General features: G+C 40.5%; 1 long non-coding RNA gene across 1 annotated transcript; it reads left to right on the forward strand.

The window, feature by feature from the left end:
- The first annotated feature begins 24,532 nt into the window (after positions 1–24,532).
- Positions 24,533–27,168, forward strand: LOC126299371 (uncharacterized). Its single transcript, XR_007552788.1, has 3 exons — positions 24,533–24,788; positions 24,875–25,013; positions 27,043–27,168. It is a non-coding gene; the product is annotated as an uncharacterized LOC126299371 (long non-coding RNA).
- The last annotated feature ends 44,921 nt before the right edge of the window (positions 27,169–72,089 follow it).

Genomic DNA, 72,089 nt, shown 5'->3' on the forward strand with positions numbered 1-72,089 from the left:
ATCTCATTGTAATATTTAGTCCGCATATCATTCAATAGATATACGCAGAATCCTATTTCCTCTTGTTTATTATGATAAATTTCTCTTTTTTTGCTCTGAGTAGATTACGATTTTTACTAAATTATTGTGAGTGTGCACTCCTTATTTTACCAACTAGCACGGTCCACCATCATTTTCTTTCGTTACCATTGTCCACATAATTAATTAAGTAGTATGTAAGGAGGGAGTCGAGTGCATGTCTCGTTCTCATGCAGAATTCGTCAGAATTAAAGAGATACAAACTCTTGTCCACCCCGTCACCTTGCAAGCATCTTCAGAGACAGATGTAGGTTTGTTTTGTCTACATAAAACATTTGTTTAGGGTCATTGGATGACTTCAAATTAATGAAAACAGCAGCACGCCACTTGGCTGTCTCTGCCATGTGTCCCTTTGGTGCGACAGTTGTGGAGACATACGGACCACAGAGCGACACTTCCACGCCTCTCCATCTCTGTGAGAATTGCTCCATTTGTTGAGTTTGAGGTGTTGTGAAACAGCGCCACGTCCACGCCAAACGTCCGCGCCATGCCATTTCTGTGTGAACTGGGCCTAAGAGACATCTTGGAAGTACGAGATGCATCAACCAAGTGAATGTTCTGTGAGCACTACATAACATCGCGTTTCATCCTCTTTATATTTCGTTGCACCTGCCACTTCATAGCAATGACTTCCAAAATTGGTTACCGTTCTCTGAATGTAATCTACAGGTAGTTCCAGTTTTCAAGAAGAGTCGTCGAGCAGATGCCCAAAACTATAGGCCTATATCTCTGACATCGATCTGTTGTAGAATTTTAGAACATGTTTTTTGCTCGCGTATCATCTCATTTCTGGAAACCCAGAATCTACTCTGTAGGAATCAACATGGATTCCGGAAACAGCGATCGTGTGAGACCCAACTCGCTTTATTTGTTCATGAGACCCAGAAAATATTAGATTCAGGCTCCCAGATAGATGCCATTTTCCTTGGCCTCCGGAAGGCGTTCGTTACAGTTCCGCACTGTCGCCTGATAAACAAAGAAAGAACCTACGGAATATCAGACCAGCTGTGTGGCTGGATTGAATTTTTAGCAAACAGAACACAGCATGTTGTTCTCAAAGAAAAGATGTCTACAGAGGTTAAAGTAACCTCCTTCGTGCCACAGGGGACTGTTATGGGACCATTTCTTTTCACAATATATATATAAATGACCTAGTATATAGTGTCGGAAGTTCCATGCGGCTTTTCACGGATGATGCTGTAGTATACAGAGAAGTTGCAGCATTAGAAAATTGCAGCGAAATGCAGGAAGATCTGCAGCGGATAGGCAATGACCCTTAACATAGACAAATGTAATGTATTGCGAATACATAGAAAGAAGGATCCTTTGTTGTATGATTATATGATGGTGGAACAAACGCTGGTAGCAGTTACTTCTGTAAAATATCTGGGAGTATGCCTACAGAACGATTTGAAGTGGAATGATCATATAAAATTAATTGTTGGTAAGGCGGGTACCAGGTTGAGATTCATTGGGAGAGTCCTTAGAAAATGTAGTCCATCAACAAAGGAGGTGGTTTACAAAACACTCGTTCGACCTATACTTGAGTATTGCTCATCAGTGTGGGATCTGTACCAGATCAGGTTGACAGGAGATAAAGCAGATCCAAAGAAGAGCGGCGCGCCTCGTCTCAGGGTTATTTGGTAACCGTGATAGCGTTACGGAGATGTTTAGCAAACTTAAATGGCAGACTCTGCAAGAGAGACGCTCTGCATCGCGGTGTAGCTTGCTGTCCAGGTTTCGAGAGGGTGCGTTTCTGGATAAGGTATCGAATATATTGATTCCCCCTACGTATACCTCCCGAGGAGATCACGAATGTAAAATTAGAGAGATTCGAGCGCGCACAAAAGCTTTCCGGCAGTCGTTCTTCCTGTGAACCATACGCAAATGGAAAAGGAAAGGGACGTAATGACAGTGCCACGTAAAGTGCCCTCCGCCACACACCGTTGGGTGGCTTGCGGAGTATAAATGTAGATGTAGAAAATGTAAAGTGACACGGCACATCCATGATTTTTTTGAAAATAGGAATCATCATTTACGGATGCATGGACAAGTCAATCTTCGCAATATGTGTAAGTAGGCTGTTTAGATTTTTTTATGTTGGCAACGTCACGTAGCGCTCCGTATGAAAATCACTGACTGTGCTGTGTGCAGTCTGTGGCTGGTTTGCATTGTTGGAATATTTGCTATTGTAGTGTTGGGCAGTTGGATGTGAACTACACGTAGCGTTTCGCACTTGGAGGTGAGCCGCCAGCAGTGGTGGATGTGGGGAGAGAGATGGCAGAATTTTGAGAGCGGACAATCTGGACGTGTGTCCATCAGAAAGAGTAAATTTGTAATACTGGATATCATGAACTGATATATTTATATGATGACTTTTGAATATTATTAAGGTAAATACATATTTTGTTCTCTATCAAAATCTTTCATTTGCTAACTATGCCCATCAGTAGTTAGTGACTTCAGTAGTTTTATTTAGCTGGCAGTTTTGGCGCTCGCTGTATTGCAGTAGTTCGAGTAACGAAGATTTTTGTGGGGTAAGTGATTCATGAAAGGTATAGGTTATTGTTAGTCAGGGCCATTCTTTTGTATGTATTATTATAAGTCAGACTGCGTTGCACTGAAAATCGTTATTTGATTTTCAAACAGCTGAGCAAAACTGAACGTATTTAGACATTCCGCTCTTTAGTTATTCTGATCAACACTAAACTGACACACAATATTTTTAATGAGACGTTTATTATCCCCAAAGGACAGCGTTAGCACTTTGAATGGAAAACACGCGCTAAAGTGACCACTTTTCTATCTGTATTTGAAGCATCCTGCATTTTAGATCCGAAGTTGATATAGAAACTCATGTTTAAGAGTATCGATGTGATTTCAATATTTCTTGTGTGGTCCACCTTCATGCCATTAAGTGTGTATCTATTTTCTTGAAACAGGAAGGCGAATGTGTTATGTATAATTCACAATGTTGTGGCTGTAGGGCTTCCATCCTTCATCGTAAGTTTCCCTTCCAGGTGCAGGAACCTGCTACTCAGAAGTGTTGATTCATCTTTGTGTTAAATCAGAATCCATATCTCATCATTATTACTAAACGTTGTTAACGCATATTACTGAATTACCAGTTAATTCGCACAGTCTACTAGTTCTACCGTACATTGGGAGTGCGATAGAAACTTGTTGAGGTGCCGAGTAACTTTATGTATGTTACCCCCCAGTGACTGTTCAGACATTAGAACATCTCGAGATGAAAACTGTGGATCAGTATGGGAAACTAGTTAATTTTTATGGAGAGGAGATCCTGGTGTATCACCATTTGAATCAGTATGAGTTTAAAGCATAAAAACAATGCACATGGCTGTCAGTACATCACTGTGCAGTGAAAGGACAATGGGACAACACTTGAGAATTAAGAATTTCTTGGATCAGTGAAAGTGAAACTGTGCAATGACTCCACTCGTTATAACAGCCAAAATTCAAAATGACAAGCAGATCACTCCTCAGGAATATTTCTGCCACAAACCTTTTGCTTTAACAACGTTTAGTAATAATGATGAGATGGAATATACATGGAGAACTTGAATGGATGAACAAGATTCGCATTGATAAAGCAGAGTATACAGCACAGGCGGCCACCAAGGAGTCCAGAAACAAGAAAAGAAGAATAAACTTGGAAAATGATATACAGTATGGCGCAGGGTGCTTCTGAGTGACTAAAAATTTAAAAAAAATTAAGCATATATTAAGTGAATTACAGTCTTTTGAAACTTTAGAAGCTGTTTCTGAAAATCTACATTGTCTGTTGCATTTTTTCCTAAATCTCAGGAACTACATCGAGTAGAGAATTTAAATTTTCAGAGCGTATTAACATAAGTATCCTGAGTCTACTGGAATAAAAGAAGAACATAATGTTAGGCATAATTAAAATTATTTAGGATAATGTGCAAGAAAAGGCACACAAAATGTTAACTGTGTAATTAAAAAATTGTATTTCCGAAAGCACTGGATGAAATGCAATTATTGTAATTCGGTAGACTCAGAACATACAGTTTAATGTCCTGTAAAAGTTCCATATCAACGGCTACAGTGTTTTCTGAAATAAAGAGAAGCCAAGTCACTAAATTTAACATTGTCGGGATATGGCGTTCCAACTCCCCTTAGTTCACATTTGAATAATGACTGCTACTAAGGGGAGAATGAAATGGCAAAAGCACATGGCTGGTTGCAGCTGCAGTGGTGGTGGTGGTGTTCATGTGGCGGTGGAGAGTGTAGGCAATCACTGCACAAAGGACCGTGTGCAGGACTGAGGGGAAGCAGGCTGTGTAGGGGCAGGACTAACTGCAAGTGGACTGGAGGAGAGGGGCTTCTGTGGCAGCCTACCCCACCCACAGTGGACGTTCATGGTGGTACGAGCAGTAGCAGTAGCAGTAGTGTGAGTCATACAACTCCTTGGTGTGCATCCACTCAGCATGGCCCAGAAGAAGTGGCGATGATGAAACTTGGTCTGTAGCAGTGCTCCGTGTGATCACTGTTGTTTTTAATGTTCTTCTTCTTTGGACAAACTCGACTATAAAACATTTGATTGAAAGCACTGGGTAAACAAGAGCACTTTTCTTCCAGTAATTTTCAGGTCTGTAGCGGGGTGTCATTAAAATTCTGCCACTATATTTCGGCCCAGAGACGCCCGAACATCCTCAGGTGAGCAGACGAAGCACTGAAGAGACCTAATGCAGTCATGGTATTTATAGCGAATTCCACGCACGCGAATCGTACTGGGGGTTTACGACGCATGCGTTAGAAGGTGACATGCATGATGCAGCCAAGTTGTGTGTGCTGCCCTCAGTGATGAAGTAAGAACAAACTAATCGCTAAGTATCGACTGAGTATGTCGATTACGTTGTGACTGCATCATTTTAATAATAGGATTCCAATTTTTATCAAGCTGACAGCCGTTGTTACTATTCATTAAATTATAAGCAACACGTATTTCCACGGATTCTTTAATTACAGAGTCCCAGAAGCTGGAAACCGGTGCTAAAAATTTGGTGTTGTTGTATTCCATAGAATGTCCCATGGAAATGCAATGTTCTGCCACTGCTGAATTTAAAGGTTGCCACAGACGGGTGTGTCTTTCATGTTCTACACAGCGTTCGTGGACCGTTCGTGTCGTCTTACCAACATATGCAGAGCTACACTCAGAAGGATTTTATAAACACCTGCCTTCCTCAATTGTACATCATCTTTAACGGATCCATCTTAGGCCCTGCTCTTTGCTGGTGGACGGAAGATGACATTAATATTATTCTTCCTAAACAATCTGCCTATTTTAGAGGACACGTTCCTGGCATATGGAAGGAAAGCAGTTGATTTATAGTGTCATTTATAGTGTTTGGCTTAGGATGCTGATGAATGTAAAAGGTCTCCTGAAGTATCACCTGCTAACGAACCTGAAGGCAGAAAAAAGAAGAAATATATGCAATTTGAAAAGGAAAAAATGTAATTGCCGTAGAAATTCTAGCGGAGAGTACATTTCTGATGAAATAGGACAAACTGCTGGTGTTATAATTCGTGGTCCTGAATGTAATTGTAAAACAAGTGTTGGAGCAAAATTCATAAATGTGTAAAGCCGATATTTCATTCTTTGTGGGATATGGGTGATTTCAATAATCAAAATAATTACCTTCTGAGGAATATTAAGAGGTAACAAGGGCAAAGTAGGTAACTATGCTTAATGAAAATCTAAAATAAATGTTTTATATCATGTACTTTTTATGAATTAAGTATTATTATTTTGATCAATATATTTTACTTTTTTAGGCACCCAGAGAAAAGGAAAAGCGCAGTTTCACAGCAAATAGCTACTTTTTTTGTATCAGGTTAAGGTTAATTCCTGCAATACTTTGGTATGCAGAGAAGCATGTTTAAGTGTACAGAACAATCAAGGACCTCTTAAGAACTTACAAAGACACTTGCATGATGGACACTCCAATTACCCAAAGGACAGAAGAAGTATTTACAGATTTAGTTACTGTTACTTCCCAGGAAAACTACAATTTTGTTCTATTCTACTTATTTACCCAGTGTTTTTCTTTAAGTATCATATTCAAACATAAATTCACTAAATTTCTCTGACCTGGGCATTTGCATTTAAAATTGCTTTTATTCTTTTTCTTTGCTTCCAGAAAGAAAGGGAATCCATCAAGGAAAATATCACCAGATGCAGTTCAGACAGTTCGCAACTTCATAAATAATATACCTAAGGACCCCAGTCATTACAGTCACTCACAGAACCCTAATAAAGTGTACTTTAACCATGACATGTCGATTACTTCATTACATCAAGAACATTATTTGAAATATTGTGAAGAAAGCAATGCACCACAACTAAAAGTTTCGAAATTTCCGCATATTTTTAACCATGATTTTAATATTGGTTTTAAACTGCCATGTTGAGGCACATCATGTATGTGATGAATTTCAAATTCGAGTAAAAAATGGACAATTTAGCAACTCTGAAAATATGGTTAGAAGATTAAAAACTGAAAGGGACCCACATCATGCCAAAGCACCTTCTGGACAAAACATCATTACACAACGTTCCAAGTTAGCTAGGGAAAATCTTGGGGAACATCATAGAATAGCCTTTGATCTACAACAAGCATTTCCAACATAAAGGCTGATACCTGGGCCTGCATTCTATAAGCGAAAGTTGTTGATGTATAATTTTGTGTCTGGGTCTGCATTCTACACGAGGAAATTGTGGATGTATAGTTTTGGTGTTCATGATTGTGGGTCTGAAACAGAACATACATTCGTGTGGAGTGAAGCTGAAGCAAAGCGTGGATCTGATGAGATAGGAAGCTGTCTGATAAAATTACTAGAAATAGAAAAGTCGCAAGCAAACATTCTTCACATTATTAACAATAATGGGTAATTGATGCACTAGACAGGTGACTAATGTGTTTGGTAAATTTAAACCTGTTGAACATTAGTTTCCACAAGTTGGACACACTCGTTTGTCCTGTGACCGAGATTTCGGTCGAATTGAGAACGATGTTAAGAACAGAAACTCGACTGTGTACACCTCTGATGACTGGTTCACAGACATTAAAGAATCGTGCAAGAAGAAGCAGTTTTCAGTCGTTAAAATTAAGCAAGTAGACTTTATAGATCTGACCCATTGCAGATAAATATTTCAAAGAAGGACAAACATGATGATGGATCTCAGACCGATTTTCTGAAGCGACAGCTTTTCGATTTGATTAAGAAATGTTATCACATCTAAAAGTGAAGTATCAGTATGCTGAGTCTGAAGAATTCAGATCTGTAAATATCACTAGAAAAAGACGAGCACATCGGGAGCTTAATCCATTTCAGCTATCAAGGAAATACTTCAAACCCATTCCAGTTTGGGACAAAAAACTCAAAGATGTTATGTCATTAACGCCATATATATTTCAGATGTTGTGAAGAGAGTGAAACAAGGGACGAAATGATGAAATGACACAGAGGTGTTAGATATTGGCTACATTGTTTGAAGTATTCTAGTCACTGTCGTTGCAAGTTATATTATATGCTGATGTTCAAATTTTTGTACGCCTTATCTTCATTTAGTATGAGACAGGCCAAAGCCCAATGTTATGTCATACAGGGATTAAATATTTCTTTATTAATAATATTTAACTTTCTTCACAATATAACTCTGCACATATGTACATTAACACAATGGAGAAATAAACTATTTTTGTCAGATACCCAGGAAATCTAAAATATGATATATCGAGTTATTCAAAATTTTAAAACGCTCTCCTTACAAATTTTCATTTTGTGACCTTGGATTATATCATCCTCACCCTTTCAATTAGCATATCCAGTGGCGTCTTTTCAATTCCAATGTCAAATCGAAACACAATTACAGCATTACATTTTCCAGTCCGTCTTTCAATTGATCTAACAGTAACCAAATCTGCGCATTTTTTTTAAATAAGGACAAACATAACTCTACATTCACATACGTTAGTAACCTTTTCTGTTAGCGCTACTGCAAAATTCTGATTAGCTATTTCTGCACCAGTGTGAAAAATTTCAAATGAATCAATCTAATTTATTGAATCAACATTAAGTTCTTTCCATTAGACTATGTATTGTTTGCTAAATACAGTTAGGTGCTTCACCTACCAGTCAGTGGTTCTCAAAATACTAATATTTCTTCCAAACAGATCTGTTGCTAGAAACTTTGGTTTTACATAGCTTTCTGCATCTAATGTTGAAAATACATCTGCTACTAACGACTCAAATTCTTTGATTTGACCTATGACAGGTACAAAATCATCTTTCAAGGAGGGAGGAACGTTGGTTTCTACCCTAGCATCATCTGCTGCATTTATAACATCATCATATAAATTACATACATTCTCAACATTAGCTGTAGCATTTGTGCCAATTTCCAATGTAGTTAGTTTTTGGTTAACAGTTTAGGGCCTGGTTTTGTGTTTGTGACTCTGTCATCTAGTTTTGAATTTAATATTGTTAACTGATATTTAGATTCATCTTTAAACCCTGTTATTTGGTTACTTAGTTCAACTTTACATAGCAAAAGTCGATTTTCTGAATTAATCTTTACATTATTACATCGCCTGGAAATTTGTTAATCTACATTATTTCTTACACCATTTAAGCTGTCACAAATCTGAATTTTCAAATCACTTTTTGACCTGTCATAACTTTCAGAAATTGTATTCTTTCTTTTGACTGATTGTTTTCCTAGATACTTTTTAACTAATTATACCTTTTAGCCATTTCACTCGCAATCTTACCGTCTTAAAAAATTTGATAGTTTGTGTCAGAAATTTGTCTGTAATTTTCAGGTAGTAACATTGTTATGTTCAACAGAAACTACCCTAATGATAGCTTGTTTTCAGACTCTACAGAATTTTCCATGCCTTAGTTTTTACATTGATAGAAGTCTACAAAAATAGTTTTATATGAAAGAAGAGGTCAAGAACCAACAACATTTATGATACTGTTTCCTGGTCTGATGGGATAATGAAAGAAGGGAAAAACTGGAATGAAATACTTAGGTTTCACTGCTATGCATCTCAACATATCCTTGTTGTCATCATGTTCTACTGTTCACAGTTCATAATTGATTTCTACTCCATCGAATTTTACATCCATCTTAAATCTCTTTTAGATTATCTGACAAATACAGCAGTGATTAATAATTACTCCTACAATATTAAAGCCCATGATGAACCATCCACATGTCACACATGATACTTCAATAATGTCTATATAATGACTTGTTCTCTGAACGGAATTTCTTCATTATTCTAAAGCAAGTGTCACTGAAGGGTATTTTCAATTTACTGATATATAACTTTTAACTTAGCTGACTGTCTTGAAGCTAATCTTGTTGTCTTCTTTTCAGGGTATGACTTAGATTCCCAGATTTTCCTGTGTACAGAAATATAATATTTCTATGTTCATTTTAAAAGTAAAACAGTTTCTTCATTGGATATTCTGTAATCATCATTTCATAGACAACTGGATCTCAAGATATGTCTCACAAAAATCTCCAAAAGACTCTTCTTTTCACAACTAAAAATTGCTAATTCTTACAACTTCCACACTCTATCATACAATCACTCTTCACATAAAGTGCAAACATGAAGTACTGTGGAGATAACATTTTAGACCATGGCCAATACCATTTCTTTCTCCACAGCAATACTGTCCAAATAAAACAAGTAATTACTCTGAAGTTCCTGAAACCATTAATTTTTCTTACATCGGGTGTAAGGAAAATGTTTGTTTTTGCCATGAAAATGACACTTAGCTTTATTCTGACGACTATGGGGAATAAACAAGGCACTCGTTGTTACTGAAATATACATTGTTCAAAAATTATCCCAAGAACTAAGCTACAGGAATTGTTATAAAAAGAAGTATGTAAAAGAAATATTTTATTTCTATAAATTAAAGTCATAACTACTTGAAGCTGTCTGTAATGTAACGCCAAACACTGCCTTGGTTTATTTTCCTCTGTGAGTCACCTTTGTAAGAATTACATATTCAACAGTTTAGCTGTCAGTATGAACTGCCTCTTACTCAAAACATTAATGATACATCACATTTTTTGTATAATTTAGGTGCTTCAGAATCATATACACTCCTGGAAATTGAAATAAGAACACCGTGAATACATTGTCCCACGAAGGGGAAACTTTATTGACACGTTCCTGGGGTCAGATACATCACATGATCACACTGACAGAACCACAGGCACATAGACACAGGCAACAGAGCTTGCACAACGTCGGCACTAGTACAGTGTATATCCACCTTTCGCAGCAATGCAGGCTGCTATTCTCCCAAGGAGACGATCGTAGAGATGCTGGATGTAGTCCTGTGGAATGGCTTGCCATGCCATTTCCACCTGGCGCCTCAGTTGGACCAGCGTTCGTGCTGGACGTGCACACCGCGTGAGACGACGCTTCATCCAGTCCCAAACATGCTCAATGGGGGACAGATCCGGAGATCTTGCTGGCCAGGGTAGTTGACTTACACCTTCTAGAGCACGTTGGATGGCACGGGATACATGCGGACGTGCATTGTCCTGTTGGAACAGCAAGTTCCCTTGCCGGTCTAGGAATGGTAGAACGATGGGTTCGATGACAGTTTGGATGTACCGTGCACTATTCAGTGTCCCCTCGACGATCACCAGAGGTGTACGGCCAGTGTAGGAGATGGCTCCTCACACCATGATGCCGGGTGTTGGCCCTGTGTGCCTCGGCCGTATGCAGTCCTGATTGTGGCGCTCACCTGCACGGCGCCAAACACGCATACGACCATCATTGGCACCAAGGCAGAAGCGACTCTCATCGCTGAAGACGACACGTCTCCATTCGTCCCTCCATTCACGCCTGTCGCGACACCACTGGAGGCGGGCTGCACGATGTTGGGGCGTGAGCGGAAGACGGCCTAACGGTGTGCGGGACCGTAGCCCAGCTTCATGGAGACGGTTGCGAATGGTCCTCGCCGATACCCCAGGAGCAACAGTGTCCCTAATTTGCTGGGAAGTGGCGGTGAGGTCCCCTACGGCACTACGTAGGATCCTACGGTCTTGGCGTGCATCCGTGCGTCGCTGCGGTCCGGTCCCAGGTCGACGGGCACGTGCACCTTCCGCCGACCACTGGCGACAACATCGATGTACTGTGGAGACCTCACGCCCCACGTGTTGAGCAATTCGGCGGTACGTCCACCCGGCCTCCCGCATGCCCACTATACGCCCTCGCTCAAAGTCCGTCAACTGCACATACGGTTCACGTCCACGCTGTTGCGGCATGCTACCAGTGTTAAAGACTGCGATGGAGCTCCGTATGCCGCGGCAAACTGGCTGACACTGACGGGGGCGGTGCACAAATGCTGCGCAGCTAGCGCCATTCGACGGCCAACACCGCGGTTCCTGGTGTGTCCGCTGTGCCGTGCGTGTGATCATTGCTTGTACAGCCCTCTCGCAGTGTCCGGAGCAAGTATGGTGGGTCTGACACACCGGTGTCAATGTGTTCTTTTTTCCATTTCCAGGAGTGTATGTCACTCTCGATATGTGTACGACATGGCAATACACTCCCTTGTCACAATCGATTGTGAGATAGGCAGGAACGTCCATACAATCCACTGTCATAAAAGCCTGTACTTTAGTCCCATACACAAAAGTGAGCCCTCTGGGCAAAGCAGCAGAAGTACCAGCAGGTGTTTCCTGAGTCTCCCATAGATCTTCAACATCAATAACAAGTCGGCAGTGGAACACCCATATTGTGAGCTTTTTCCCTGCAACTACATACCTGTCTGATAATACCCATAGCTGCACGTTGGGAAAAGTGGAGGTGGCTGTAGGGCAGTTTGTCGCTATTTTCGAGTGATGTTGTCGACTAGAGCAAACATCAAAGTGGAAATACTCACACACACACGTGATCAGAAAAAAAATTGGGAGGTGGGGCTGGCAGGGGGTGGTTGAGTGCACAGGTAGCTGTAGGACAATCCAGTAGGATAATACCCTCAAAAATAAATAAAGTAAATAAATATCTTACATACTTCCTCTCCAGCAGCTCAGCACTGACTGAGTCTTTTTCCTACCTGTTCACAAGTGGGGTAAGGGAGGGGAAGTGGGAGAGGGGCTAGGGGTGAGGAAGACATCTTGGTCTACAGGTTTATGGTGCAGGTGTTACAACAGGAAGTAACAACTTGAGAAAGAGCATAGGTTGATTCCCGAGATTTCGAATATCAAAGGACACCGACTTCCAATCCTGGGTCACTGGACTGTAAGATCAAAGATAGCCACTGCCCTGCGGCTGCCAGCTGATTGGGAGACAGCACTCTTGGTGCCCTGTGGGTGGCTAGCGAACGAACTAGTTTGTCAGTTGAGCGATGACAGATGAAGACACTCAGCACTTTCGCCAGGTGCTGTATGAGTTACAATCAGGGCTTGGAGGAGGGTGCTTCTGTTCTCAAATGTCTGTGCACACAAGACCTAGGCAGTATTTAGTGCTATGCTCTATTTGTGGAAGAAATTAAATTATTTGATTTGCAAAATGTATATGTGATGTTCATGTGTGTGTTGCATTTTGATCCGTTGTTTACATGTGGTGGCATTTTTCACGACAATTTCGATCTATAATCAGAGCAGTGAAGCATTTTCCGTCACTTGTGGTAGCAATTGTTGAACTATAATCTGTGTGTGTTTGAAGCATCAGGCCTGTATGTTAACTGTTAGCTCGGTTTTGAATGGTATGTGATTTCTTTAACTGCTGGCTCACACAATGGTAGTTCTGTATAGACTGAATCAGCAGGTGCTCCTTCTGCTGGCGCATTGTGTGGTCCACAACAGTTGTTTCTCTGCAGCAGGCAATGTGGCTCACAAGAGCAGTTTCTCTGAGATCTCACAATCTGTGTGGGTGATGGGCTCGTCCCACATGCATGATGTCACGATAGTCGCTTTGAGACATGCCATCAGCCCACAGGTGTCCACAGCAAATGGAGCTGCTAGCGCTTCTGTGGCATGTATGGCCTATTAAGATCTTTCTACGTGTACGATAGGTATTTAGTATTCTTTTTAACACTGTGAAGGTGTGAGTATCTGTTTCGTGATATTGAAGCAGTATTTAGTATTATGATATGTAATTAGAACATTGGACAGTTTTCGACCTCCATGGCTTGCAAATGCCTGTACTTGAAGCCTGGTGCCCGGCTACCAGACATATGCACGGGCAACACAAAATGGCAGCTAATTACTTAGATAACAAATTAAAGGCTAATGACATTTTCTGTGACCTGTTAAAAGCCTTGACTGTGTGAGTAACACCGTTCTCTTACGTAAATTAGAATATTATGTTGTCACCAGTAGGGCTGTGAAGCGTTTCAGTCTTACCTAACTAACACGACACAAAGGGTGTTGTTGCGAAATACCTATGAAGTAAGCAGTCAGTCTTCACCTGTTTGGGAATTAATTACGTGTGGTGTTCCTGAAGGCTCCATCTTGGGTCCATTACTTTCTCTTGTGTACATTAATGATCTCTCGTATGTTACATTGCCAGAAAAACAAACATTGCAATACATAGCAAGTCAAGTACAGATTTAGAAAGGGCTGCTAATCAAATTTTCACTGATATTAATAAATGGTTTAAGGCTAATTCACTGTCATTTAACTTTGAAACGATCCACCATATGCAGTTCAGGAGCTGTTAGAGATTTCCTTCCAGCATGTGTATAACACATGAAGACATGAAGATCAAAGAGGTTGACAGTGTTAAATTTTTAGGATTACTATTGTATACTAAACTCAGTTGGGGAGGACACACCACATAATTGCTGAAGCGCCTAAACAAAGCTGTATTTTCATTGATAATGATGTCAGATGTAGGGGATATAAATATAAAAAACTTAAATGCTTTGCTTACTTTCATTCTATTATGTGATATGGGATCATACACAAGAAGAGCTTCAGCCACAAAGAGTGCAGGCTGAACACAAGAAGAACATAGATACAGGAACCAGAGGTACAACAGCTGTAAATTGTCATAGCTGTGTTGGAAAACTACCAGAGCTCCAAGCGCTGGTGCTCAAATCATTATAGGCTCTGAAAGCTGACTAAAGCCTGAGATAAGCTCAGCCAAAATTGTTGCGAAGAACCTAATGGTGTTCCGAAAGGATAGGCCAAACATGGTTGGCAGTGGAGTGCTTCTTGCTGTTAGAAGTAGTTTATCTTGGCAAGATATTGAAGTAGATAGTTCCTGTTAGTATGGACAGAGGCCATTGTTGGCAAACGGAATAAAATAATAATTGAATCCTTTTACTGACCTCCCAATTCAGATGACACAATTGCTGAAAGGTTCAAAGAAAACTTGGGTTTGATTTCAAACACGTATCCGACCCTTACGATTATAGTTGGTGGTGACTTTAATTCACCCTTGATATGTTGACGAAAATACATGCTTAACTCCAGAAGTACGCATGAAACGTAGTCCAAAATTGTGCTAAACGCATTCTCTGAAAATTATTTCAAGCAGTTTATTTGTGAGCCCATGCGAATAGTAAATTGTTGTGAAAACACACTAGACCTCTTAGCAACAAATAGTCCTGAGTTAGTAACGAGCGTCAAAATGGATACAGGGATTAGTGAACACAGGGTTGTCGTAGCAAAACTGAATATTGTAACCCCCCCAAATTCTCCAAAATAAACGAGATATATACCTAGTCAAGAAAGCAGGCAAAAATTCACTTGACACCTTCTTGAGTGACAATCTCCACTCCTTCCAAATTGATGATATGAGTGGAGACCAGATAGGGCTTGAATTCAGAGAAATGGTATCAGCAACAACTGAGAGATTTATACCAAATAAATTAACAGACGACAGAGCTGATACTCCTTGGTACACAAAACGGATCAGAACACTGATGCAGAAACAACGAAACAAACATGACAAAGTTAGACAGATGCAAAATTCCCAAGGTTGATGATCTTTTACAGAAACTGGAAACTTAGTGCTGACTTCAATGTGAGGTGCTTATAATAGTTTCCACAACGAAACTTTGTCTCGAAACCTGGCAGAAAATCCAAAGAGATTCTGGTCGTATGTGAAGTATATTAGCGGCAAGAAACAATAAATGCGTTCTCTGCGCGGTAGCAATGGAGATACTATCACAGACAGTGTTGCCAAAGTTGAGTTACTAAACACAGTCTCCCGAAATGCCTTCACAAAAGAAGAACAAGTAAATATTCCAGAATTCGAATCAAGAACAGCTGCCAACATGAGTAACATAGAAGTAAATATCCTCAGCGTAGTGAAGCACCTTAAATCACTTAATAGAAGCAAGTCTTCTGGTGCAGACTGTATACCAGTTACATTCCTTTCACAGTATGCTGATGCATTAACTCCATACTTCACAATCATATGCAACTGTTCACTCTACGAAAGATCCATACCCAAAGACTGGAAAGTCACACCTATATTCAAGAAAGGTAGTAGGATTGATCCACTTAATTACAGGCAGCATGATGACTTCAGATCTTAAGTCTCATAGTGCTTAGGGCCATTTGAACCATATGCAGCAGGAATCTGGAACATATAATATGTTCGAACATTATGAATTACCTCAAAGAAAATGGTCTATTTACGCACAGTGGACATAGGTTTAGGAAACATCGTTTCTGTGAAACGCAACTAGTTCTTTATTTGCATGAAGTGTTGAGTGCTATTTACGAGGGATTCTGATTTGTTACATATAACTGGATTTGTGGAAGGCTTTTCACACTGTACCATACAAGCCGCTTGTAGTGAAATTCTGTGCTTATGGAATATCGTCTCAGTTATGTGACTGGATTTATGATTTCCTGTCAGTTCGTAGTAACTGACGGAAAGTCAATGAGTAAAACTGAAGTGATTTCTGGCGTTCCCCAAGGTAGCGTTATAGGACCTTTGCTGTTCCTTATCTATATAAACGATTTGAGAGACAATCTGAGCAGCCATCTTAGGTTGTTTGCACATGATGCTGTCGTTTATGAACTAATAGAGTCATTAAAAGACCGAAAGAAATTAGAAACGATTTAGAAAAGATATCTGAATCGTGGGAAAATTTACTGTTGTCCCTAACGAAAAATGTGAGGTCTTCCATGTGAGTGCAAAACGGAATCCGTTAAACTTCGGTTACACGATAAATCAGTCAAATATAAAGGCCGTAAATACAACTAAATACCTAGGAATTACAATTTGAACAAGTTATATTCGAAGGAACACATAGAAAATGTTGTGGAAAGGCTAACCAAAGACTGCATTTTATCGGCAGGACACTTAGAAAATGTAACTCATCTACTAAGGAGACTGCCTACACTAAGCTTGTCTGTCTTCTATTAGAATACTGCTGCGCAGTATGGGATGTGTACCAGATAGGATTGACAGAATACGTCGAAAAAGTACAAAGAAGGGCAGCACATTTTGTATTATTGCAAAGTATGGAAGTGACTCTCACTGAAATGATACAGGATTTGGGCAGGGCATCATTAAAAGAAAGGCCTTTCTCGTTGCGAGAGAATCTGCCCATGAAATTCCAATCACCAACTTTCTCCTCTGAATGTGAAAATATTTTGTTGATGCCGACCTAGATAGGGAGAAACGATCACCACGATAAAATAAGGGAAATTAGAGATCATACAGAAAGATATAAGTTTTTGTTCTTTCCGCACTCATTTAAATGTGATTTGCAGAGTATCCATGTAGCAGTAGATGTAGATATTATCAGGTAACTCGTCAAACCGAGCAAAAGTGATTAGAGTGCAAAAGCATGTAATACGACTCATTTGTCATGTGAATTCAAGACCACTAGGAAGAAACCTGTTCAAGGATCTTTGTATTCAGACCACTGCTTCTCAATATATTTATTCCTTAATGAAATTTGTTGCAAGTAATATATCTCTATTTACAGCCAACAGCTCAATCTATATTATGAGTAGGAGGAATAGGGACAATCTACATAAAGTCCTACAATAACTTACCTTGGTCCAAAAAGCGGTCCAATATTCAGGAACACTTATCTTCTATTAATTCCCAGCAACCATTAAAAACGATGTTTCAGATAGAGCACCGTTTAAACAGTGTATGAAAGTGTTTTTGACAGGCAAGTCAATGAATATCTTAACAGGGACTGTTAGATCAGTTTAAGTAAAAATGTCTGTTAGATTTCAGTTTTGACATCACTTGATCCCAGCAGTGAGGATTAGGTATTTTGTGTCTGATAAATGTTTCATTCTGACAGTGTGTTAATTCTGAAAATATTTGTAGTTCCAGTTTACTGTTATGTATTCACCTATTTTGAGAATCTTCTGACAAATGATCAGGGTAGTCAGTATTATATACAAATGTTTTATGTTTCTATGCCATACTCTCTGATTTGTTACACATCAATGAGAATCTTCTCATTTTCGGCTCTATGGAAAGAAAACTGAATCATGCCATTCCTTTTTGCTTGCAGTTATAACATCATAAGAATTGGAGGCAGGGGTTAAGACATGAGTTCTACCTAAGTGGGGGAGGAGATGGGAGGAGTCTTGTCTCCCACAATCTAATTAAAGAAAGAATATGCAAATTGAGTTGAACAATAAATTATTCTCAATGAACACTGATTTGAAATTCACATTATGTGATCCTTCCTCACCAACATCTTAGCACAGATTGAGTCTTTTTCCCACCAGTTTCCAGATGAGGGAGAGGTAAGAAGAAGTGGGGTTGGGGAATTCCTGGGTGGTGGAAACCTGACTCAAAACTGAACTGGGAAGATAGTGACAAAAAAGAGTCGCTTATGGCAGAGGGGGAAGTGGAGTGGTGGGAGGTCTCTCAGAAGGGCAGATTATCCCCAAAGGATGATAAATCAATCGCAGCATGTCATAAACCACTTAGCAGAATAACGGTTTAATGGGAGGGGGATAATTTACCCCTGAATGTATACTTGCCCTGAATGTATGCAACCCACTAAAGTGCGCCACAACTCTCTTTCCTCTACTACTAACATCATTACAGAGTAACATGTTTCTTTATTCTGGGAACAAAATTCAGTCTCCAATTCTGCATCCTACTACGAGTGACTGACAGATGCACCATATGTTTGTAATAATGAATACTGACAATAATTGGCGAACTTAGTAGTATTGCCTAATTTAGGAAGGATTAATTTATCACAGCATGAAAATCTTGTTTCCAGTTATATTACACAGTTATCCAATACCTCGAAGCCCACCTGTTTGTCATTTGACATCAATGGACTGTCAATGTACTCACCTACCATTTCAGCCATTTTCATTGAAGCTTCAGCTTGTGAATTAGTAAAGCGTTTCATGGAATTTGAAAAGTCGATCAACTTATCTTCATTTCTTAAGTTTCTCATGGATGCTATGCATTTTGAGACAGCATTGTTGCAAAACTATGGGTCATTGTCTTTTTCTGAAGAATGTTGAAAAGCATTTCAGTCTTTGACAATACGTTTTGACTAACAGAGAGAAGAAAAACAAATACAAAGTCTAGAAGGCAATTTTTGAAATCACAGGCATTTGTGGTGGTCGTTGCACTTGAGACTAAACTCTCAATTACTTCATTTAAAACGTCAATTAGCTCCAGACAGTTTTTGTGATTGGCAGTTACTATTCTGGCGTTACAGTTCGAAGGAATGCGTTTGCCAACAATTTCTGTGCATTCGGATGACTGGTGGAAGATAGCAGGAATACACTGAAGAACAAAGAAAAAAGTTTTTACTGGTTTAAAGACGTATGTCTTTGTTGCAAGACTAAATTTACACAATGTGCAAAACAGTGAGTAAAAAGAAAGTTGGGACCAATTTCATGGACATTAACTAGCAGGACATTTTATTCTTGTGAGAATGGAAGCACCAACAAAGGTTTGGTCCAATAATTTGTTCTCGATGACATAATTCCAAAACAAACCATTCAGCACAATGATTTAAGCAGCAGTAGTCGTAGCTCCGCTTACATCACTAAATCCAAGAAAATGTTTGCTTCATCCTCAAGGCAGACATAAAGCAAGTTTCTATCCAAACCTGAATGCATATATTCAAAAATCTCCTCATTTATACACTTAGTTTGTTCGATTTCATTCTTGAAAGTCCCAAAAAATAGCCCAATTTCTTCCAATGTGTTTTCAGATGTTCGTTTCTGTTTAGCACATGTTTCAAATGGTTTTGTAATTTCTGAAATTCAGGGAATCTTTGGTCTCATCATGACCTTTGAAAGCTAGCTCCTGCTTGCACAAAAGAGCTGTGATGTCAATTAGAATGTTCATGATGTCTGTGTCAGCTTTCACTTCATCGGTGATGTTCTGTATCTCTGAAGTACTAAACACATGTTTGGAACCTGTTGTAAATTGAGTGGAAGACAGTACCTTATATTTGGTGTTTGATGCAAAGGATAAAGGACATTCGTATCAGCAGGTTCGAGACAGGAGTAAAACCCCAATCTATGCTTTATGAGAACTAATGAAAATAAACTACTTCTTCAAAGTTCACGGTTCGTATTACAGGACTTCCCACACAGCCAACACCATTCAATCTTAATTGAAATAGGGTCCAATATCCCACTCGTTTCATCCTTTCCACGATATAGATGGAACTTCAGAATAGCAAACAGCGATGTATTTGCTAAAAATCTGGACAAATGTCTTGATTCCACCAAAAAGAAAAAACTATGGGAGGCTCTTGGAGCTATGAAAAGTGAAGCAAAGAAACCAATCCCTAGAGGCTACTGGAAACAATGTATTCAAGGTTGGGATAAAGCTACTGAGAAACAATATAATGAATTTCTAAAAAATGGGGACCCGGAAATAGTGGATAACATACTTCAAAACCTCAATACAACCAGATGTGTTAGATGGATGTAGACTGCTGAGTCACTCAGTTTTTAAACATCAAGTAGAAAAGCATAGTCATTACTCCTAAGCTGGATGAAAATGAAATTAAAGTAAGGAACAACACTCATATATCAGCTAACAGAATTGCATCACATTTATTGTCTGCATCAAGAGCAACAAGGGATAAAACTCATACAAGATATATCAGACACAAACTTACATTGCTCAAAAAGAACACTAATGAACAATCTGACTTTTGAAGAACTTTCCCAATACCCAAAATTTCTGCTGCTCCCAGAACTCACAAACTTATAAAGTGCATCGTGAAGTGATGGAATCCACCAATAATTTTTTCTACGTAGTGGAAACCACACAAAAAAATACTGCCGAATTTCTTCACTGACATTATGATATCTGATTCAATTCCACAAAAAATGAAGCATTCAAAGATTGTAGCAGTAGTCAAGCCCAGCAAGACATCAGACCAGACTAAGAACTATCGCCTAGTCGCACTATTGATAAGTTCCTTGAAGAGATTCTATACAATTGGATTTGTCCAGTAATCTTTCAGAACCTTTTTATTGAGCAAGCTGGATGGCTATCATGATGGAGCTCTGCTGATCAAGTCTTACCTTTGACAACAGTTATTGAAGCAGGATAACAAATGAAGCACAAAACATTAGTTGCTTCAGTCACTCTAAGTGCAGCATATGACACAGTTTGGACACATGGACTGCTTTGTAAATAATTGCAACTTGACCTATGTGAATGGACAACAAAATTAATTGACAACATGTTACCTGGAAGTAAATTTGTTGTAACTGCAGAAAAATACACTACTTGCCTAAAAGTATTGAGCAATGGCTTATGAAAGGGATATGCTCCTCTCTTGTTTAACTTAGATAATCTGATATCCCTCCAACACAGTCCAGAAGGTTTTTCTATACAGGCGACTGGGCAATAGCTACCCAACACAAAACTTTTGAAACAACTGCAGAAATCCTAAATTTTGATCTAGACATCTTATGCCACTATTTCTGTACACAGATGTTACAACGAAACTGAAATAAAACAGAGGTTTCATGTTTTCATCTGTCTAACACATTGGCACACAAAGCTCTCGATGTCTATTTTGAAGGAGACAAACTTTATCATAACACTTCATCTTCGCCAGAACGTGGATTTTCGAAGCAGCTACCTGTATTTAAGACCAAGAAGATTTCATCTGCAGTATACACCAGGAAAGCCTACATTCAAATATTCATCATAATATGCTTCCAAAATATCTTGGAATCACATTAGATTGGACACGTTCTTTTAAGGAGCACTTGATGCAAACAATCTGCAAAGCTCAAAACCAGAAAACACATTCTCCATAAGCTGTGTGGTTCTCATTGGATATTATCAGCAGACACTCTCCAGATATCAGCACTCAGTTTGGTGTGCTCAGCAGCAGTACTGTGTGGCCAAGCAGCTTAAAAAAAGTAGATGTACAACTTAAGAAGAGCATTGTTAGTGGCTCAATACGATCTACTCCCACATGTTTTCTGCATATATTCCACCTCCTGATATCAGACGGAAGAGCGCACTACTGCTTGAATGCCAGAAGATTGCTAATAACACCAACCTTCCAATAACGGATGATATCTTCCATGGAGACCGGAAAAGACTAAGATCGATAAATCCCACTCTCATCACAGCCAGGACTCTTATGGAACTGAATTCAATACCATTGACGAATAGAAACGCTGCTGGCAACAAAACTGTACCCCACAGTACGTGAAGCTGCCATGCATCCTGAAGAAACCGCTTGATTCGACCAGCCTCGGGCAGTCTGGACTACCTTGGACTGCATCTGAACGGGCCATGGACGATGTGCAGACACGCTCCCCTAAGGGGCGCAAATCTTCATCACCATCATGTGACTGTAGTGTGGAATGACAGACAATTGCTCATGTTGTATCGACATGTCCGGCACATGTCTACAAGGGTCCTTTCAAAGATTCCCTCACAGCAGGGAGTGATGTTATAAATTACATAAACGACCTTGATATCCATATATAGCTGTTTTCATTTGTGTTATTTTATGCTGAAGAGCTGGGCTTAAATGTTGATGTGTAGTGGTTTTGTAATCTTTGTAAATGTGTTGGCATAGAATAAATAAAATTATAAATGTTTTGATAGTTCCTTGTACGAAATAAAACTACTTAGATGATCTTTAGAAGAAACATGCTCTAAACAGATTTTTCAGATCGTCGATTTTCATGTGCTTAAGAGCAAACATGGTCAGCAGAATAATTTTCTTTTTGTAGGACTATTAGCACTTGTGCTGCTAATACCATGAACTTTGGAATGCAAGTGTTTTGAAATTATCTTTCTGAAAAAGGTGTAATGTCAGTGTTGGACGCCCTTTCTTCAAAATTTTATGTCGTCCACTTTCACACTTCCTTGAAAAATACAGCTCTTATAAGGAGGTGATGACGTCTTCACTAGCAAGCTTTGTATCATTAACTGTACAAGGGTGTGCTTCATCAACATTCACTGTACATGGGACTATTACTGCATATGTGGCAACTAACATAAGAGAAACCTAGATAGACCACCACAACTATTGGCATCCCAGGCTGCTGAAGCGCGTAGCAACGTGGCTACAACAGCTTGTACCCCCTCTTCTGTTACTAGCAGTGACGTCATGGTTACCACAGCAATTGAGTGCTTCTAGGCGACCTGTTATATATCTGGCCTTTCCACCACATGCTTCACATCTCTGTCTTCTTTGGTTTGGTTTAAAATTTTGCACTTTGGCTTGCTTACTAGTTCTGACGGTTTAGAAGAAATAACACAAGCTAATGATTTTCACGGCCACTGACAAAAGTACAAAGGATATTTTTTCAATGAGTGTTCTTCCACAAGTGAAGCGCAAAATTATTTAGATTTTACAGTGACAGAACAGAGGTGACACCAACACTGTATATAAATAAGAACAAAAGTTGATGGAGTAATTTTCACCGAAAAACATTTTAAGTGAAAAATCAGCTCTAATGAATGAGAGAAGTACAGTGGTTTATAACTTTATTAGTTATATAGGGGAAAAATCATAACAAGCAAGGTAAAAAGGCTCTATTTATTGACTTAAAAATATTGTTTTTGATCTGTTTGTCTACATCTTTCTGTTCGAGATATTTCATTTTTTTTTCTCAGAATATGTAATAAAGTTCTGCAAGAAATGTATGTCAAGGACATTGGACGGAAGTTTTGTGAATCACTTCTGCTACCCTTATTGTAGGCAGGTGTGGCCTGTGCTATCTTGCAATTACTGCACACAGTTTTTTGTTTGAGCGATCTATAATGCATTATAGTTAACAGAGGGGGTATCTAACCTGTGAGTTGGGTACAGAATCTAATAGTGATTCCATTGGGCCGTGGAACTTTGTTCGGTTTTAACAATTTCAACTGTATCTCAGCTCCACTGACTCTAGTATCTATTTCACTCATCTTCTCAGTAGTACGAGGATTAAGTTTGGTCAGTACTCTTGGGTTTTCCTTTGCAAAGGAAGTTTGGAAACAGAGTTAAACATTTCTGTTTTTGCTTAAAGAGCATTCGATAATATTCTTCTATGGCAGTCACTGAAAGTCTTACACATTCCTTTCTTGACCAAACGTGTTTCGTTCACTATCTCTGTCTATAGCCCTATTCTTCGTTTTACATATTATGCAGCAGTATATATTTATTTAGAAGTTTCTCTAATGTGAAGGGTCTCTCTCATTGCGAAGTGTCCTGCTAGGTACTTATATATCCAATGTATCATCGCCTATCCCTTTTAACTTGAGCCCTAGTTCTTCTACATGCCCCTGTCCTCAGCGGAAAGTTTCAATTCCTTCGTTGAGGTATGGTGCTATTGTTTCCCTGTGTAGACTGCTGAATGTACAAATTTTATGCTTGTTTTGCTTGTCTTCGTGTTTTGGTATTCGTTGTTGCTATTACCATCTCATGGTCACTGATACCAGTTTCAGTATGCAGTTCCTCAACGATATCAGGTCTGTTTTCTTGCCATTATATCTAAAATATTTCCATCAAAAGTGGAGGTCTAATCTCTTTGTTCTAGTTAGTTTTCAGGGAAGACATTTACTAACGTTACACAGGAAGTTCCTCAATCCCGATACCACATTCCCACTTTTTGTGTATCACTGATAAGTGATAGTAACTCATAACCTCACTTTCACAGTTCGGTACTGGGCTAAGCGAATCGAGGTGGTGTAACGTAATGGACAGTGTGAACACATCAATACACCCTGAGTTGAAGGTGATGTGACGTCGCGAGACGTGACCGCCAACGTGAATCGGCCTCACTCTTGAACTGAAGTCAAATGTTTATGTATATATAGCGTGACAAACGATTCCCACATTTTTTTTATCGGAAAATTATTTAAAAATGATCCTGCAACATTAGCACTTAACCTTTTAATTTTTTATTTGATGGTGTAAAATGATTTCTACAAGAATCCCACTTCCTTTCTCAGCGTTGTTCTGTCTAGCCTGTGTGTGTCAACCATGGTCTGTGAACTAAAATCTACAGTTTTATGTTGACGCCCATATTATTTGCTTCAATACTATGTTCGAAAATGTGGCATATCGAAACAGTGTCGGGCGTCTATCGGGGTGTTTCGCGTGCAACTTTCAATGTATATCGAAATGCAAATTTGTGTCTCTACGAAGGTGTGGAACGTCTTCCATTTGAACAAATTACTAGTTGGGTGGGCAGTTCAATAAGTTGAGTTCGTGTGTTGCGTAGTTGTTGGGTAAGTTTTTGTGGTATTGTAGTGGACAAATCGTATCAATGATTTGTCTAACGCCCATTTTGTAACATGCTGTTATTATTCTGCAGAGTCTTTCGAAGTACAAACAACGCAGAATTACTGATGTTGAGGTGAAAACGAAAGAAACTAAAAAATGGCGGATTCAAGAAAACCTCAAGGACCTGTAGTGAAATTTATCAAAAGTTTATATTATAATCCATTTAGATGGTAAGTGTATCATATGGTGAATTTTATTGTGCGCTGTATCACATCGCTGAAACAAATGAAGTTTACCTGTCATAGAGTTACTTATGTATTTCAAATGACTATCTTTGTCCTTCAACACTCAATCTACCAACCCACGAAATAGTTAATCTCAGGACCAGAGCAGTCTAAATGACCTAGAAGGAAACTTAATGTATGGCCCAAATGATATTAAATAATAAATCTATTTTATGCTGAATGTATTGGTTAAATATAAATGAACGGCAGTATAAATTTCCTGGTACTGCCTCCACATGGAACACGTTGATAATGTTTTCACATATTGAATTCGTTTAAAATTTTCATGCTGTATGCCATTACGATAATTGTAAACGTATCTTGTTGATAATTCTACTGAAAGAATTATTTAGACGTAGAGCATGTTATAAAAAATTGTAAAGCTGGACTTTCGTTACATACGGTGTTTGATGTGGGACTGTGGTAGAAACAGGCTATGGATGTACTTGTTTACATTGGAATCAATTTTCTCATTTCTTGCGGCTGTGAAGAGCCTGGCTTGAATGTGGGTCACCCTGGAATAACACTTGTTGGCTGCCAGGGTCTCATAAATGTGACTCCAGAAAACACTTTTTTAGAGATGTAGAATATCTGAGTAACGCTGAAATATTTACAGATTGAGTGACTTTAATTGTTGTTGGAATGTAAAATGCGTAATACAACTTTATTGGTGTGATGTTACTTAGCTATATGTGAAAACTTTGTAAATAACAATTAATTTCTCATCCCAGTATCAGTAATTATATGATTATGGCAAATGAACATCTGGGATGCCTCCACATTCACAATTCTTTTTATTTGAAGTGTGATACTATGTAGGTACTGCCCCAGTTCATATTTTAAGGGAGCAACCATTGTTCTGAGCTGGAATAAAGAATTTAGCCCCAGTTCAGAATATAAATTATATTGGAGGAGCTGAAATTTAACTGCTCTGGCATTACTTCTGTATTTCACTCGCATCAAGATGCGATGAGGATGTATTGTCTTTAATGGATCTTTCGAGAATCTTGCTAAAAGCATAAAAATTGTTTTAGCTGACAAGTTAGTAGTGTGCTGTAATTCAGCAAGCTTACAGTTGTTGACCAATGTGTTTGGTCGTGTCTATTGTCTTTGTGGTCCAGTAAAGAAAAAGTCTGCTGCCTTTGCTGGTAACTTCCTTTTGGAGTCTGCCATGCTCAAGTTAATATGGCCTCAAGTAGGTAGGGTAATGCTCTAATACCCACCTTCCCTTGGAGTCATCCTTAAGATGACAGTCTGATCTGTATTGCAGCTTGAGGTTTTCCTATGTCAGTGGCAACACCTCTACATCTGATAAACCTTTATAAGTAAATAAAATCTCGAAGCTTATGCAGAAGTGTATTGGATCACAATAATTCTGTGTGATGTGTTCATGGTCAGTTATGTCACCTTATTTGCCTCATACAATGCACTTGACATATTTCTTATTGGTACTAGTGGTGAAGTGTGAGTGTTTTTTTTATTTTGTAGAAAGCTTTTTGGTTGTTTGATAAGTAGTGCTGATGAATGACATACCTTGACAGCACTAATAAATCAGCTGGTAGCATATTCTGCATAAAATTTAGATCTTACATGACTTGTTGTTTACAACACATGAAAATATGTGTACAATACAAATAATGATAACAATGATAATGAGTTTTACCCTGAATGTTTATTTAATGATTATGTGGCTCTGCTGTAACTGAATTTTATATTTCATGAGTGAGTGTATTCAAAAACACTTTGTTTCTGTGGCAAACATGATGATTACTATGATACTTTTTCTGTGTGGATAAACACAACAGTGATTTCTAAATGGAATTTGCAGGCCACTTTTAAACTTTTCTGTTAAATTTTAATGTTCCATCTCTTTTGTGATTTGTAAATTAGTTGCCAATAAGAATAGTGGTCATTAACACTTTCAAGTAAATTTGAATTTTCATGTAAAGTAACAATTTCTTTTGTTTTTTAACAGGTCACTAATCAAGACTGTAGCCATGTTTGCACTCGGTGTTCGGATAGCACGGGAATGTAAAGGCCTGGAACTGATGCCATCGTAGTTGTACCAGATTATTTAATAAAAGAAAATTTGTTAATGTTATTGGTAGTTATTGTTTACTGTTCTATTTACAAATATGTAGTCCATGACAATTTAGAAGCACATAAATTTCAACTTATTCTCTTTGTTTAGAAAACCTATTATCCTTGATCTTTGAAATAATTTTCACTCCCAACTGATACAGGGGTATAGGTGGGTTGTGTGCTTACTAAACTGTTTGTAGTTAAAACTGCAACAACAGGAAGGATACTAGGTAACAAAATGTTGCTTATTGCCCATTTACAGTATATTAGGAAGAATACATGATTAAACTTGAAGATAATTTAAGGGTAAAGAGGGTGTTAAATTTAACACACAAGCATCAGCGGCTCTTAACTCGGCTATAGAATCAAACTTAATTTTGTGTACAGATACGTTCATAAATTTCAGTGTATGGTGAATGATGGCTTGCTAGCCTCATGATAAATGTGATCAGATGTTTAAAATGAATGAGAGATGTAGAGAAAAAGTGTGCTGTGGCAACAGTTGGAGCACCCACTGTATTATGGTAGGTCAGGACAGCATGGACAACTTTTAGTCTTGCATTACTTGCCAACTGTTCACGGTGTAGGAGATGGTGTTATATACTCAATGCCACTCCATACTGTCCTGACAGTTGGTGTGCCTGTATGTAGACAATGTTTCTCTCCTTAGAGCTTCCACCCACTGATATATCTATCATTCTGATGTGTTAATAACCAGGACTTGTCTAAAAAGATGTGGTGTCACTGTTGTGCCAAGTGTTGTCATAAGTCGGTATGTATTGTCTGTTGCTGTGTTAAAGGGAAGCAGCAACAATGGTTGCCATGTTGACAGTCTGTGGTTCTACAGTCAACGTCACAATATTGTTGTGGATACTAGGCTTGCTGCAAACAAACCCATTTCCTGATTCAAGGTACGTGATGTGGCAGTACAATCCTGCATAGACAAGTGAGAAATATATATCTGACCTCTAAGGCACTGGCGGCATGAGCAGTTTCATATTTTGCATGCCATTGACATTGAATGTGACCCTCCTGAAGCCATCGAATTTATAATCACGGTATGGTCAAGGCATCCCAACTGAAGTGAGCAGCAACATTGTGTAACAGTCAGTCTTAATAGACAACAACCCTACTGTTGACACTAGACATTTCTTCTTACATGAGTAATAGACAGAATATTCTCACAAATTACATCAAAATCCAGATTCTGATTGAGAAACCCACTGCATAATCTTGGCTAAGTGTCAAGCACTTGAGGAAACCGAAATTGTTTAAATCTTGTATGTTCTCTTGAGCTACATCCTCATTTTATAGTGATATGCAGTTGGTGAATCTACCTGATCTGTGGTACCATTATCCAGAAAGCAGTGAAAACATTAGTGTATTTACTACTTGATCACTTCGTATCTTGGCTCTCGGTTAATCAATTAATGTGTATCATAGTATTGTTAACCGCTTGTGTGATATTGCAAGGCATAGCAAGAAATAACACTAAAAGGTCACAGCCTTTCTACAAATAGAGTAAAATGTATTCATCATCCTTCTGTGAAGTCTATAACTGAGAATTCTTTCCAGATCATGTGGCCACAAACAATGCTGTAATTGATAAGTTCCTTAACAAGCCAGAAATATTAGATACATGTTTCTTGTAATAGTGTCCACAACAGTTAAGTAAGAGGTATCACAAGAATAAAAATTGATGAACCCAACAGCTGGCAGATAAAATGTTTTTCCAGGTAAGAGCTGGACTCTATATTTGGGAATTCGGCAGCTTCAATCGCCCTCTGGCTGTCTAAAGAGAGATTATCCATGATTTTCCTGAATTAAGACAAATGCTTTCGTGGCCTTGTTAGCTACAGGCGATTAAACCCTACATCTCTGGCAAGGAATAAGGTTTTTCATGCCCCAAAGTTGAACCCAACTGTGGGCTGCACATTACATTTCAATTAAAGGCTGTCAGTCACCTGTAGTTCTGTTGCCACTCACTAGTGATAGTTTAGGGTGACTTCATATGTTCCAACCTAAACACTCTCTTGGGCCTACGTATACAGAGTGATCAATCATTAACACAACCACCTGGCGGGGATTTTGTTACTGGGCTGGTAGCCAGATGGCAGTAGCACTGGTGGGAGTATATTTTCCTTCTGCTGTGAGGCCTTTGTTTATGCAGCTAGTGCATGTAAGTGATGCAATACAGTGTATTGAATGAAAGTGTTTAAAGTGAAACTCTGTAATACAAGTATTCTATTTGCTAAAGAGTATTCATGTGTATATACAGAATCAGTGCGTGCAATAAGGAGACTTCCAAGGGTAATTTCCTGATGTTAAAGTTGCTAAACAGAGTAAGATTCATTTATTGAAAAATAAATTTCGCTAAACAGGAAGTGTTATTGACTTGAAACATATGGAGCCATGTACAGTGCTCACAGAAGACACTTCTGATGATGTTGGACATGCTCTGGAAACATCTAGAAAATCCATTTGGCATCTCGCTGTAAATGAGAACAGCTCTATAAAATAATTGCAGTCCAAAAGTTTAACCAGGTGACCGTGCATAAAGGTTGCATTTCTGTGAATATATTTTGAATGGGACCCATGATGGAAAAATTGACCAGGAGAGTAGTGTGCTATTAGCAGTGAGAGAATAATAGTCCCTGTTTTTTTTTTTCCAGGACTCGATTAATAGTGAAAGATATGTGGAAAACCTTTTGTGGCGTTTATCTTTTTTACCAATTAACTGAGAGAGAATGTGCTTTCATGACCTTTCAGCAGGACCCTGTGACAACACACAGCCAATGTCTCATTACAGGAAATTTGCAATGTTTCAGAGTATAGTTATCACCAACATCATATCGCCTTCTCGTTTCACTGATTTAATCTCCTGCGATTTTTATCTGGGGATTGTGTACAAACAAAATCCACACACATTAGATGCAGAACTTAAAACTAAAATTCGTCAGCAAATTGCTGACATTTCTCGGAGGGAACTGCAGAGTGTAATGAGCAGTTTCCTAGGCGGGTGTTGGACATGCTTGAACAACAAAGGGAGGCAGTTCCAGCATCTCATTTCTTTAAATATGTGAGTAATTTAGCTTTCTTTTTTTAATGTTTTCTTGTATGTTAGAAATAAGCGATACAACAAACTGTACTATATTTACTGTGGACCTGTCACCCACACCGTAGGTACAGTAGCCTAGTAGAGTGAAGAGGTGCACACAACTATTAGCTGTGCAATTTTGAGTCTTGAAAACACTAGAGGACAATGAGATTATTGTAGGAGAAAGAACTAATTTGTGTGTTGATATTATTCAATGGGATTTGATGCATGAGAATATTATGCTATTAATGTAGAATGGGAAAATATAAGTTGTAGATTCTAATGGAAGTGGACAAGGTGTACATAAATGAAATAGTAGGAACATTTGGTAACAAACATTTGAGGCAGAGAATGGAATCACAACCTTAGACTGGATTGTAGGAGGTAAAGTTCCAATAATTTTCTTTGGTGTTCTGCTGAGGTTTGACAAAATTATTGGCAGTTGTGGTCCCTGATTGGCAAGCTATGTGGATACAAACACTGAGCTGTGAAAGCAGGTAATGTGCATTCAGTAGTCTACATGGACATGTAAAGCTGTGTGGGCAAAGGATGTCAATAAGATGTGTGAAAAAAATTAGTTACACAATACATACAAAATAGTACAACACTGTGTAATGGTAAGATACTTCTCTTTACAAATACCACTGTCCCAAATATCCAGAAATTTAAACTTGTTAACTTAAGTACACTTGTCTCTGTCAGTTGTTAAATATTTGCAACGGTACATTATATTTGAAATTTCTTGAAGCAGATCTGTCATGCTGAGTTTTCTTGTTTTTATTGCTGCCTAATTGCCACGAATGTGTAAAGTGTTAAAATTATTGCCATCGTGTGGATTGCAAAAAAGAAAAGAGGAAATGAGAGTTAGCACCAGATGAGCACACTTTGAGTCTGTCTCCGAACGTCATCTCAGTGGAGTGATGGGATATTAGACAATAGGTAACCTTACGTCTAAATATGTATGTCCCAAGTAATGTTGTGTGTAACATAGGTTAGATAGAGCACTGGAATACTCCTCCCTTTCCTGCCAGATTTACAGATGGTATTTGAGAAGAAAAATTATATACTACAAATTCTGCAATTTTTTTTCCTTGATCATTATTAGAGGTGCAAGTAAGAACAAGTAATGTTTCTCGATTTAGAGTGTTATCTCTGACTATTAAGTTTCTAAGGTTCTACATGGCATAGAATTTCCTACAATCTCTCTTGCTGTATTTGTTGTGCGTACTTTTGATACTTGACTACACAATCTGAGGACAAAATTGCAGATCTTTGAATCTTTTCTGTTCTGCAAAGCCTATGTAGTAAGGTATCCCCATTGATGAGAAACGAACATGAATATGTCAAATAACATCTTTGTATCTGAATTCCTGGTTTGATGAATTACACTTAAGAATCTTCTGGTAAATGTGTGGCATAGTCTTCTACACAACTAGGTTTATATGGTCATTTCATCTTAAACCACTCTGGACCAATGATCCTTGGTTACTGATGGTTGTGAATGACTATAGGACTACTTCCATTTGTGTTGTCAAATCATATTGAGTCTTCACATGTGATCACTCACGTGACATTACACATACGTTTGTGTTGTCAGCTGCCAGTCTACACTAAGCAGTGATCATAATAATTTTACTGCATTTTGTGGTAATTTTATATTTACTTTACCACCATACATACAAATATAAACAGATTCGAAGGCCGTGAATGATGTTAACCTTGTCATTTATATGTGCTGTGGACAGTAACTCCCATCACACTTATTTGAGGTGTAACAAATAGTACTGCCTCTTGACAACGAAATATTTGGTTATTTGTGTGAGGAAGTCAGCAGTTCAATCATGTATGTGTCCCAATATTTTGCAAGCATCTGTTTTTATATTATCATTGTCTGCACAATCTACAGACTTCTGGATCTGAATGGAAACAGCATGTGGAGTTTTTATGGATTCTATCAGGAGTGATACAGAGAGGTTGTTCAGGAGTGTAAAAAGTTGTTGAATGAAAGCTCCAAATATTTTCCAAAATTTTGCAGCAAAGTGATCTCATTTGGATAGGTTTGCAACCAATTTTTCAAGAATGAAGTGGCTTTTTTGGCTGTCATGATCACATGAGCCTCTCCATTGTTCCATTATGTAGAAAATACTGTTCCTAGCAGAGGGTCCAGTTCTTCCATGTATTATACACTGAATAGAACGAGTAGCCCATAAGATCCAGTGGCCTACCCGATAGGAAAAATATTCCATTGCTTCCAACGAATGGGTTTCAGAGTACAAAACCTGCTATGAACCATTGAAAATGGATGTAGAAATTTGTGTTCAGTTGCAAATGCTGCTGACTGCATGTTGGCTTTTGGGTGTAAAGCTGTTAAATGTCCAACATTTGCAATCCCCGGCATGTTCAATAGGTATGGCGGGCGTTGTGCCATGTCTGGATGCACAGCACACCAACTTGCATCAGACATGCCAATCTACACATTCATAGCTACCTTTCAGTTTTTTTTTTTTCATTAGAAGGAATATTTTTCTTATTCAGAGTTAGGTTGGCTGTACTGTAGTGAACATGTATGCAACAATGAAGCTCTCCCTGCCAATGAATTGTTGAAATGTATACTGGCAAGCACAGTTCAGCTGATCAGCAGGGTGCTTGTTGACACATTTATGTGGGTGTTTTTTAAGAAAATGATTTTGTAGACTGTTAAATGCAGAAGATGGTACAAACAAAGTGGAAATTATTGAAATAGTAGGAATTCTGCAAGAAGTCAAACCCATCATAGTAATTGCATATGATGAGAGGCTGAGGGCGGTGTTTGCTCCCGGAAAAGGAAGAGGCATGCTGTTTGGTGGAAGAGAAGTGTTTCCGAAATGGAAAGGTAAGAAAGTAAAAAGTATTATTAGAGCAATGTTATGCAATGAAAACCATAACTAACTGTTATGACATAAACTCCACAAATTCGTGCTATGATATGGGCTCTCTGCTACACAGTGCCATAGTCTGGCCAATTTAATGGACAGTTTGTGCTAAACCAAAACTGTTAGCTACCTGGCAACAATGTAAGAGCGTAGTGCACAGTAAAACTCAAGAAAATTTGTGTTAAATGCATGCGATCTCACAGGGACCAGCAAGGACAATTGGGGAGGGTTTTAAGCAACCGCTGGTGGCGGGGGTGTTGGCAGTTCTACCAATCATGTGGTTTAATCATGACTTGCCACTTGATTTTTCTCAGCTCACTATCTCTCTCTCACTTTATCTGTGTGTACAGACTTCTGGCTACATTTCGAGACCCGTAATGTGGTGCTGCTGGCTTCTGCGTATTTAACCATGGGACTTTATTTCAGATACAAACCCAAGGTCTTCCCAAAGACGCCTGATTGTAAACATCCTTTTGGAAAACTTAGATTTAACAAATTTACCATGCAAGACATAAGAAAAATTCATGGAATCTCTTACCAGAAGAGAACCTGAGAGTAGCAGAGCAACTATGTAGCTCAACATGTCTCTACTATGCCCTCTAAAAGAGGATCCAGTGAGGAAAAAAAGGAAACGAACCATTACCACCCATTTTTCTCTACCAAAAAAGAGGGCCAAGGAGATCGAAAATGTTGCTGTTTGCAAAGCAACTTTTTTTTTTGTCAGTTTTACAAATTAAAAATTGGATTACTGGGTTCTGCCACAAAATTTTAGACCAAGATACCGTTTCCACTGAGACAAGAGGAGGTGACAGAAGAACCAAATTGTATTAAGTGAGAAAATAGTGTGTGAAAAAGTGTATTAAGAAGTTCATCCCCTTAGAATGTCACTACTTGCGAGGAACTGAAACCCAAACAGTCTATTTAAGTAACGAAATAATTAAGAGGTGGAGCATGTGTTGTGAAGAGAAATACAAAAATGTTGTCAAATACAATTAATTACTACAGGGGCATTTCTTGCCAAGGTTCCAATATTGGCTTTGGTGCCGGCTCAACATGCTAATCACTGGAAAATTGTATTAAAGTGGAAAAACGCATTGCCGAAAAGGAGAGCCTACAAACCCAGCTTGACAAAATGATAGCTGATGTGTTCTACACAAAGCTGAAAGAAATATGGAAGTGAAATAACTCTCTGCTACAACTGTCAAAAGGATCTAGTACGTCGGCCATGGCTCCTCAGAGTCCACCCAGAACTCTGTCATGATGTTTTCGTACATTCAGTTAGAACATGAATAGGTCAAAGGATCAAACCAAATAGTGTCAATGGTTCACCACAGACTAGCTCACCTACACTTCAAAGGAATGAAAAAAAACTTTGGTTATTTTCTAACAGATTTGGGAATCAGGATATAAACAGGAGGATTATCAGCATGCTGTGTCATTGGTTTCTTCTCAAAGTCCTTGACAGTCTACAAGAAATAGGAGTGTAGTTTCCAAGTGGGCCACTCATTCATGCTACCTGACAGGGTTTTTAGTAGCATCGAAAGACAACTTTGCAAGTTGAGCATCATTGAAAGCCTGTCTGTGTATAAATTCAGCACATTGAGTAATTTGCAAAGGTATATGCCTAGGGCAAAATAAATATCCTGTTCAAGACTGGAAAGAATACACAGAAGGCTCAGTGAAAGTTGCTGGTAACTGGCATTTCCAGATTCAGAAAACTAATAATATCGTGTTCCCAAAAAGCAAAAATGAGAAGATTTGTCTAGTTTGTGGAGAGCCCTTCTATAATTTTGAAGTTGAAGAGCAAACTTCCTGAAGGGGGGCAAGAAATTTCAGCAAGGCAAGGAAGTTGTTTGTAGACTTGGGACATTCAGATCACTCTGCTCTCTATATTGAAATAACTAATGCAAATGAACCAAGCACTAGAAAAACTTAAAGCATAAGACATTGTACTGCTGAAAATTTAAAATTGTTCTGCTCAAAATTAGAAGATATAGAGCGATAAGTTCAAAATGGTATTCCAGTCTGTGCATTTTAACATATTTTTAGAATTTTTTTGCATTTATTTAATGAAATATTTCCACTTAGCATGCCCCATAATAGTGTCAAATAAGCTAAATTTGATCAATGCTGAACTAAAAATATTTAGTGGGGAAAAAAGGCAACCGTACTAGGAACTGAAAGATAACAAAGACCTTGTTTTCATTAATTATATCAAACAGTATAAAAGCATATTTGAAAGGGCAGTGAAAACAGCAAAATAAATGGTTAATAGTAATTACAATGTGACTCATCTCTGCAGCTCATGGTCTAGTGGCTAGAGTTGCTGCCTCTGGATCAGAGAGTCCCGGGTTTGATTCCTGGCCGTGTCGGCGATTTTCTCCGTCTTGGGACTGAATGTTTGTGTTGTCCTCATCATTCGGGAAAAGTTGCAAGACTGAACAGTGAAAAGATTGGATGTTTGTACGGGCTCTGATAACCACATAGTTGAATGCCCCACAAACCAAATATCATGGACACAAATCAAAGACAGTGTCATCTTTTGTAAAATCAGAACTGGGAATTAGAACGGACAGTAAAGATATTTCCAGAATTAAGGTGGAATGTAAAATTGTAACAAATCTTGCTCAAATGTCAGAATCATTCAATAAATTTTTTTATGAGTGTGTCAGTATCAGATGTAGATGGTTACAAATGAAAAGTATACTTAGGTCAGAAGGTGGAAGAATATTTTAACAAATTTGAGAAAGTTTCAGCCAAAGATGTAGAGAAAACTATATTACAGTTAAAAAACAAAAATTCTAGAGGGAGGGATAGCATAAGAGCCAAACTAGTTAAAACAGCTGCCAGGATAATAGCTCGTCTCCCCCTTTGCTCAATAATTAATAAATCACTTGAAGAACGCAACACTGTGGTAAAACCTTTGTTCAAAAAGAGCTGAAGAGAACATATGAGGAACAACTGCCTAATCTTTATCCTTCCAATATTTTCAAAAGTATTCGAGAAGGTGGTGGTAGCATAAATTTTAAAAAAATATAGAAAGAGTAAACATAATTTTGGATAGTAAACGTGGCTTTTGAAGAGGCAAAAGCACGACAGAAGTCTGTTAATGAGTTTGTTAAGCAAAGCAGTTCTGCCTTAGACAAGTCGGGAAAAGTTGTATGATTATTCTGTGACCTTACAAAAGCATCTGACTGTGGAAACCATTACTTTCTCCTTTATAAAATGGAGAGATACAGAATTGCGGGTTGGGCTTTAGAGGTTTGCAGTATATATCACAAAAAGAAAACAAAGGGTAGTTATAACATCAAGCAGATGATGTTAATTTCATAAGGTTCAACTCTGGGTCCAGTTTTATTTATACTGTATACAAACAATTTGCCCTTAACATAAATTCACACTCAGTTTTATTTGCCGGTGATACTTCTGACCTTGTTGAAAGCAATGACTGAACAAAATCCCTCAACTGCCACAAATCTTCTTATGAATAATAGCCAGCTACACTGCTCTTTAAATTGTTTTTATTTCATAAATCACTCACGAGGAGCCCATTTCAGCATACTGCCATCATCGGGTGCTCTAATGTCGTTGATGCCGTGTTGTGTCTTTTTGTAGAATTCTTAGTTTCTCCTTAGATGTACACTGGATACATATCATACATAAAAACCGACGTAAGTCAGATATATGTATCCAGTGTACATCTAAGCAGACACTAATAATTCTACAAAAACACATGACACGGCAGCAAAAATATTGCATGTAGGAGCACATGATGATGGCAGTGTGCCAGAATGGGCTCATTGTGAGTGATTTTGAAATAAAAACCATTTAAAGAGCAGTGTAGCTGGCTGATATTCATAATAATCATGTCATTAGAATACATATTTTACACTGTGGGCCCCAAAGAACAATGATGTCACAAATCTACTAGACAGTTTAGAAAACTGGTTCCAAATAAATGGATTGCAATTTAATATTGGAAACACACATGTGTTGCATTTTGAAACTAAATTCTAATGTAAGTGAAACCCACCATTAATCACAGAAACCAAGAACTGAAAGAAGCAGGCTGTGTTAAGCTTTTAAGAGTGCATCTGGACCAAAATTTATCCTTGCCTTCACATATAAAGTACTAAGCAAATAAATTAAACATTGTGACCTTTGCAATTCAGATTCTGTCATATTCAGCTAGCATGGAGCTGAGAAAAGTAGTTTACCACAGCTATTTTGATTCAGTTATAAAGTATGACATTATTTTTTGGGTAACACAAGCAGAATGATTAGAATATTAAACAAAAATCAAGTGTTAGAAAACATTTGTAATGCAAAACCAAAATAATTCCATTGCTCACTGTTAAGAAAGTTAAAAATATTAAGTGCTCTCTGTTTGTATGTCTATGGACTGAAAATTTTTGTATACAGTAACCCTAAGTTATTCATGGACAATAATTTTAAAGGTCAATACAGTGTAAGGAACAAGAGTAGTTTCACACTTCCCACTCATAGATTAAAGCTGTATGCATGAACCCCAGAATACATGGGCATGAAATTTACACATCCTAAAAAAGAAACAGATCCACAGTATGGAGTTAGGACAACTGAAACAAAAGCTGTGAAAGTTGTTACTACAGAAATGCTATTTTTCCTTAGGACAATTTCTGAATGATAATGTGAAAAACTGAGCAAGAAAGCAAATGGTTGTTAATTAAGCTTAGCAGTTTTATATCAAATGGCTGTAATAATTATGCTTTTTATATTAATGCTGTAGTTATATATTGTTTCTCTAATGCATTTGAGTTGTAATAAATGAAAAGCACCAGTTAACTTTTGTTCTACAAATATTGTAGATCAAAAGTAAACTGGTACTTTCCATTTTATATAATGTTGTTCTACCAAGAACCGATGGAAAATTCTGTTAATATTATTTGAGTTGTATTTGCAGTGTTGATAAGTCACCTGTACATTAAATCTATGATTTAACATTTTTTGTTATGGGACAATAAAAATTATTATTATAATTCTGGCATTCCACATTTTCTTCACCCAAGCATTTCATTTTGTGAAAGATGTCTGAAGGAAACGGGACAATAAAAGAACAAAGTTATAATGTAGATTGTGAAAAAAGGTAAATGTTTGATGAATATCGGTGTTATACAAGTTGTGTCATCAGGAGCGCCCTTGAATTTGGCCAAGATTCAGGGTGTAAAGCATTTTCTAGAAAAACATTTTGTATTGGAGTGGAAGCTGAATGAGCAACTGGCTTTGTACAAGAATTTATTTACGTCTGATATTGAGGAAACAAATGGCTCCCCCGAAAGATATGTTTCACTGATTCTCAGTAACATACTCCTTTGGCCTACTTCAGTGGACTACCCCTTAATCCAATGGAGGAGAACTGCATCATATGGTAAGTTAATATGTGCTCAACTATATGGATCTCTATTAAAAGGAGAAAAAAAAAATCCTCAACTTCAAGATGTGCTCTGCCGCAGCTGTTGAGGTGAAAGACAATAACAGGTAATCTCTAGGGCATCTAACCCACCACCCCTCCCCTACTCTTCCCAGTTCAAGAGGTTTTCTGGAATCTCTTTGGAGGAGTACTGAATACAACAGATCAACCTTTTAACACTCGTAGAGCTCTCAAGGTGGCTCAGGTTAGTTATGGCTGTGTACATGCATGGCAGACCGAGGATTCTTAAGATGGGACCTGGTCAGTGCCAGTAGTTCTGTGCAACTGCAAGCTCTGGCCAAACTCCGGTAACCACTACTGGGCAGGATCATGAAAGTTGTGTGTGTTCTGGAGAGTAGGGATCAGCTATACAGATTCACCACAGTGGTAAGTGTGGATTGTTGGTAAACTCTCCTGAAATGGTGACATCAAATACTGGAGCAAAATACAGGGTGTTTCAAAAATGACCGGTATATTTGAAACGGCAATACAAACTAAACGAGCAGCGATAGAAATACACCGTTTGTTGCAATATGCTTGGGACAACAGTACATTTTCAGGCAGACAAACTTTCGAAATTACAGTAGTTACAATTGTCAACAACAGATGGCGCTGCGGTCTGGGAAACTCTATAGTACGATATTTTCCACATATCCACCATGTGTAGCAATAATATGACGTAGTCTCTGAATGAAATTATCCGAAACCTTTGACAACGTGTCTGGCGGAATGGCTTCACATGCAGATGAGATGTACTGCTTCAGCTGTTCAATTGTTTCTGGATTCTGGCGGTACACCTGGTCTTGCAAGTGTCCCCACAGAAAGAAGTCACAGGGGTTCATGTCTGGCGAATAGGGAGGCCAATCCACGCCGCCTCCTGTATGTTTCGGATAGCCCAAAGCAATCACACGATCATCGAAATATTCATTCAGGAAATTAAAGACGTCGGCCGTGCGATGTGGCCGGGCACCATCTTGCATAAACCACGAGATGTTCGCAGTGTCGTCTAAGGGAGTTTGCACCGCCACAAATTCACGAAGAATGTCCAGATAGCGTGATGCAGTAATCGTTTCGGATCTGAAAAATGGGCCAATGATTCCTTTGGAAGAAATGGTGGCCCAGACCAGTACTTTTTGAGGATGCAGGGACAATGGGGCTTTTCGGTTCCCCAAATGCACCAGTTCTGTTTATTGACGAAGCCGTCCAGGTAAAAATAAGCTTCGTCAGTAAACCAAATGCTGCCCACATGCATATCGCCGTCATAAATCCTGTGCACTATATCGTTAGCGAATGTCTCTCGTGCAGCAATGGTAGCGGCGCTGAGGGGTTGCCACGTTTGACTTTTCTATGGATAGAGGTGTAAACTCTGGCGCATGAGATGATACGTGGATGTTGGCGTCATTTGGACCGCAGCTGCAACACGGCGAATGGAAACCCGAGGCCGCTGTTGGATCACCTGCTGCACTAGCTGCGCGTTGCCCTCTGTGGTTGCCGTACGCGGTCGCCCTACCTTTCCAGCACGTTCATCCGTCACGTTCCCAGTCCGTTGAAATTTTTCAAACAGATCCTTTATTGTATCACTTTTCGGTCCTTTGGTTACATTAAACCTCCGTTTAAAACTTCGTCTTGTTGCAACAACACTGTGTTCTAGGGCGGTGGAATTCCAACACCAGAAAAATCCTCTGTTCTAAGGAATAAACCATGTTGTCCACAGCACACTTGCACGTTGTGAACAGCACATGCTTACAGCAGAAAGACGACGTACAGAATGGCGCACCCACAGACTGCGTTGTCTTCTATATCTTTCACATCACTTGCAGCGCCATCTGTTGTTGAAAATTGTAACTACTGTAATTTCGAAAATTTGTCCGCCTGAAAATGTACTGTTGTCCCAAGCATATTGCAACAAACGGTGTATTTCTATCACTGCTTGTATAGTTTTTATTGCCATTTCAAATATACCGGTCATTTTTGAAACACCCTGTAAATATACATTTGAGGAATTTTCACAACTTTATATTAGAATGGTATTAATTACCATACATCATAAATTAATTGCTTATGGTATTGTGCCATTTCAGTACAGTCTGCTACAAGTCAGCAGTTTTGCAGATTACTGCAGAAAGGCTGCTCTGGTAATTTCAATGTTTTTGTTCCCGTTGGTTGGCATGTATATGTAGTAACGACATTGTCGCCGTTTTGTATACATTGGAAATAGGCATTTCCACCTTATTGATGATGTCATGGGTCAAAGCAGTTGGATGAAATCAGACATTTCCCTACAGCCAAAGATTATGTTCACAGTAAATTACAAAATTTTGTAATTGCAATTTATTTTGTGTAAAACTACAGTAGGGGGAAAAAAACATGAAGTGAGTATTGCAGTCTATTAAAATTACTTGTACTGACAAATACTTATTTGAAAGTTCATCACTGGTCACGTATAAAATATAAATATTTATGTTTGATTAGTAGTTGGTACATCATACCATCATCCAATTTCAGAAAATTTTTGTTTGCATGTGATGGTGTGTTGGCTAGTAACAAAATGGCACTTACAAATAGACCCTTCCACATTATATGTTCACTCACCTGTGCCACAAAGCAGTCATGGGACCATGTTTGACATGTTGCGCAGTCCATCCAGGTCTCTCCTGGTGAAAATAATGGACAGGTAAATTGTGCATTTCTTATCTTCTGAAACAGTGTGATTCTTTAGCTTTACCTATTACACCAAGCTTAACTTTGTGTGATTCCATGCCATTAGCAAAAAGCAACAAAGTTATCCTTTCCTTGCTTGATATATGGCCAGGCACACTCCACCCTGTCTTTATTGGTAGGCACAAAACAACCTGGTTTTTTCTGCATTGTATATTTTTTCCAGCTCCTGGAAATCATTACAAAATTTAAAAGCAGCCTTGTCATCCCCACTAAAATTTTCTCCTAGAACAGCAATCTCCTGCATACCGTGAAAGTGTTTAAATCTTGTTAACCAGCAGGAAGACGCATTAAAATGTGCTTCATTCTCCAAGGTTTTGAAGAAAAACTGTGTCAGTTTGGTGCCTCTTGGCTGAGATACTTCTGTGCCCTATGCTGTTTTCTGTTTAAATAATTCCAACATAGCTTCATCCACTTCTGGGCATGTAGGCATTTTCATAGCCTTGTGCTTTGACAAACCTTTAGATGAGTCAGACTGCTAGCAAATTGAATTATTTTGTCATGGGTTTTCGGAATATCACGAATAATGGTTTTATCTGTATTGTAAATTAATACCAGATTTAAAGTACCAAATTCTTCAAGTTTGTGTATTATTTCCAGTTTATGCTGTATCATTAACACAACACGTTTTCACTTTTCATACATCGTTAAACACTGACAAAAACCAATGACTATCTTCTACAACAATTACAGTCCGGTGTTTGCAGTGTTCAAGCAGCACATTGTTTAGGACACTTGTTTTGTAACACGAGATTATCTCTCCACACTGACCACTCAAGAGTTATAGAGAAATATTTAGCAGGAAAAAAAGGGAAAGTGGGAGAAATAAGCCGTGGATAATCTGCAAAACAGTGGGTGTTTACTGTAGATAAAGCAGTACTATGCATTAACTTGTACTTCATGAGTGGGTTGACATTTGTATACAGAAATCAGGTATAGTATGTTATTCAACATTTTCAATTTATGTTTTCCTAGTTTACCATCAACGGGGCTTTTATTGTAAATTCTTATGAATTTCAATGTTCCAAACACCTGTTATAAAGTTGACTGCTAATTGATATTTTAGTATGTACAGTGAGATTTGCTTCGTTGTGTAATGCAAGAATAAATTGTCTGTGCTGGAATGTATCCCCTACCTTCGACCAGTGGGATGGAACTACATTGTAAATGTCAAAAAACTGCTGGTTTCACAGATGAAGAATTGCTAGAGATGCTGGTAGAGTTAGATTTTGATGTCACTGATCCAGCATTATTGGATTTTTCTGATGAAGATGCTATGTTTTTAGACACAACTGATTGTGTTGGTAATGACGATGGCAATGGACAGCAAGAAATCTACAAGTAGAACTCTTAAGAAGCCCCATTTGTAACCAAGGCTAAACTGATAATATCTTGTCAACCCAAGATTACATTTACAGACTATGTTTATCAACAGTGTATGTTTCATCAATAAGCAGCATGTGATTGTGATCATATCAAAAACATGCTATTCAAAGGTATCTATACATAGTACTAAATTAAAGTCCCTTACTGTATTTTTCTGTCTGTCTGTGAAGGTTAATCTCAGGAACTACTGTAGGGATTTTGATACCCATTTCACTAATAGACAGACCAATTCATGAGGAAGGTTTGTATACATAATTTATTACCAGTATGCTAGGCAAGTTGTCCAGTAGTAGTCACTGTGCTGTCTGTGAAAAGCTGGGGTGGGTTGCTAGTACTGTACTAAACAGAATGGAGCTCATCGCTGCCCCTGGGCATATGGCGTCAAGTGTGAGGCTGTACTATGACCTTCGACATTCTTGTGGCAGTCGTTGTGTTAAAGCACTGACTCACATTCAGGAGGAGTGTGGTTCAAATTTGTCTGCGATTCATGTAAATTAGGAGAGTTCTGGAATAATGCAATGTGATCCTGCACACAGCCTCTAATAACATTGTAGTCTACATGGCATTAAACTCTAATCTGCTTTCCTCCCTTCCTAAATTCCACTCTTCACCTGTGTACAAATCCAAAAATACTACTGTCCATTCTTGTATGTTTACTGCACTGTGACCCACTTGATAAAAAGGATTTCCTCAACCTAGTTAAAGAACTCAACTGTAAACATAGGCTTCTGCAGCCATTGTCACAGTTTGAGGCTGCATTGTCAACTATAAAATTCTGACATTTCAGCGACCGTTGCAAGGCGCCTTCCTCAGGGTGTATGGCTAACTGCTATTAACTGTCTCAACTGTTTTTTCTTCTGGGAGTTTTTAATTCACATAACATGCTGATGTATTTTTAAAAAAAAGTGGTACAGAAGAAATTCAAAATTATTTATTTAATGTCTGAAGGAAAAAAAATTCCCAAAACTAGAACAATGCTTCTGTTCTAAAAAGAGGTGGGTGGGTGGGTGGGTGGGGGGGGGGGGGGGGGGGGGGGGGAGGGGAATATAGACCTGTCAGCTTCTGCTTTGTAATGTACAAGGAGTTAACTAAAATAATTATTAACAGCACAGAAAAAACACTGGATTTTAATCAAGCTCAATTTTAATGAAGCTCAAATATGCTTTAGAAGTGGATGTAGCACAATGCACCATTTGCAGTTCATGGATGAAGTTATAGAACTTAATTATGTGTACTGCAATTTACCACATTGTCTGGTGGTCATAAATTTTGAGAAACCTGAGCTTCTCCTGGCGTAAACTATGTTCGAAGTACTTACGGGCATTCAGCCAGGTTGAATTTTCGACAACTGCCGAAATATCGGCAGTTGTCGAAAATTCAACCTGGCTGAATGCCCGTAAGTACTTTGAACAATTTTGAGAAAGTTTTCGATGCTGTCTCAACAAAATCTTTTATGAACTAGGCAGTGTTTCAACCAATAGTGGTGCACTGAAGACATACATATGTCAATGCCACAGCTGGCACTAGACATGATCAAGATAGTAAGAAAATAAGAACTGAAAGAGGATTGAGGCAAGGAAGTTCTATATCACCAAATCTGTTCTCAGAAAACTGAGCAGTAGTTTTCAAGCTCTTAAAGTTAAAGAATTAGGAAGAAATTTGTTTTGCTGGTGACATTGTTCTATTTTGCTTCAAAAGCATGTAAACTTCAACAACTTATGGAAGAACATAATTGGGCAAGTTCGAAAGGGAGCCTGAAATTATAAGACTAAAATACTGCACAACACAGCAAACACATTGCAAAGTGAAAAGCAAATAGTACAGATGAATAATGAAGTGTAAGAACCAGTTAATGAGATTTTTATAAATCAAGAATTTTATTCACCACAGATAATTTTACAATGATATTGGCTTCATCATACAGGATGTACTAGTACATCTAGAATAATAAAATAAACAAGTGTCAGTGCATTATAGAATACATTTCAAGCATGGCAGTGTACCAAATTACACCAGGATAATCATAGCTTCTAAAAGTTAATGCAATGAGCTACACTATAATATACTATTGTATTGTTTATTGTATACACTATGTTATTACACATGATTAACCACGGCACACATTATTATGTGTAACTACAGACAACTTTTAAATCTAATATCCTCCTCAGGCATCTCAAGGAATTCTTTACTGTCATAGAATGGATGGTCTGAAAGCCAGCTGTACCACTTAATTTTAAAAATGCGGAAGATGATGAAGGGATGAACTGGAAACCAAAAGACAATGAAAATGAACTGGAGATGTGGGGGCCATGTAACAAAATACAGACCAAGTAAGTTCTTTGTTGGATTCTCAGAGGCAAGAAACGAGCAAGATGACAACCTAATGAAAGGTGGTTAGACAGCAGTAGAAAACATGGACACATGTAGCTAAAGACAGTAATGCATGGAAAAGTCGACAGGAAACCTTTATTTATTAGAATACATAGTTTAGTCCCTTAACCTCAATCAACCCACCATCATTACTGTAATCCAATGACAAGTGAAGATAGCCAATTTACTATGAGACTTAACATAGCTGTGCTCCAACAGCTCAGTACTTGAGAGCCTTGCCTCAAGTGATGACATTGTGTTTTTAAAAAGAATAATGCACTGTGGTGCTTAATGTGCCCTGCCTGTGATGCCCAGTAAGTGAAAGGTTCACATCAACTAACAAAATACATCTTTCTTTTAACCATGCAGTGGTTGCATGGGATGTTTTATTGTAGGTCACATGGTGTCTCACAGATGCTAACAGAGTACTCTTGAATTAACAATGTATATTTACAGAATGAGATTTTCACTCTGCAGCGGAGTGTGCGCCGATATGAAACTTCCTGGCAGATTAAAACTGTGTGCCCGACTGAGACTCGAACTCGGGACCTTTGCCTTTCGCGGGCAAGTGCTCTATCAACTGAGCTACCGAAGCACGACTCACATCCAGTACTCACAGCTTTACTTCTGCCAGTATCCGTCTCCCACCTTCCAAACTTTACAGAAGCTCTTCTGCGAACCTTGCAGAACTAGCACTCCTGAAAGAAAGGATACTGCGGAGACATGGCTTAGCCACAGCCTGGGGGATGTTTAATGTATATTTAATGTATATTTAGTTCAGACTGTCTAAATTTACAAATCTGAAAGTACTAATTAAGTAAAATCTGAGATGTATACATTCTGACCAATGGCATACATTTTATTTTTCAATTTTTATGTTGTTACATTGCACAATTTTTAATCTCATTCATCATAAAGATGAAAAACCATTATTACATTTTTTCAGAATATTATATTACAATCCTTATATGTAAACATCCCTGATTAACACATTGTGCAGTTTATAACAGAAACATCACACTGAGTGAGCTGTAGAATTAGTAGTCAGCACATACCCCAAACAGAGAAATTTCTTACAGCAGTGCTCCTGCACTGGGTGTACCAGTTTTTTCAGTGACCACAATCACAGCATTTCTGTCGTTTCAAGCCATGGTCCTCTTCTGTGGGTTGGATTGTTCCTCCATCCAGAAAAAGACTTTGAATATCTCATCCTAGATCTTGTGGCAATGATGAATACTGAGATCATTGATGCAAGTAATCATCAGCTAGATTACATGCTAGAATGTTACTTAAAAACCGTCTTTATTGCAAATATTTTTATTCATATGACCAGTTTTGGTTCATTCAGAACCATCTTCAGATCTGTAAAATTATAATGATACTAATTTACTATTTCACGGAAGCAAATCTTTTTGATCCTATCTAAACATCAAATGTACCAGAGCATACCTGATATTTCAGTTACAGGAGTAACCCGTCCAAATCCAGCAGTTTTCTCATGCTACGTCACATAAAATTGGTTGGCAGAGTGCACGTCATTTATATTAATTATAACACTATTACCGACAGGTGGCGTCTGGTACATTTGTTACATTCCATTTGCACATATTATATTCAGTAGATCTTTTTTTATTAATTAAAAATACTTAATTAAAATATGTAGATGTCAAGGTTGAAATCGGTACTTGTCAGCATTAATAAAAAACAGTAAAATTATCATTTTTATACGATCTAAAAACATAGGGTGATTTATATATCTATGGTGATGGTGTGAACTTGTTTTCCTCTACGGTCTGCTTCCGTATTTCCCGCCATTTCGGTGTTGTGCCGCGGTCCGCTCAGTCGTCTGATGTCCATCGCCGCGGGCAAGAGGGCCGCACAGGAGGGCCCCGTCAACGACGCCAGGCACTGCACGCGTCTTCCGGCTTCTCCACCGCGCACCATCTCTCATCCCTTGGGCTGGATCTCCACACGCAACAGTTGTCATCTTAGTAGGTCGTCATAAATGCTAAAATAGGCGTTATGATTGAATTCGCTTTGCTCGTTGAGGATTAAACCCGGATCTTTATTTTTGTGGGTGTATATTTCAATTTCTTCCAAAATGTTAAGAAACCGTCCCTTATGGGCTCTATGCAGGATGTCTAAATTGTGTTCAATGTTCGTGACTGAGTGCTTTGTCGCAGCCATATGCGCCCTAAAAGCTGTTTTGTTTTGAGAGTAGGTGTGCTCCCTGAATCTGGTTTCAAAGTTCCTACCACTCTGCCCTATATATTGTTTACAGCAGTCATTACATTTGATCTTATATACACCTGAATCCTGAAATTTATTCCTACTATTACATATTCTATGCCGGAGCTTCAATTTTAACGTGTTATTTGTTCGGAACCCTATTTTAACGTCGGATTTACGAAAGCATCTTTCAGTTTTATCTGTAATTCTTCCATTGTAAGTGAGAGCTACATATTTTTTTTGTTGTTCCTCTTAACTGCTACTTGACTTTCTTTTATTTGTTCCATTTGCCTCTTCTTTATCTTCCTATAAATATTCATCACCTGCTTACACGTATATCCGTTCGCTACGGCCACTTGTTTTAAAACAAGTAACTCCTTTTCTACTTCCTGTTGGCTTAGTGGCAATCTTAGTAGCCTGTATACCATCGAAGTAAAATATGCCCATTTGTACTGCGGTGGGTGACAAGAGCTCTCATTGATAACGAGATCTGTACACGTAGGTTTTCTGAATATGCTAAATTCATGCTTGCCATCTTTCTTTATTAGTGTTAAATCTAAGTAATCTATACGGTTGTTTTCTTCAAATTCCATGGTGAATCTAATTTTCGGGTGTTGAGAGCTCATTTTTTGTGCTAAGTTTTCGATATCATTTTTATCTCCTTTGTATAATAAAATGGAGTCGTCAACATATCTCCTGTAATATACAACTTTCTCAACGATATTAGGATTTTCATCAAAGATTTTGTTTTCTAAGTGATTTACAAATATGTCAGCCAGCGTCCCAGCTAAACTGTTCCCCATTGCCAGCCCGTCTTCCTGTTGATAAATTTTACCATTGAAAGTAAAGTAATTGAACGACAAGACTTGTTCCAACATTTCCACTAGTTCAATCACTTCCCCCAGTGCCAATTTACCATGAGTGAGGAGATTGTCCTTAATGATCTCAATCGTTTCTTTTACGGGAATGTTTGTGTACAGATTGGTGATATCCAATGAAACTAATGAATCATTCTGAGGTATAAGTACGTCTTTAATTTGCTCGGCAAGTTTGTAACTGTTGCTAATGTTGAAACTCCGACGATATGTACATGCCGCCTTCAATTTGTTATTTAGCTCTCTTGCCCGCGGCGATGGACATTAGACGACTGAGCGGACCGCGGCACAACACCGAAATGGCGGGAAATACGGAAGCAGACCGTAGAGGAAAAAAAGTTCACACCATCACCATAGATATATAAATCGCCCTATGTTTTTAGATCGTATAAAAATGATAATTTTACTGTTTTTTATTAACGCTGACAAGTACAGATTTCAACCTTGACATCTACATTTTTAATTAAGTATATTTAATTAATAAAAAAAGATCTACTGAATATAATATGTGCAAATGGAATGTAACAAATGTACCAGACGCCACCTGTCGGTAATAGTGTTATAATTAATATAAATGACGTGCACTCTGCCAACCAATTTTATGTGACGTAGCATGTGAAAACTGCTGGATTTGGACGGGTTACTCCTGTAACTGAAATATCAGGTACGCTCTGGTACATTTGATGTTGATTAGATAGGATGAAAAAGATTTGCTTCCGTGAAATAGTAAATTAGTATCATTATATTTTTACAGATCTGAAGATGGTTCTGAATGAACCGAAACCGGTCATATGAATAAAAATATTTGCAATTAAGACGGTTTTTAAGTAACATTATAATTTCACTGATTGCTGTTGTCCCATAAGACATTGTCTGTTTTTGCAAAATACATGCTAGAAGTTTCAGAAACTTACTATGCCTGGTGCTAGCATCAGTATTATTTGCATGGTATATTATTTATGCATTATAACTGCAATGTTCACCATGATATAAAAAAATCACCATAGGCCATCTACACATCTCATTGACAGTATTGACTCCTGATTTGGTTGCAAAAGGTTATCATTACTGGCTTGTTCTTATCACCAGATGTGGCATCAACTGCATTATTATGCTGCATTGTGGAAAGTATCAAAACTGCCTTGTTTTTCTGTGCAACATATGACATTGGAGTTGAGATTTTATGAAACTCAAACAGTGTTGTTGCTATCTCTTGGTTATTTGTTTGTGTAAACTCTGGGGGAATTTCAGGTTTGTTCTTCCTCATAGTTCCAACTACAGCAAGATCCTTCTGAAGCAAGTAATCAGCTAATTCCAAGGAAGTGAAGCAATTGTCTAGCTCATATTATGCCAAGATTCTGAGATCACTGAGGTGAGATGTTTCACAACATCTGTCAGTTTTTACCAATTACAAGTGGCCCTGCAGATTTTTCACCAGCATATATTTCCAGGCTGGCAGTGTAATACATCCTCACATCCACGAAACCAAATATTTTTAGTCCATTCTTAGTTGGTTTGTTAGGGATTTACAGCCTGAAAAAACATCTGCCCTCCAAAAGCTTTTAGCTTTTCATTAATAGTGCAGTGCTCCCCAACTAAACAAGCTATGTTTACAATTTCTACATCTACATCCATGTTGATAAGCCACAATTCACCTTACGGAGTGTGCTATAGTAATTTCTTTTCCTGCTCCACTTGCAAGCAGATTGAGGAAAAAATGATTATCTATATTCCTCTGTTTAAGCCCCAGTTTCTCATATCTTATCTTTGTGGTCCTCAGTGCAATGTGTGTTGGAGGCCACAGAGTCATTCTGAAGCTGGCTTCAAATGCCAGTTCTCTAAAATTTCTCCATAGTGTTCCTTGAAAAGAATGTTGCCTTCCCTCCAATGATTCCCATTTGAGTTCCTGAAGCATCTACATAACACTTGAATGTTGTTCAAACCTATCAGTAGCAAACCTACCAGTCCGCCTGCGAATTGCTTCAGTTTCTTCCTTTAACCTGACCTGGCACTAACCCCAAACACTTATGGAGCAGTACTCAAGAATAGGTTACACTAGTGTACTATATGTGGTCTCTTTTACAGATGAACCACACTTTCCTAGAATTCTCCCAATAAACAAAAGTTGACCATTTGCCTTTCCTACCACAGTCTTGACATGCTTGTTCCAATCTGTATTGCTTTGCAACGTTATACCCAGATATTTAAACAATGTGACTGTGTCAAGTAGGACACTATTAATGCTAAACATTTGTTGAAGGTGCTGAGCAGTATTCGTGCAATAATTTTTAAAAGAACTAACCACCATTTGACTGTATTGTTGTTTATTTAATTAAGACCCAGGTTTATTGCAACATTTAAGTTAATGAAGATGAGTGTGAAAAACAAACCCGTAATTTTTCTACATTTAAAGCTAGCTGCCATTCATCACAGCTACTAGAAATTTTGTCCGCTTGCATCCTCCTACAATCACTTAACTTCAACAACTTACTGTACACCATAGCATCATCAGCAAACAACCACAGACTGCGACCCATGCTGTCCACTGAACCATTTACATATATAGAGAATAATAGCAGTCCTATCACACTTACCTGGGATACTCCTGGTGATACCCTTGTCTCTGATAAACACTCACCATCAAGGACGACATACTGGATTGTATAACTTAAGAAGTCTTCGAGCGACTCAGACATCTGTGAATCTATCCCATGTGCTCATACTTTCTTTGGCAGCCTGGCGTGAGGCACCATGTCAAACACTTTCCTGAAATCTAGAAATATGGGAACTGCCTGTTGACCTTCAGTCACAGTTCACAGTATATAATGTGGGCAAAGGACAAGCTGAGTTTTGCATGAGCAATACTTCAAAAGCTTCTTGGCCTCAAGAAAATATATTGTAATGAAACTGAGAATATGTTCATGGATTCTGCAGCAAACTGATGTTGGGGGTATTGGTCTGTAATTTTGCAGGTCCATTATTTTGCCTTTATTATACATAGGAGTCACCTGTGCTTGTTCCAGTCACTTGGGACTTTGCTCTGAGCTAGCAATTCACAATAAATGCAAGCTAACTAAGGGGCTATTGCCATAGAGTACCTTTTGAAAAACTGAATTGGGATTCCATGCAGACCTAGTGACTTATTTAGTTTCAAATCCTTCAGTTGTTTCTCTATGCCAGGGATGGTTATTATTATGTTATCTATATGGGCGTCTATTTGATGGTCAAACAATGGTACATTTGTACCATTCTCTGTGAATGATTTCTTGAAGATGTAATTCAAAACTTCAGCTTTCATTTTGCTATCTTAAATTGTCACACCAGACTGGTCAAAAAGTGACTGGATGGAAGCCTTAGACCCACTTAGTGATTTTATATATGACCAGAATTTTCTTGGGTTCTCTGCCAGATCTTTTGCTAAGGTATGGCAGTGGTAATAGCTGTAAGCTTTGTGCATAGATCTTTTCACAGACAAATGTCTACTAACCTTTGCTTGTAGTCATTCGAGTGTTCTCTTTTGAACTGAGAGCGCAACAGCATCTCCTCCCTCAGTGTTTTCTGAATGTTGTCATTAAACCCTGCTGAGTCCTTTTCATCATTAATCAACTCTCTAGGCACATAATTCTCCCGGCCACATTTTACAATCTGCTTAAACTTTGTCCATAATTCCTCTACATCCATCTTACTGGAACTAAGTGATGTCAGTTCTCTCTCTAAGTGACATGCTAACAGCTGCTCACTTGTTTTTCTAGCAGAAACATTTTCCTAGCCTTATTAACTGATTTATCAATTTTTTGTAACCATAGTTGCTATAATGACATCATGATTTCTAATCACCATTCTTAAACTGATGCTGTCAATAAGGTCTGGCCTGTTTATAGCTATAAGGTCTAAGATATTTCCATTGCATATGGGTGCATGACTGACTGACTGTCTGTACCTCCTGCAATGAATCCATAGACATCCCAGCCTAAACTTGGTAGGTTAAAGTCACCTCCAACAAGTAATGCATCTGGATATTTACACTCTACTGATCATAGAAATTCTTTGAATGGCTCTAGAACTATTGCAGCAGAATTGGGTGGCCCATAAAAACATCCAATAATTAGCTTGGTTTCATGTAGCCCTATTATATGTGACAAGAAAACTTCACTCTCACACTCAACTTTAACCTCAATAGAGGCGATACGTTTGTCAACTGCAATGAACTCTCCCCCTCCTATGGCCTCTAATCTATCTTTCTGATGTACGTTTCCACAAAGGAAGAAAATATTTTACCTATAGGGGCTAAATTATCAACCTTCCTTCTTTCCTCTTGAGTATCCCTGTTGTTGAACCTGAAACAATAGAAGAGGAACCTAAATTGTCTTTCACTCATTGGCAGGTGACATAACTCAGTTCCCACTTTAGTGGAGGCCCATATGCCTTGCGTGTTTGTATGGTTGTCTTTTCTTGGTGCACAGAAATACAATATTACAACAGAGCTTTTATTTCAGTTGCATCTGTCAGATTAAAATCCCTTTCTCTGGAATAATGTCCTGTACTTCAGATATCTTTTTATTAGTGTACTCAACAATACTAGAGAGCAGCTTTTTGCCAAAAAAAGCATTCCTAACAATCCATAGGTAGTTTTCTTTGTTTGGAGTTCCTTGCACTCTTGGTAAATGACTGACAATGTTTTATCATTGAGTGCAAACATTTTTTGGCGGACACAGATTTGACCATTTTGTAGAGTTGATCCTTCCTAGAAAACATCTGTCAGCATCACTGTCACTATCACTAAAGTCTGTGTCTTGCCCAGTGTTGGTATTTTCTTCACGTCCATAATCAAAATTCCAGTTTCAAAATGCTGCAGAAAGAGAACCACTGCTCAGAAGGATGTCAAATGTGAGCAGCATATTATTGACACAGGGGGAAATGTTATAGAAAAAACAACAAAAATTTTACCAACAGATGGCTCTGTAACTATCTTAACATAAATAGGGTTGGCTACAGATGACAGATGAATCACAATACGAAGGCTATGGCTTGAGTTGCACATTACACCATACCTGCCCACCACAGCAAGGATGTACCACATCAAATGGGAAAAATTGGGTTTAAATTGTCCTGGGGCCAAAAACTGCATAAAAAGCAAAATGGCATTGGTTTATAACTGTATTGAGACTGGTGCAAGACATGCTCAATATGCTGTCCACTATTTTCTGCTGCATGTAGAAATCGAGGAACAGTATGTTCCACAACAGACTGAAATGCCTTGAAGGGGGGGGGGTCAAGTTCAGTTCAGTATGTGTTGCACCATGCGTGCTTTCAATTGAGCTATATTCATAATTGGAGAACCAAATACATAATCTTTGAGAAAACCCCACAGCCAGAAGTCACATGTATTACGATCAGATGAACTGGATGCCCAGGCTGCAGGGAAATGACAGCTGATAGTTCTAGCATTTCTGAAATGCCTTTGCAGCAGACACTTCACTGTCTGTGCTGTGTGTGGAGGAGTGCCATATTCCATAAAAATGATCCTATATAGACATTCACACTGTTCAAGGGTTGGAATGACATTGGCGTGTAAAAGACTCTTATAGTGTTCACCAGTGAAGGTACAGGAGGAGCCACAGGACTCATTTTCTCGAAGAAAACCTGGCCCTATCGTAAATGATGCTGTCAACCCACATTACACAGTCACTTTTACAGAATGGTGTGGTACTGTTTGATGTGTGTGAGGATTTTCTATTGCCCATATTCTGCACTTCTATATTGTCATGTCCTTGGAGATGAAAATGGGCTTCATCTGTCCACAGACTATTCTATGACTATTCATTGTCCACTTATATGTGATCAAGAAATTCCAGAGTGAACATTTGTCTTGCTGTCAGGTCAGCAGGATGCACCCCCTGAAGATGAGTGATTTTGTATGGATAGCAATGCAGGATGTTTTGTAGGATTTTATGTTCTGTACCTGTAGGCATGTCCAACAGTTGGACAATTCCCCATGCATTGCACCAATCAACTTGTCTTGTGATGCTGTGGCCACATCTTCAACAGGTGCTGTATCAGCTGCTTTCCTCCATCTGCAACATTACGCTTCAAAAGCAACTGTCTTCTCACATTTCAAATCCCCAACCAACCATCCTAATTTAGGTTTTCTGTATTTTACATAAATCATTTAAGGTGAATTCTGTGATGATTTCTTTGAAAACGGTATAGCAGATTTCCTTCCCCATTCTTGTCTTGTCTGAGCTTTTTCTCTGTGTCTAGTGACCTCATTGTCAATGGGATGTGAGACCCTAATCTTCCTCTTTGCCTCAATCTTTTCAACCACCTGTAGTTGGAGGATAAAGTACAGTCTCATGGAGGAAGACAGTAATGATCTCTTTGCTGGGACCATGGAAGAATTTCACATGTCCAGCTAGCTATTGTAGTACATGTTGTTCCTCTTATTCATCCAATTTCACAGAACTATATCTTCTGCACAAATGAAGATAGAAACCCGGTGTAAATGTTAACTTTCCTATAGGACTGCAAAGTTTTTACTGTCCAATTAGACAAGGGTAAATCTTACATGTACTTTCATATACATTTCTGGGGTATATATTATAATTACATTCAGGATCAAAGTTTTAATTTACTTTTCACAGATGTCTGAAGTGCCCTCCACAGGATACATGATGACCATCCAACCAATAGTCACTCATACTCTGCAACTTTTGTGAGTCTGCTAACAGCTACAGCTGGTGCTATACAGCATCACATTTCACCCAGAGTTATCAGAAGAAGAGCATATAGACAGTATCTTTCATACTCTAACCCCCCCCCCCCCCCCCCCCCAAGAAAAAGAAAAAAAGCCAGATTGCACAGTTCAGTAAATTGAATCTGTTGAAATGGAAAACTCAAAAGGCCTTTTATTGCTGCGATATATCTATCTCAACTCCACACACATTGTATGATAAAGGAGCAATGACGTGGAACAGTGTCTTACAGATGGTACCAAGGTAAACATTTAGTTTCAGTGCCAAAGTCAAAATTTATCTTAAGTTTCTAACTTTCATTCGTGTAGTAGAAGATACAGTCATGTAAACTCAGATGAATCTTTTTGAAACATAATGTCCTGGAGGCAGCAATACATAATATATGAAGCATTCTTGTGCAACGAACATAATTTGTGTTTCTGGCACGTTTAAAGTTTATCGAATTACCTTCTATTAATTTGTTATGCCTCTTGGAATTACTGCATTATACAAAAATTTCAATCAATGTGGTTTTGTAGTCACCTACTATGCAGAGCACACTTTTAGATATGAAGTTGGGTATATTCTCTGATTCATTCAGCACAACTGTCTCTATCAATTAAGTATGCTTAGTTTAACCCTATTCAAGACCTGGCTTGACCTTGAGAGCCTAGTGATTTGGTACAGTGGTTAAGGCACAGTAAAATCTAATAAACAGATTATGTCTGCTATATACATTCTATATAGTTTTTTTTTTTTTTTTTTTTTTTTTTTTTTTACATTTGTCCACAAACAGATTTCCTATGCCATAGCCACACACACCCCAAATCCTCACACTGAACCTAAGAACCAGCTATGAAAGAGCACCCCTTTTGTTACCCAGTACCATCCCACACTGGAACAACTGAACAACATCCTCCATCAGCACTTTGATTATCTATCGTCATGCTCTGAAATGAGGGACATTGTACGCAAGATCCTTCCCAGCCCCCCTAAAGTGGCGTTCCATCACAACACCCTAATCCATCTGTACATCACTCCCACTCCCAATCCCTTGCCATAGGTATCATATCCCTGTTGAAGGCCCAGGTGCAAGATGTGCCCAATCCACTCACCCTACTTCCTGCACCAGTCCTGTCACAGGCTTATCCTACTCCATCAGAGGCTAAACCTGTGAATGCAGCCATGTTGTATACTACTCAGCTGCAATCATTGTACAGCTTTTTCTATTGATATGACTACCAATTAGATGTCTACCAAAATGAATGACCACTGTCAACCTGCGGTCAAAAGTAAAGTGGACCACCCTTGGCACAGCATGCAGCTGAACATAACATGTTTAATTTCACTGGCTGCTTCACATCCCAGGCCATCTGAAGCCTCCCCTCCACCAACAGCTTGTCTGAACTGTGCAGATGGGAGTTATCTGTACAACACATTCTCTAATCCCAAAATCACCCCGGCCTCAACCTAAGGTAACCCACTTTCCCTACACCCTCCACCCAACAGTTTCCACTCCATCTGTCCTACCACCTATTCCCAATTCAAGTTCCCTAACCTAATTTGTAGTAACCAAAACCAACCACGGGAACGCCCTGGGCTGCAGATCGGAGTCACCAGGCGGGGAAGCCACTGGCGGTGGAGCACGCATCACCGGGTAAACACAAGGACGAGTCGGACAACAGATCAATGACAACTGACAACAACCAACCACGACCAACTATGACTGACACAACAAGGAAAAGCCCCCTGTGGGTTCGGGGGTAAGAATAGGCCCACGGTATTCCTGCCTGTCGTAAGAGGCGACTAAAAGGAGTCTCAAACGTTTTGGCCTTGTGAGATGGTCCCCTAACGGGTTTGACCTCCATCCTTCTAAATTTTCCGAAGAGCGAGCCGATTGGGGAAGGGCGCCTTACAAGAAGCGATGTGTCCATCATGCATTACCATCTCTAGCCAGGTTTGTCGTCATCGCTTAGCAGTCCCGCTCGCCTACCATCTCTTGGGCGTGGATTTGTTCTTGGGTGCAGTTTATTGCAGTCTGCTATGCTGTGTCGCTTTATGCGCCAATGACGATATTGGGCTACATCACCTGAAATCCAGCACGGTAGCCAGTCCGTTGTGGTGGGGCCGCCATGTACCCTGTTGGTTGTAGCCCCCTGACTACACAGGGATCGCTCTGCTGATGCCAGCGCCGTTAACTCCCCACGTATGCCAAGGAGTAGATGCCTATCTCCTTGGGGCATTGGGACTCCTGGCAGTGGCCATCCTGCCAGGTGGTCGTTGCTGAGGCTGGGTGGCGCCCGTGGGGAGGGCCTTTGGTCGGAGTAGGTGGCATCAGGGCGGATGACCCGCAATGAAGCGTGGTACATCATCTCTTGCTGGCGGCCAGCCGCCAGCAGTCTCTAAGCGTTCCAGGGCTCAATACAACGCAACTACATATGACCCCAAATCGTTCCCCTCCCTGGCTACACCATGGGAGGAACGAAAGACTAAGGATGCCAGCGAACCATACTCGTCCCGCTACCTGGTGTGGACGAGAGCTGATGGTGAATCCTTTACATCCATGAAGCCTCAGTTCTTCGTCGAGCACTTAGAGGACAAGTTCGGGGAGGTGGAGGGCTTGTCCAAAATGCGCTCTGGCTCGGTTTTGATCAAATCGGCGTCCTCCGCCCAGTCCCGCCGGTTACTCGATTGTAACAAGCTGGGGGATGTTCCGGTTACAATCACGCCCCATAAGAGTCTTAATATGGTCCAGGGCATAATATTCCATCGGGACCTTCTATTGCAGTCCGATGACGAGCTTCGCGCCAATTTAGAGTGGCGAGGTGTTCACTTCGTCCGACGCGTACATCGTGGTCCCAGGGATAAGCAGGTTGCCACCAGTACCTTCATCTTGGCCTTCGAGGGTGATACCTTACCTGAGAAGGTCAAGGTGATGGTCTATCGTTGTGGCGTCAAGCCATATATCCCTCCCCCGATGCGGTGCTTTAAGTGCTGGAAGCCTCACTTGTCGAGATTGTGGACGCCCATCACATCCCAATACTCCATGTGCTCCGCCTCCCATCTGTGTAAACTGCAGAGAGCACCACTCACCTTGCTCGCCGGACTGCAGGATCTTCCAGAAAGAGCGCAAAATCATGGAGTATAAGACCATGGACCGCCTGACATACACTGAGGCCAGGCGGAAGTTCGAACGCCTCCATCCTGTTCGAATGACTGCCTCTTGCGCCGCGGCTACTACTGTTATGGCCCCATTAGCTCTCCCTCAGACTGCCACCTCTCAGAGCCGGAATGCTACACCTGCCCCCTTGATGGTGGGGGGCACTTCACTCCCTGCTGCTCCTGCACTACCTGCCTCAGGAGCAGCAACCCCCCAACCATCGGGGACATCAGTCCCCACTTCTAAGCTGGGGAAGCCTCAAACTTCCCCGGCTCGAATAGCACGGAAAGGGTCCCTTGGGTCCCTTCCTTCCCAGGTTTCCGCCTCTGGGAAGGGTGACGTCAGCCAATGGAAGAAAAGCAGACCAGCGGCTGGTCGCAGGGCTTCCCGCTCCTCCTCCGTCCCGGAGACTGACTCGCTGGAGCCCTCCCAGCCAATGAAACCCAAGGACCAGAGAGACAAGACGAAGAAGAAGACCTCTAAGGCCAAGGACCACGTGGTGGCATCCACCCCACTGCTCCCTACAGGCTCTGTGTCCGAGGATAAGGTGGAGATCCGGGCGTCCGCTGAGGACCTGGATCTCGCCGGACCCTCAGACACCATGGAAGCAGATTGTACTGGTCCTCCATCGGTGGCAGCAGGTGACCCAGTGGCGTGATCTGCCTCCTCGGCCCCTTCACGCCTTTTTCGGACATGGACAAAGCGATACTCCAGTGGAACTGCAGCGCTTTTTTCCACCACCTTGCTGAGCTTCGTCAACTCAACAGCAGTCACCCTTTCCTCTGCATTGCCCTACAGGAAACTTGGTTTCCAGCAATGTGGACCCCTGCCCTACGTGGGTATCGGGGTTATTACAAGAACCGGGCAGCCTATGAGAGGGTATCTGGTGGAGTCTGCGTCTACATCCTTAACTCTGTCTACAGCGAATGTGTACCTCTTCACACACCTTTAGAGGCTGTCGCTGTAAGGATGTGGACGCCTCAGCCTATTACTGTCTGCAGTTTGTATCTTCCGCCAGATGGTGATGTCTCGCGTCATGTGTTGGCTGCATTGATAGCACAACTGCCTCCTCCTTTTGTGTTACAGGGCGACTTTAACGCCCATAACCCCCTGTGGGGTAGCGCCGCGATTACTGGCCGGGGTAGAGATGTCGAGACTCTTCTCTCGCAGCTTGACCTCTGCCTCTTAAACACGGGAGAGCCGACACATTTCAGCGTAGTCCATGGCACATTTTCGGCCATCGACCTTTCTATCTGCAGCCCCGGACTTTCACCATCCATCCACTGGAGTGTCCATGACGACTTATGTGGTAGTGACCATTTCCCCATCTTTTTGTCACTACCACAGCATCACTCTTCTGAACGCCCCTCCAGATGGGCTCTGAATAAGGCTGATTGGGGCTTGTTCTCCTCTCTCGCCACTATCGCACCTCCTTCCCCTGACACCATTGATGCGGTGGTTCAGTCGGTCACCACCAGCATCGTTTCTGCGGCGGCATCTGCGATTCCCTGTTCATCCGGGTCCCCTCGGCGGAGGACTGTGCCTTGGTGGGCGCCTGAGATCGCAGAGGCGATTAGAAATCGCCGGCGGGCTCTTCAACGCCATAAGCGGCACCCGTCCTTGGAGAACCTCATCGTTTTTAAACAGCTCCGTGTCCGTGCCCGACGCCTTATTCGCCAACGGAAGCAGGAGTGCTGGGAACGGTATGTTTCCACCATTGGCGTCCGTACCTCTGCATCGCAGGTTTGGGCTAAGATTAGGCGACTCCATGGCTATCGGCCGCCTGTCTCTGTCCCTGGGCTTTCGCTGAATGGAGTGGTGTGTACTGACTCCGACACGATTGCGGACCGGTTAGCAGCGCATTTTGCTCAGTGTTCCGCATCTACGAATTACCCACTGGCCTTCCGCTCCCGGAAAGAGCGGTTGGAAAGTTGGAGGCTTTCCTTCCACACGCGCCACGCGGAGTCGTACAATGCTCCTTTCAGCGACCGGGAATTTCAGAGTGCACTATCTGCTTGCCCTGATACGGCTCCTGGGCCAGACCGCATCCACAGCCAGATGCTGAAGCACCTCTCTGTGAATTGCCAGCGACGCCTCCTAGATGTTTTCAACCGCATCTGGGTTGAGGGTGTGTTCCCGTCTCAATGGCGAGAAAGCATCGTCCTCCCCGTGTTGAAACCTGGAAAGAACCCGCTGGAGGTGGACAGCTACCGCCCCATAAGCCTCACCAACGTTCTTTGCAAGTTGCTAGAACGTATGGTGAGCCGGAGGTTGAGTTGGTTCCTCGAGTCTCGAGGCCTTCTGGCTCCGTCTCAGGGTGGGTTCCGTAAAGGCCGCTCAGCCGTCGATAATCTGGTCTCCCTAGAGTCTGCCGTCCGTACAGCCTTTGCACGCCGCCAACATCTGGTTGCCGTCTTCTTCGACATGCGGAAGGCGTACGATACGACTTGGCGATATCACATCCTGGCCACACTTCATGGGTGGGGTCTTAGGGGCCCGCTCGCGATTTTTATTCAGAGTTTTCTGTCGTCTCGTTCCTTCCGCGTGCAAGTTGCTGCGTCCCATAGTTCCTCCCGGGTCCAGGAGAACGGGGTCCCACAGGGGTCTGTCCTCAGTGTCTCCCTGTTTTTAATTGCGATCAATGGGCTCGCTGAGGCGGTGGGATCGTCCGTCGCAGCTTCGTTGTATGCAGACGACTTCTGCCTCTACTACAGCTCCGCTGGCATTGCAGTTGCTGAGCGCCAGCTGAAGGGCGCTATCCGCAAGGCGCAGTCGTGGGCTGTAGCGCACGGCTTCCAGTTTTCGGCCGCTAAGACCTGCGTTATGCATTTCTGCCGGCGTCGCACGGTTCACCCTGAGCCACGCCTTTACCTTGACGGTGAACCTCTTGCTGTGGTAGAGACGCATCGGTTCTTGGGACTGGTATTTGATGCCCGGTTGACTTGGCTGCCTCATATGAGGCAGCTTAAACAAACATGCTGGCGGCATTTAAACGCTCTCCGTTGCCTTAGCCACACCGGATGGGGTGCCGATCGGTCCACCCTTCTCCGGCCGTATCAAGCGCTGATCCAGTCCCGCCTTGATTATGGGTGTGTGGTTTATGGTTCGGCATCGCCATCAGCGTTGCAATTGCTGGATCCCATCCATCACTGCGGGATCCGACTCGCCACAGGAGGATTTCGGACAAGCCCTGTTGACAGCTTACTTGTGGAGGCTGGTGTTCCTCCATTGCGGATCCGGCGCGACCGACTTCTGGCCGCTTATGCTGCCCACGTTTGTAGCTTGCCAGGGCATCCCAACTACCGTCTCCTGTTCCCGCACTCGATCGTCCATCTTCCAGACAGGCGGCCCCGGTCAGGGTGTACGATCGCGGTTCGCATCCGGGCTCTACTGTGTGGGATTGAGTTTTTTCCTCTCCCGCCTGTTTTCCGGGCCAATCTCCGTCTGCCCCCTTGGTGTGTGCGCCGACTATGCATTCGGCTGGATTTGGTACAGGGTCCGAAAGATTCGGTCCCTCCTCCGGCCCTCCGCCGCCGCTTTGTTTCTCTCCTTGCCGAGTTTCCCGGATCTGCCGTGGCCTATACCGACGGTTCGATGGTCTCTGGTCGCACTGGTTACGCTCTTACTCTAGAGGATCATTGTGAGCAACAGTCGCTGGCACCCGGGAACAGTGTATACACTGCCGAGTTGGTTGCCATCTATCGCGCCCTAGAGTATATCCGCTCCCGCTCAGGTGAGTCCTTTGTCATCTGTAGTGACTCCCTGAGTGGTTTACGAGCTCTTGACCAGTGCTTTCCTCGTTCCCGTCTGGTGATGGCCATCCACGAGTCGCTCCATGCTCTTGCCCGTTGCTGCCGCTCCGTGGTCTTTGTTTGGACCCCAGGTCATGTCGGCATCCCGGGCAATGAGCGGGCTGACACGCTGGCTAAACAGGCAGTGAGTTCACCGGCTCTGGAACTCGGCCTTATGGAGTGTGATCTCCTGTCGCTTTTGCGCCAGAAAGTGCTTGGTGCCTGGGGTGACGAGTGGCGCACCCTGCCCACCCAACAAACTTCGGGCGGTGAAGGAGACGACCGGTGTGTGGCGCTCCTCCATGCGGGCCTCTCGGAATGACTCTGTCGTCCTCTGCCGGCTGCGCGTTGGCCACACGTGGCTGACGCACGGCCATTTGTTGCGCCGGGAGGACCCACCGCTATGTCGCTGCGGGGCAGATCTGACGGTGGTCCACATTTTGGTGGACTGCCCGCTTTTGACAGGACTCAGGCAGACGTTTGCGCTGCCTGATACCCTCCCTGCCCTTTTATGTGATGACGTTGCTATGGCGGACCTCGTGTTGAGTTTTATTCGGGCAGGGGGTTTTTATCGTATGATTTGAGTGTTTGTCCTTTTATTTCCTGTATTGACTTGGGCCTTTGGCCTGTGCTTTTAAACTGTGGGTTTTAATGTCATTTGGTGGTTGGCTTTTCCTTATTTTCATGGTCGGTGTGATTTTAGTTCCGTTTGTCTGGTCTTTGTCTGTCTTTCTTGTATTGTGTCGTCCCTTGTCTCAGTTCTCCGTTTTTAACGACTGACAGTTTTTATTTCGTGTGATGTTATCGTGGAACAAGGGACCGATGACCTTAGCAGTTTGGTCCCTTCAATCCCACACCCAACCAACCAACAACAAGGAAAAGATAAACATTGGAAGCTCGTGGAAACCACAACACCAAACACCAACAATAAATCCACTTGGAACCAGAGCCAGGCAAAAGTCAACAACGAGCAACAACCAGAACGCAGTACCGCCGAGATAGAAACGCAATCCAGAGCGAGTACCAGACTGCCTGGACTAGGGCAGAGCGGGTCCCTATATACGAAACTGGAGAGAGCGGCTATTGGCCACTGTCTGCACATAGCGTAGCGGTGGCGCCCTCGCTTCGCGAGAGCCGCTGCATGGAATAGCCGCCGTGGAGGTGAAGCCCTCTATGGGCTGACCACGTCCATTTGTTCTGGCGCGTGTTTGACTTCCGCGGCGGAAGGTACTAGATCAGTGTCATACATTCTCTGCCAACACCACCAATCTTTTTCGCATTTCTGCTTCTCTCTTATCTGCTCCCCCTCTCCCTCCCTCCCCCTCAGCTTCCTGACACCATGCCAGGCAGCCATGTCTGTTCACCATCTAGTCCTTCCATGCTCCATCAGACAGGGCTGACCCCTCTCCCCCCACCATTGTCCTACTATCCATCCCCCTTCCTTGCCACATTCTACATTGCTGCTTCTGCTTGATGCTACACCATTCCATTGTGGCTGCAGTGGCCAGGGAGAGTGGTAAGGTATGCTTGTGTGAATGTGTGTGCATTTTCTTTTTTTTGAAAAGGCTTTGAGTGGAAGCTGTAACAGTCTTTTCCTTGTGTCTGCATGCAACTCAGTGTGTCATCTTTATGGTGAGTAGCAACCTGTTCCTCCTAATGTTGATATTCCAACCTGAAATTTGCTTAAAGAATCAGTTTAGTTACAGATGGGGAAAAGTATGACTTCAGCAGCTCTTAACATTATAAAGCAGATAATTGCAGCTTTTGAAAGCAAGGATAAGGTGTTACTTGTTTATGTGACCTAAGTAAAGTCTTTGATTGTATTTCTTATGAAATATTTCTTGAGTAACTTGATTTTCATGTTCTGCTTAATAAAGTAATAAAAGCAATTTTTCATACTTAATTAACAGAAAGCAGTAAGCCTGTGTTGGAAACAAACATTAGAAAGTATTGAGGCAGGGGTACCACAGGGATTAGTTCTTGGACCTTTCTTCTTTATAACTGCAATCAATGATTTATCACATCATTTTACGCATTCTGTGACCCACTATGCAGAGGGCACAACAACTTGATTTTCATGTTCTGCATAATAAAGTAATAAAAGCAATTTTTCATACTTAATTAACAGAAAGCAGTAAGCCTGTGCTGGAAACAAACATTAGAAAGTATTGAGGCAGGGGTACCACAGGGATTAGTTCTTGGACCTTTCTTCTTTATAACTGCAATCAATGATTTATCACATCATTTTACGCATTCTGTGACCCACTATGCAGAGGGCACAACAATAATTACCACCCATTGAGACATATCAATGTTAAAACAGATGTGGCAGGAATTATTAGATGCTGCCATGAAATGGTTGAGAGATGTAATTAGTTCTAAATACCCTTGGAAATGGTGCAGAAAATTGTTGTCTAGAATGGCATCAAAATTGTGATCATGCTTCCAAACCACTTTGAATATGACCTGGTACTTCCTCTCATTTATCTGGAGTTCCACATATTGTGAACGTATTGTGTGAATTACCTTTTTCTGCAATCCACTCAGTCTAAAATTTGTAACTGTAAGTAGATTCAATTAACAAGACGCCTACTTGTCCACCTGTTTCAATGACAAAAGTAGACTGTCTACCACTGATTTTACCTTGCACAGTTACGTTTGATGCCTTGGCAACTTCTACCTCTTTGCAGAAAGGGAGTGAGGGACCTTGGCAGAACCACTCCTGTACACATTCCCCATGTTCACATTCCTTTTTGCATTGCCATAACCTATTTGATTAGCTGAGCAGTGCTGTAGAGACCTACAGTTAACTCTCATGTGTCCAATCACAATAGTTGTATGCAAATGCCAAACACTCAGGAGCCCTGTGGCCTTGGACATTTTCAATGAGTGCAGCATGCTTCAGCAACGAATGCACCTCTAGTGGGGTTTACCCTGGTGGAAGAGTGGATGAATTGCCAAGACTACTCACATAGGAATGCGAGTTATGTCACCTCGCGTAGTGTACTCGGTGAAGCACACTTTACGTCAGCACCTACCTGTGGATCAATCCCATGAACAAACACATCTATACAGAGAGTTTCAGTTTTGCTGAGTAGTACCTAATTCCTTTTGTTACTTTTCTGTAGTACATATGTATGACATTACATAGCTCTTCTTCTGTCAGAGAAGTGTTATAAATCCTCTCCACAATTTTGGTGTAGGCTGGAAAGTTGGTCCCTATAATATCTGACACTATGCTTATTTCCATAACTATCCACTAGCTCTTTTGAAAGGATGTCAAATGCCTTGGTATTACAAGGTGTGTTTAACCACTTTACCACTCTCAATAGCCCCTGATATTGGGGGGAAAAGGTGTTAAATGGCTTGCATGTGTGACGTGTATGTGGAGGTACCACCGAGCCTAAGAATATAGCATTTGTAATAACTGTAATTATTAGTCTGCAAAAGACAATGAAAGGAGCTAATTATACCAACTTCCATGTAAACTGAGTACAACTTTTGTATAAAACCATTGTCACCACTGTGTATGTTTTCTTCTGAAATTATTACACACTCTGACCTCGAGTAGGGGAGAATGCAAATGTGTTTTTCATTTATTTCTCCACTTTCATTCTTTCCACTATAAAAAGATGTGTTCTTGTGTAAATGAGTAAGTAAAAATTTTAAAAGATGCTCCCTTGTAGGCAGAGATAGATAGTGTTATTAGGATGTGGTACTAACCTGGTAGGTTCATTTGCTTGGGAAGAACCAGAGATATGGCGGAAACAGGAAGGGTGAGTCAGGATTGGCAACAGGTACAAACTTCCAACCCCTCCCACCCAAAAGTGAGGGAATGGAATAGAAAATGCATAGTGGCACTGTGTGGCCAAACCTGGAAGGTGGGTGCTGCTTGCTGGGAGATTGTTTCACAACTGGGTTATTTTGAAGTAAATTCAGTAAGTAGTAAAGAGACATAGTTAAAATTCTTGCACTTATTCTGGTTCACAATCAAAAACTGATTTTAAGGAAGTACTGGATACCCTATATACTTTGCTTTGTTCCATTTGTTTGAATAAATAATGTCATAAGGTGGCTTGTAATAGTTACACTACTGGCCATTAAAAGTGCTACACCAAGAGGAAATGCAGATAATAAACAGGTATTCATTGGACAAATATATTTTACTAGAACTGACATGTGATTACATTTTCACGCAATTTTAGTGCATAGATCCTGAGAAATCAGTACCCCGAACAACCACCTCTGACCCGTAATAAAGGCCTTGATACGCCTGGGCATTGAGTCAAACAGCTTGGATGGCATGCACAGGGTACAGCTGCACATGCAGCTTCAACATGATACCACAGTTCATTAATAGTTGTGACTGGCGTATTGTGACGAGCCAGTTGGTCGGCTACCATTGACCAGACGTTTTCAGTTGGTGAGAGATCTGGAGAATGTGCTGGCCAGGGCAGCAGTCGAACATTTTCTGTGTCCAGAAAGGCCCATACAGGAGCTGCAACATGCGGTCGTGCATTATCCTGCTGAAATGTAGGGTTTCATAGGGATCAAATGAAGGGTAGAGCCACGGGTCGTAACACTTCGGAAATGTAACGTGCACTGTTCAAAGTGCCGTCAATGCAAACAAGAAATAACCAAGTCGTGTTACCAATGGCACCCCATACCACCACGCCGGGTGATACGCCAGTATGGCGAGGACGAATACACGCTTCCAATGTGCGTTCACCACGATGTCACCAAACACGGATGCGACCATCATGATGCTGTAAACAGAACCTGGATTCATCCGAAAAAATGTTGTTTTGCCATTCGTGCACCCAGGTTCGTTGTTGAGTATACCATCGCAGGCGCTCCAGTCTGTGATGCAGCCTTAAGGGTAACCACAGCCATGGTCTCCAAGCTGATAGTCCATGCTGCTGCAAACATTGCCAAACTGTTCGTGCAGATGGTTATTGTCTTGAAAACGTCCCCATCTGTTGATTCAGGGATTGAGACGTGGCTGCACGATCCATTACAGCCATGCGGATAAGATGCCTGTCATCTCAGCTGCTAGTGATACGAGGCCATTGTGATCCAGCACAGCATTCCGTATTACCCTCCTGAACCCACTGATACCCTATTCTGCTAACAGTCATTGGGTCTCGACCAACGAGAACAGCAATGTTGCGATACGATAAACTGCAATCACGATAGGCTGCAATCTGAACTTTATCAAATTCGGAAACATGATGGTACGCATTTCTCCTCTGTACACAAGGCATCACAACAATGTTTCACCAGGCAACGCTGGTCAACTGCTTTTAGTGTATGAGAAATCGGTTGTAAACTTTCCTCATGTCAGCACTTCGTAGGTGTCACCACCAGCGCCATCCTTGTTTGAATGCTCTGAAAAGCTAATCATTTGCATATCACAGCATCTTCTTCCTGTCGGTTAAATTTTGTGTCTGTGGCACGTCATCTTTGTGGTGTAGCAATTTTAGTGGCCAGCAGTGCACATGTGATGTGAGAGGATTCTAACAATATTACAGTAAATTAGTATCAATGTCAGGCACTTGAATGCCCTATGCGTCCCCCACCCATAAACCCATACAAGTGTCCCTTTGAAATGTGCTGAGACCTAAGAAAGTATAGCAGTTATCCTAAGCTCTCCTAATGAGGAAGACTTCTTGTTTGTGATGTGATCAGTATAGCACTGCTCAACAGCATTCTTTTTACAGGGAGCCTTCATGTCTATATAATGTTAATCCTCTGTAAAGTTGCTACCCATTTGCACAGTACAGGGGCTTAAGTCATATATTGCATTTGAGAGTCCTCACCAGATATTACTTGTATTTCAGCAAAGATACGCAGCCTACAGAAAAGCACACATGCGAGTTAGTATAGCATGGTTATATTGTAATCCCAAGACATACAGAGAGTGACAAGAGAGTGGGAGGCTTTTACCTCTTCAACCCTGCCCAGTATTGTCTATTTGCTGTGAGCTTCTACAAAGCAGGCAGATTTAGGTTAACACTTGCTAACTCGTACTCATTGGTCATATATTTCTGTATGTGTTGGTCCACTAGTATTGTTTTTTAGCATCGTATTGATTATTTGTGCGTGTGTTAATGCCTTCATTGGCGAATTTTGGTAGAGTGATATTGTGATTTGTTTGTAAAATTTACATGTAGAAAGTGAGTTAGGAATTTTGAAGAATTTTTGAAGAACTGTGCATCTTGTGTATTGCGTTTACCACCAGTGTTTGGGCCAGGGAAACTTTAAAGTGTAATATGCATGAGCGTAATTTACATGTGCCAGATCTAAGTTATGGTCCACATGAGTGTGGCTGGGAATGACATGAATGGTTCTGAGATGCAGTTAGGGCAGAACACTTTATTAAATATAAATGAAGGTAAAGTGAGTAAGGAGGCGGGAAGTGAACAGATGAATCTGGTGAGCCACGTCGCAAACAATGCCTATTGTTAGGCGTCAAAAGCAGAGACATGACAAAAGAATCAGAGCTACACATTATACAAAAATTGATACTGGACAGAGCAATGGAAGTCATGCTGAGACCAGTTACTTTGGTGATGGACATAAGTGTTCTAGAAGAAATGCTGAAAAATCAGAGCCTAGAATCACAGGAACACTTAGTCAAGAATTGAAAACACAGATGAAGAAAATAACTTAGGAACTAAAGAAGAAGATAAATGAATGGGACCAGTCATTTAATAAGTGCTTTGTTGAGCAAATTGAGCGAATTGACAGAATAATAATCATCTTTGAATGGTGTTATTGAAAGTTCCTGCAGAAGGAAAAAAACAACAAAGGACAAATTAGAGTTCTGACTTACAGCCATGAGGATTAAGTTAAGCAGAGTGCAGAGGTGGTACCAACTGACAATGCTGCAATCAGTGATGTTGTAGAAAAGGCCTGTAGTGAACAGGAAAAGCTACTAAAATAAATATCAAGTTGGTATTGAAGCAGGAAGCCAATCTTGACAAAGCAATGGATTGGATTGTAGTAGTAATAACTACCACTGACCAGTCATTACAATCATTACATAAGAACAGTGACTCTAATCATACACAACTGTTTATTGTTGTAGAAAGTGAAGAAGTACAGTCTCTCCTCCAGTTCCAACAGAAACACGGAAATCAAAAAGAAAAATAGCAATTCCCCCCCCCCCCCCCCCTTGCTGCCACTTCCACCAAGTGCAGGAAAAGGTAGAAGTATTGCCGGCAATTTCAGATAAAAGTAACTATGTAAGCAAGAGACCTTGAAGTGGCAGTGGTGACCTGTGTCATTTGAAAGAAAGGATAAGGGAGTTGCCTCCCTGTGAAATCTCTGAGACTTAGACTTCTACATCTACATCTACATATATACTCCGCAATCCACCATACGGTGCGTGGCGGAGGGTGCCTCGTAACACAACTTGCTTCTTCTCTCCCTGTTCCACTCCCAAACAGAATGAGGGACAAATTACTGCCTGTATGCCTCTGTACGAGCCCTAATCTCTCTTATCTTATCTTTGTGGTCTTTCCGCGAAATTCAAGTTGGCGGCAGTAAAATTGTACTGCAGCCAGACTCAAATGCTGGTTCTCTAAATTTCCTCAGTAGCGATTCACTAAAAGATGGCCCCCTTTCCTCCAGAGACTCCCACCTGAGCTCCTGAAGCATTTCTGTAACACTCGCGTGATGATCAAACCTACCAGTAACAAATCTAGCAGCCCGCCTCTGACTTGCATCTATGTTCTCCCTCAATCTGACCTGATAGGGATCCCAAACGCTCGAGCAGTACTCAAGAATAGGTCGTATTAGTGTTTTATTAGTGGTCTCCTTTACAGATGAACCACATCTTCTCAAGATTCTACCAATGAACCGAAGACGAATATCCACCTTCCCCACAACTTCAATTATGTGCTTGTCCCACTTCATATCACTCTGCAATGTTACGCCAAAATATTTAATTGATGTGACTGTGTCAAGCGCTACACTACTAATGGAGTATTCAGACATTACGGGATTCTTTTTCCTATTCATCTGCATTAATTTACATTTATCTAAATTTAGAGTTAGCTGCCATTCTTTACACCAGTCACAAATCCTGTCCAAGTCATCTTGTATCCTCCTACAGTCGCTCAACGATGACACCTCCCCGTACACCATAGCATAGTCAGCAAACAGTCACACATTGCTATCCACCCTATCCAAAAGATCATTTACATCTACATCTACATGACTACTCTGCAATTCACATTTAAGTGCTTGGCAGAGGGTTCATCGAACCACAATCATACTATCTCTCTACTATTCCACTCCCGAACAGCGAGCGGGAAAAACGAACACCTAAACCTTTCTGTTCGAGCTCTGATTTCTCTTATTTTATTTTTATGATCATTCCTACCTATGTAGGTTGGGCTCAACAAAATATTTTCGCATTCGGAAGAGAAAGTTGGTGACTGAAATTTCGTAAAAAGGTCTCGCCGCGACGAAAAACGTCTATGCTGTAATGACTTCCATCCCAACTCGTGTATCATATCTGCCACACTCTCTCCCCTATAACGCGATAATACAAAACGAGCTGCCCTTCTTTGCACCCTCTCGATGTCCTCCGTCAATCCCACCTGGTAAGGATCCCACACCGCGCAGCAATATTCTAACAGGGGACGAACGAGTGTAGTGTAAGCTGTCTCTTTAGTGGACTTGTTGCATCTTCTAAGTGTCCTGCCAATGAAACGCAACCTTTGGCTCGCCTTCCCGACAATATTATCTATGTGGTCCTTCCAACTGAAGTTGTTCGTAATTTTAACACCCAGGTACTTAGTTGAATTGACAGCCTTGAGAATTGTACTATTTATCGAGTAATCGAATTCCAACGGATTTCTTTTGGAACACTTTTCGTTATTTAGCGTCAACTGCCACCTGACACACCATACAGCAATCTTTTCTAAATCGCTTTGCAGCTGATACTGGACTTCGGATGACCTTACTAGACGGTAAATTACAGCATCATCTGCGAACAGTCTAAGAGAACTGCTCAGATTGTCACCCAGGTCATTTATATAGATCAGGAACAATAGAGGTCCCAGGACGCTTCCCTGGGGAACACCTGATATCACTTCAGTTTTACTCGATGATTTGCCGTCTATTACTACGAACTGCGACCTTCCTGACAGGAAATCACGAATCCAGTCGCACAACTGAGACGATACCCATAGCTCCGCAGCTTGATTAGAAGTCGCTTGTGAGGAACGGTGTCAAAAGCTTTCCGGAAATCTAGAAATACGGAATCAACTTGAGATCCCCTGTCGATAGCGGCCATTACTTCGTGCGAATATAGAGCTAGCTGCGTTGCACAAGAGCGATGTTTTCTGAAGCCATGCTGATTACGTGTCAATAGATCGTTCCCTTCGAGGTGATTCACAATGTTTGAATACAGTATATGCTCCAAAACCCTACTGCAAACCGACGTCAATGATATAGGTCTGTAGTTAAATGGATTACTCCTACTACCCTTCTTGAACACTGGTGCGACCTGCGCAATTTTCCAATCTGTAGGTACAGATCTATCGGTGAGCGAGCGGTTGTATATGAGTGCTAAGTAGAGAGCTATAGTATCAGCGTAATCTGAAAGGAACCTAATCGGTATACAATCTGGACCTGAAGACTTGCCCGTATCAAGCGATTTGAGTTGCTTCGCAACCCCTAAGGTATCTACTTCTAAGAAACTGATGCTAGCAGATGTTCGTGTTTCAAATTCTGGAATATTCCATTCGTCTTCCCTGGTGAAGGAATTTCGGAAAACTGCGTTGAATAACTCCGCTTTAGCGGCACAGTCGTCGATAACAGTACCATCGGCACTGCGCAGCGAAGGTATTGACTGCGTCTTGCCGCTTGTGTACTTTACATACGACCAGAATTTCTTCGGATATTCTACCAAATTTCGAGATAATGTTTCGTTGTGGAACCTATTAAAGGCATCTCGCATCGAAGTACGTGCCAAATTTCGCGCGTCTGTAAAGTTTAGCCCATCTTCAGGATTTCGCGTTCTTCTGAACTTCGCATGCTTTTTCCGTTGCCTCTGCAACAGCGTTCGGACCTTTTTTGTGTACCACGGGGGATCCGTTCCATCTCTTACCAATTTATGAGGTATGAATATCTCAATTGCTGTTGCTACTATATCTTTGAATTTGAGCCACATCTCGTCTACATTCGCATAGTCAGTTCGGAAGGA

The sequence above is a fragment of the Schistocerca gregaria genome, chromosome X (assembly GCF_023897955.1).
Source record: "Schistocerca gregaria isolate iqSchGreg1 chromosome X, iqSchGreg1.2, whole genome shotgun sequence".
In the NCBI taxonomy this organism is placed as follows: Eukaryota; Metazoa; Arthropoda; class Insecta; order Orthoptera; family Acrididae; genus Schistocerca; species Schistocerca gregaria.